General features: G+C 35.3%; 1 protein-coding gene and 1 long non-coding RNA gene across 2 annotated transcripts; one reads left to right on the plus strand and one right to left on the minus strand.

The window, feature by feature from the left end:
* Positions 1 to 7,033: 7,033 nt before the first annotated feature.
* Positions 7,034 to 9,141, minus strand: LOC138348593 (uncharacterized). The gene is made up of 2 exons (XR_011221345.1): positions 8,668 to 9,141; positions 7,034 to 7,291 (listed from the first exon to the last, which is right to left on the minus strand). It is a non-coding gene; the product is annotated as an uncharacterized lncRNA (long non-coding RNA).
* A 5,936-nt stretch (positions 9,142 to 15,077) lies between these two features.
* Positions 15,078 to 15,595, plus strand: LOC138348856 (uncharacterized). The gene is made up of 2 exons (XM_069298448.1): positions 15,078 to 15,407; positions 15,512 to 15,595. Exons 1-2 carry the CDS (start codon positions 15,078 to 15,080, stop codon positions 15,593 to 15,595), a joined length of 414 nt encoding a protein of 137 aa, XP_069154549.1.
* Positions 15,596 to 72,089: the final 56,494 nt, after the last annotated feature.

The following is a 72,089-nucleotide window of genomic DNA, read 5'->3' on the forward strand; positions in this document are numbered from 1 at the left end:
TAACGGAGTTTGTGGAAAAATGTCCAAATTGTCAACATGTCAAAGCCGAAAATCAAAGAATGGAAGGGTTTACTCAAGATATATCTATCCCCACTTGGAAGTGGGAAGATGTCAATGTGGATTTCGTTGTGGGTTTGCCTCGTACTGGAAGGAAAAATGATTCAATTTGGGTTATTGTTGATAGGTTGACCAAATCAACCCATTTGATTCCCGTCAAAGCTAATTATTCGGCGGAAGAATATACTAAATTCTATCTTAAGGAGATTATGAGAATACATGGAGTAGGGTACTCAATTTACTTCTCATTTTTTGGAAAGCATTCCAAAGATGGCTTGGTATCAAGGTGAAACTTAGTATCACATTTCATCCACAAATGGATGGTTTGGAGGAACGAACCATCCGATACATAATGGATATGTTGAGGACATGTGTCATTGACTTCAAGGGTAATTGGTATGACCATCTACCATTGATTTATTTTGCCTATAATAATAGGTATCACACAAGTATAGCCATGTCACTATTTGAGGCTCTTTGTGGGAGGAGATGTAGATCTCTGATTGGGTGGTTTGAGTTAGGTGAGTTTGATCTAATAGGTTCCAAAGTAATTTATAAGGTTGTTGAGAATGTACGACTCACAAGGGATACATTGAATACGTCCCAAAGTTTGCAAAAATTTTATGCCGATAATAGAAAGAGGGACCTTGAGTTTATGGTAGGTGACTTGGTCTATTTGAAGATATCACCCATGATAGGGGTGATGAGGTTTGGGAAAAAAGGGAAACTAGTCCCAGGTATGTGGGACCATATGATGTTTTAAAACACAGTAGGAATGTTGCCTATGAGTTGAAATTACCTATTGAGTTGGATCCGATGCATCTGGTGTTCGATGTATCAATGCTCAAAAAATGCATAGGCGATCCGGTGTCTATCCTTCCTCTATAAGGTTTAGAAGTTGATCCTAACCTTTCCTATTAATAGGTCCTAGTTTATATTTTAGATGGGAAAGTGAAGAAGTTGAGGAATAATGAATTATCTTTCGTAAAGGTTCTTTGGAATAATCATCTTGTGGAAAATGCTACTTGGAAGGCTGAGGCCTATATAGTTTCTACCCCATAATGATGCATTTTTATGTTTTAAAATGTAGTTGATGTTTCCACCATTTTTATTTAATTATCATTATATACATGTGTTGGTTGGGCTTCTAGTCTTGAGTCATAAATTCCAAAAAGATGTTTAAAGTGTCATTCAAGGACCAATATTCCCCAAGGGGGGATATTGTTATACCTCAGAGATCCAATAACCTAGTCTAGAGCCTAACCTAATGAATAATGAATAAAATGGTGTTTCCATATCTAAAATAATGCAATTTAGTTGATTTGGAAGTATAACAGCCAGAACGTCAAGAAACGACCATGCGCCTGGAAACTAGTTAAATTGAACTAGTAGGTGTTCTTAGGTCTTGTAAAGGCTTGGGAGTGCCATATGAAGGATAAATATTGTAAAAATACTTTAAATAATTAAAATAATTATTTTAGGATAAAAAATCCGGGTAGACACTCCCAAGTACCACCCTAGGGGTCCTTGAGGAGGTCCCAAACATTTGACCAACAAGCTGCCTACGACAGCGAGTATAGTGAGTGGAGGGAGAATGTCCGCGTCGCCGACTGGCTCCACCAATTTTTTTTTATGAGCATCACGATAATTGTCGAAAACTTTTCTGTCCCAAAATTTATTTCCAGAAACTTCAGGGAACACCTCCTAGACGCGGACTTGTTCTGTGACCATAATTTTGAAAATAGAAGTAAAGATTGACTTAATTAAAAGGTCCATCCAAGTGAGAGGTGTTTTGGGTTTTTAGGGGCTTTTTATATGTTGAAATTAAGTCATTTTAAACCCATAACCACACCAAAAAAATCCCCAACTTAAAAACCCAATTGGTCTCACCTCTCTCTAAATTCTCTCTTTAGAAAAAGCCTCCATTAAAGGACCTTAAAGCTCCAAGAAGAGGATCAATTCTCAAAGATTTCAACTCAATTTTGTGTCTAGGTCTTCAATACAGTATTGTTTCTTTCATTATGGGAATTCCTTGTCCTAATAGGTCCCTTGAAAGAGGTTTTAAAAATTCCCTAAAATCTAAGGTTTTTGTCTACAGATGGGTCTTCTTTGAAAAATGAACTTATGAATCAATTTTGATGAATTATGATTAATTAAGGCTGTTTAGGTGTGTAATGATGGATTATTTTGTTTTTCACATGCAATTCCCTTTGACCCATGTTCTTCCCCAATTTCTTGAATCTAGGATTTGATATGGTGAATTGGTTGAAGATGATGAATATATCAATTTTTTATATTGATGATAGTTATGTTGTTACTTTATGAATTACCTTATTTTATGTATTAATTATGCATGATTTGGTGACTATAGTATGAAGTTCCAAGAAGGAAATAAGGCATGAATGTTGGTTCTAAATTAAACTCATATATGAAAGATGAATTACTTAGATAGTAATAGTACTATATCTATTGTTTTGTTGTGGTTTTGATGACATGGTTTCCTCTTCCTTAACCCTATACACTTAAATTAAATATGAAGTATGTATGTATGTTACAGTATGATTATTATATGATTGAAAGGTAGTTCTCATGATTATAGGTAATTGTTAAAGTGAGAGGTTTACTCACTAACTAGTGTTTCTAAAGTGAAAGTATTATTCTGACTTATGAACATTTATGAGCTATTATGATAATGATAATGTCAACTAATGTGATGAATAAAGAGGATTATTAAAGAGAATAGATTCTTAGTACCGAAAGGTCATGTAAATGAGATGAAGGGTCTCATATTTAGTAAGTGTGGCTCCCCACATAGGTTTCCTCACATTTAGCATGTCCAAATGAGATGAAAACCCCCACGTTTAGCAAGTTAGGGTTTCTACTAACAATCTCCTTGACCCTAAAATATGGGCCCACATATGACTCTAGCTTAGTGGATCCACCTAGATAGCTATGTACGAAAGATTACACCTTAGAAAAGTATTAACCCTCTCTTTTCGGTGTGGGAGTAGAACACCGGATTGCATGTAGCTCACATGATCTAATATCAATTATTGAAACTTCTTTCCCTAATATAAAAGTATATGAATAAAGTAAATGTATGAAATCTCACTAGGACTTTTCTTTAAGGGGTTTCTACATAGTGTTAGGGAGGGCATAGAATTTCTCGTATGCGTCGAAATGTGGGATACTTAGCTCGAAATAGGGTTATGAGATTCTATTCTTTGCATTGTACAAGTATTGTTTGGGTTGTCTACATATTGGGATGATATTATGTTGGGTTGGCTTATGATGCTTAAACTTATGTTCATACTGGGTTACTTGATAATAAACATGTTTTGACTAAAATGTCCTTTTATGCATGTTTCAATGGTTTTTATGCATAGTAGCCATACTTAGTACGTGTGATGTACTAACCCATATTTTCTTCCCTGTCCCAAAATAATGCAATTTTGGGACGTTGAGGATTCAACGCAAATTCTCAAGGATACTTCGAATTGCTTCTCCAATTTGATAAGTCCTCAAGTCCGAAGGCAAGACCCTTATGTTCTAGCTTTTAGTTCTTTGCTTATGTTGGAAGACATTGTTGTATTTACTTTTTCTAGACTCCTTATTGATGTAAGGGCTAAGTCCCAAATTTCTGTACTTCTACGTTTAAATAATATGTTGTGACGAAGTTAGTTTTATTTTTATATATGAAGCGAAGTTTAGAACTTCCAAAGTAAAAGTTTTTAACTTTCTGCATTTTTATATTATGATACATGTTATGATGAATTCTAATGGCTTGTCTAAGACCTCTCTGAGGACGAAGATGTCGGTTACGACTAGGTGGTTCTCTCCGTTCGGTACAGCTCTGACCTAGATCGCTTAATTTTCCAGTAGATAGTTCAAGGGGAGGCTTCCCATTAGGTGAGGGAGGTCCGTTTGGCTAATCGCCAATGGACTTGGGCAATGTTTCCTCCCTAACGCCGTGTCCCAGGTAAAAATCAAGTTTCCCTCACTCTTGCTGTGATAGTTTAGTCCATTGCCCTCTTTCTAGACTTTTACTCCTTTCATTTTAGTTCTACTTAAATCTATACATTTATAAAGTGCTACATTATCTTTTCCTTGGAAACATTCGTCCTCGAATGATGATCTAGGAACATTATAAAGTAAAGACTCAATACTGGCAATCCATCACGCATGTAATATACAACAATGCATAATTTATAGAAGGAAACATCAACTCCATCTTATGACATAATTAATGCAATACAAAGAGGAACTGCTTACCTCAAGATTGGATAAGAGTAGAAGGAAAAATGTGAGGATAACATGACCACATATAGGCTTCGGTCTCTATGTAGAACCCTAAACTAAGGGATTCCTCTATAAAACCTTAACAGAAACTACCTCCTTGTTTCTCGACCTCTTAACTTGTTAGTCTAAGATCTCCACTGGGATGTCTTCGTAAGAAAGACTCTCATCAACTCCCAAACCTTTCAAAGAAATGATGGATATCGGATCTCCAATGCAATACTTAAGCGTGGAAACATGAAATACCAGGTGAGCCAGAGCCAACTCATTTAGTATGTCTAACTCATATGTAACAACCCAACATGTTTCAAGATTTAGTACGGGTCCGACATATCGGGGACTAAACTTCCACTTTTTTTACCAAACTGCATCACACCTTTCATAACTTAGATTTTCAAGTAGACTCAATCACCCATTTCAATTCTAGATCCCTTCTTCTAACATCAACATAAGACTTTTTCCAACTTTGGGCCATGTTCAACCTCGTTCTAATGAGTCAAACTTTCTCAATGTGCTGATTACTAATTCCAGACCAATTAGACCAATTTCACCTACTTTTAACCAACCAACCGAAGATCTACACCTCCTACCATAAAATATTGCAAAAAGATCCATGTCAATACTAGAGTGGTAATTATTATTGTAGGCGAACTCTATTAATGGTCAATGGTCATCCCAATTACCCTTGAAGTCTATAACACACGCCCTCAACAAGTCCTCTAGGGTTTGAATGGTATGTTCTGCCTGACCATCCATTTGAGGGTGGAACGCGGTGCTAAGCTTCACCAAGGACCACACCCTTCTTGGAATGCCTTCAAAAGTGCAAAGTAAATTGAGGAACTCGATCCAAAAATAATGGACAAAGGGACCCATACTTCGTCTACAAAACAACACGGGAGCACTCCATGGAGAGATTCTTAGTTAAATAAGCCCTTGTCTAGTAAATCCTTTAGTTTCTCTTTCAGATCTTTCAATTTAGGTGGAACATTCCGTAAAGAGGAATGGAGATAGGTTGTGTATTCGGAAAAAGATCAATGAAAAAATCTGTATCCCTTTCGGGAGGAACGCCAGGCAAATTGTCGGGACAAACTTCTGGAAATTCATTCGACAATGAGACCAACTCTAGGGAAGGGGTTTCAAACTTCACGTCCATCACCCTAAAAATATTGTAACTGCAGCCTTTGGAGATCATTTTTCTAGCTCTGAGACAAGAAGCATGCATGCAACCAATCCATACCTAAAATAAAATTAAAATCTATCATGTCCAACACCACCAAATCCACCAAGGTAACCTTGTGGAATAAAAAAATAGGACAACTCCTATAAACTCTCTTTGCCACTGCATATTCAAAAACCGGGGTAGAAACCAAAAAAGGCTCTACTAATACTTTGGCGAGTATTTCAAATTTCGTAGCTACGAAAGGTGTAACAAATGAAAAAGTGTCACCAAGGTATTGCACTGCATATACATCAATACATATGACTTGTTATATACCCGTCACCATATTCGGAAGATCTCATGGTCACCTCGGGATTGAAGAGCGTAGAAGTTGTTCTTCTTGGGAGCATCAACATTCTAACCTTTAGGAGGGACTTGCTTACCCTCTTTTCCTTGATTTCTAAGCACGACACAATCTCTAATCATATTACAACTTTTCCCACAACTATAGCAACCATCTTTGCCATTTACAAGCTTATATTCACATTTTTACTGCACTTGGAACAAGTAGGCCTTACCATAGAATATCAACCACTATTATCCCATTGAGTCTTTGGGTTAGTCACCTTATCCCAAGATCGGTATGTCCTCATATGTTTGAGGACATAAATTATGTTTCTTTTAGTTTCTTTCTTTATGTCAAAGACTTGTATAAGAGTTAGTATTTTTTCTTTCATTGTAAAGGGCCATGACCCTATGATTTTTAGACGTGTCTAAGTTGGCTTGTGATGATGAGACTTGTTCCTTAGTTTTATAAAAGAGTTTCTTATTAATTATGTTTTGATATAATATTTTTTATATAGCTAAGTAGCTACTGGTAGTAGGAAATAATTCTGTATTTGTAAGATTGGAAGCATGTCATTGATGTTGACCCTTAGATCACTAGAGGACCCTTGGTTGGAGAATCTTCTCTTGAACCTTTGTCTCTCTTGACTTCTAACTTATCTTTGGATGAATTCCCTTCACTGGTCCATGCTCTTTTCATTTTCCTATTCACTTGCCACTTAGAGAAAAGGCATATGCCAACAATTTTTTTTGTTGCCATATATTGGATGTTGTTCCCAAAAATGCTTTTCGCAATAATAAATAAGTTGTTGCATGTTTTTAAAATAAACTCCGATGCGAAAAGTTTAAGCAGTAACAAGTCATGTTGTTTCCAAAAGCTAAGTTAACGATACAATGCTTTTTGTTTCCATAGATAATATTTTATTGTTAAAAGGGGATCTAACTTTTACGGATGAAAACATTTAGCAACAACATTTTGTGTTATCATATATTTCTAAAATTGCAACAACATTTTCGTTTCCAAAATTTAATAGTAGATCTAGTACCATGTGTTTTTTCAACAAAATATTATATATATATATATATATATATATATATATATATATATATATATATATATATATATATATATATATATATGAATCTTATTCAAAGAATACCCAATAATTCTATAAATTGAGAAAACCACAATTATTGAATGTATATAAACAAATAAAGTATATACATGTAAAGGTTCACACATAACTTTTTCTACTTTCAAGTGAACTTCAACTTTATCAATATGTTTTTGCTTACAAAAAATGAACAAAACATCATATCTATCATCACTAATGCTAATCCAATAACTTAGAGACTCGAATTTTTTTTCTTCAAACTGTTTGTGCTTTTTTTTTTTTATCAATTGTCGATAATGTTGATTTTCACACATTTGTCCTACAAAACAAGACAAGTATTATTAGTTGATTGCACTTTGTTGAAGAAAACTAGAAAATACATAAGCAGATGAGTACTGTATAATAACTAGAAAGACAAGTCTATGTGAAACAGAAATACATATATAGGCCAGTTTTACTTTTGAGAAATGTACAGAAAGTAACTCAATAGAAAACTATTATGAATGAAAGCAATTAGCCTTTTTAGTGAACATCTTTTAATTTCTGAAAAAGAAACACTCAAAGATGAAAACACAGAGATCCCCTTCAATAAAAAAAATCAAACAGCGAACATATCAACAACTATATTAATACAAATATATTAATATTATTTGGTTTTAAGTGGCTATGTACAAAAAATTACTAGCTACGTACATTGGTTAGTATCATAGGACATCTATATTAGTTGTGGAGCTTCTAAATTGATCAATCTTGTTAATTAATACATAATTGCATAATTACTAATGTTTATGACCATACTATTTCAATAACAATTATGAAAAAAAATCATGTATACGCCAATAATAAACAGTGAGATATATGAGATTGATTGGGAACAAGTTATCATTTCATAAGTTTTCTCACCATGTTTATGAGAAAACTAATCTAATCACTATGTTATAGTCCCTCCGTCCGAAATTGTTTGTCATGTTGCGCTTATCAAAAGTCAATTTGACTAATTTTCAAAGGTACATTAGTTCACAATAATTCGATATTTTAAACAAAAAAATTAGATATTCTAAAACTATATCAAAAGTACTTAAATTACAACTTTTTATATATTAATATGATACAAAAATAATCTTAAAATGTTAGTCAAAAATTTTATAATTTGACTCTAAAAATAGAAATCATGACAAACAATTAATTATTATACTTTATGACGCACACCAAAACCTCCAGCTTAAAGATAACTTTTATATAAAATATTTAAATGATTGTGTAATCTTGTCTCAACTCTTGAAGCTTCTAGATATTTTAGCCACTATTAGCAACTGTAAATAATTTCATTATGTTGGTAGGTAAGTTGTTAGCAATATTATACTAATAGTTCTTGGCATGACATGAAACTAATTAATAAAAAGGATATATAATTATATCATAAACACTAACAAAAAATTTGGATGAGAATACCTGAAAAGAGAAGACATAAAATAGCAATATATGTATTTGAAAAGACATTCCAGTGATGCTGCGGTAAACTTCAAATACGAAGAAAATAAACAACAAAAAATGGATATTGAATAATTATTGATCAACTAAATACAATAGTCAAATTGTCTTAGTGAAAACAAAGAAAAATTAATTTATAACTAGCCTTTCAATACAGTTGCATCAATACAGAAACTCAAACTTGAAAATTTCTATCAAACTTACCATCCAATCTTATTAGACTTCTCTCCAATTGTGATCTAAAATGATGAAATTAAACACTTGCTCTTTTTATAATTTTTACCAAAGTGTAGAACTACAAAGGAATCACCTCTTAATGGATTTAGGATTCAGACAGAGGGAGCAAATAGTTATAGAAGACCACGGTAAAAATACAGAGCAGACGACCTTTAACATTACGGCGACTCTCAGATCTGGACGACCTTTAACATTACGGCGGCCATTGAAGCATCAATAGATCTACGGTCACATATAGTTATAAAAGACCATGGTAAAAATTGAAGTTACAATTAAAAAAAAAAGAGAGACAAGTCACAAGTTAAATTAGAATATGGGGAAGTTTAAGTATGAAAACTGAAAAAAAATAAAAGAGGGAAAATTTGCCGCCACACTATTTCAGCACTAAAACTATTTTTGATTAGAAAACTAATAAGTTTTCCCACAATATATATTTTTAGCCACGAGGAAAATACATTGTTGCTAATTTATTTAAGTTTAAAATTTATAATAATTCCACGAGATATGGCAACAACATTGATATGTTTTCCAACAAGAAAAATATCATGGGTAAAAGTTTCACTATACATCAACAACAAAACTAAGTTGTTGCCATATATTTCCATTAGCCAACAATACTATAGTTGTTGGAAAATTTTTATTGCTAATTCAATCTTTTGTTGTAGTGTTGGTTGAGCTTTTGTTCCTCAGTCTTTTCGGCATGGACTATAACACGTTAAATATTCATACTTGGGATGAACATTTCTGAATGACATTCATTGACTACCAAGTCGGACACCCTCAGAACAAATTTTTTCATCTTGGCTCTCGAATCCACTACTAAGGTTTGATCATACATAGATAACTGAGTGAACTTAAGGACATAATCTTTCAAGCTCAAACCCCCTTGCATAGGATTTATGAAATCTTGCATTTTTCATTCCCTCAACTCTAAAGGAAAGAATCTATCAACGATAACTATTTGAATGATTCCCAATCTACTGGGCCAACTCCTACGGGTCTCGCACCCTTCTTTGCTCATACAAACCTTGATACACATCCTTCATTTGGTAGATAGCTAGTTCTGCCTTCTCTTGTGGAGACACTCCCATAGCATCAAACACTTTTAAGGTCTAATCAATAAACTCTTGCGGCTCCTCCACATTGGAGCCATAGAACATAGGAGTATTCATTCTTGTGAAATCTCTCAACCCTTAAGCCACGATGTTCATATTAGGGTTCACAATTGCTTTAGTATCACAATTGACTTGGTCCATCACAACTGACTCAATATTTGGAGAGCTGACCTTATTTCCACATTTGTTCTAGCCCCCGCATCAATAAGAGCTCGAGGACCTAGGGGAGGAACTCCCTCATTCACAATCGTCTCTTCCATCTTCTTGTGTTCTCCCTTCTTGTATTCATATCCTATAGACACAAGAAAAGGGTCAGGAAAAGGACTTAATAGAGTTACAACTTAAGGCACGACTAAAGATTAATGAAAGAAGTGAAATTTCCTAATCATCTAATACCCTTTCATTTATAAGTGTGGTGGGCTTCACACTCATGAACAAGACACTACTACACGTGGATAATGATACATCATCCTAGAATCATTCTAAACCTTGAGCTCTTAATACCAAGATTCTCACAGCTCCCCCTAGATGTAACACAATGAACTCGACCTCGAAAGGTTTTCGTATAAGCTCTTAAATATTTATAAACTTAAGTAATAGAAATGATGCAAGATTTTAGAAAATTATAATCGAAGTCATTTCATAAATCCAAATGGATGTTTAGACCTTTTCTCAACAAAACCATCAAATACAATTGAATATTCAATAAGGGTCACAACCCTTTAAAAATAGTCTCAAAGGAAAAAGAAGAAGAAATTAGAAATGAAAAACTCCTGTTCTTGAACCGCGAGGACACACACAAAAGCATGGAAATAATCAATCCCATCTTAATTCAAATGGATAACTATCACAACTCGAAACCATACCCTAGAAGTTAGGGTACAATCTTGGATTGTAACCGGTGTCATCGACCTCTCGGAGGTCTATGACAAGCCTTTCCATATCATTTGTTGCATATACATAGTGAAAAGTATTGCGGAATTAAAACTTTTCACAAAATATAATATAGTCTTCAAAATCTCTTTCATATAAAAGTAATAGGACATACTAAGTCTAAATATCATCATCTTAAGATACAAGAATACTTGAGACACAGTCCATACTTTAAAATACGAATACAAATACTTACTCTATTTCAATACATTGAATTAAAATGTAAAAGACATATATGCCCCCGAGTCATGTGAGGACATACTTCAACTTCTCTTGAACGATCTTCTAAGTCCAAGTATTCACTTCTCAAAGCTCTTCACCAACCAAGAACTATATAGATAGATAAAATCATAGAGTTAGTACAACTATATGTACTAAGTATGGCTTTATGCATAAAATCATGAAAACGAATATTTATTGGAAATATGCATCGTTTCATATAAATATCATATTATAATCATAAGAACATAATTTAGAAATTAAGGAATACATAAGAACACACTTAACCAAAAATAGCATTTTCAGAAGTCACTTTACAGTAACCTCATTCACTGTTACATGATATACCGTGGTTTCACGATATTTTAAATTCTTTTTCCTTACGTTGAGTGTGTATCCAAAAGCCTTTTTGTATTTATTTTAATGTAATTTTCTCTTTATTTACGAGAAATCTGTCTGAAGATGAACTCGCGAGTTTTTGAGCAAGAAATGCAGAAAAGTTAACACCCGTGGGGCCTGTGACGGTCCTTCGAGCTTGTGATTGCCCATAGGTGGCATCGTAGTGAAGATGTTGAAGGAAGATGGGGAAGTCTAATCCAAGTGTGGGATTACGAAGTTCATGACGGACCGTCATAGCCACCATGGTCCGTCCTGGCTGGTTCATCGTGATGAACAGAGAAGTAGTCCCAGTACCCAAATTCCAAGAAGTTTAAGTGTTATGGACTGGAGACCCTTGATGGACCGTTGTGCTTTAAATGGTCCGTCATACCTGTTCGTCGAGGGTAATGAAGAAAGCAGCAGAAGGATCTGTAAAGTATAGAATGACGGAGGCCATGACAACCCGTCACGAGGTCCGTTGACCCATCCACGTTTTGACAGACTTTCAACAATTAGAGTCCTTCTTTTATTAGGATTGTTTATTGATAAATAGTTCAAAAAATCTTGTTTTTGGGGTTAGACTCTCTTATAGTTAGATTCTCTTATGTTAGACTTGTTGTTAGTAGACTTTGTGATTGTGATATACTTTTGAAGAATATGTAGTCCTCGATTAATTTCAGTAATTCATGCATTTTTTTGGAATTGATTGTTGGTGCATTCATTGATTAATCAAGTGAACTTCTGGATTTTATTCTTTCTCATTGAAGCAAGTGCATGAATTCTTATATAACATATATGAATATTGTGATTATGACTATGGGAAACTAAACTCAATAACTAGGGTTGTGGAAACCATGGGTGAATAATAAGGTAAAATGTAACTAAAATAACAATTCTAGAATAGTGTCTGTATGTATTGATAATTCTTTCATTTAGAAGTCTTTTTAACGGATGGACAATGTTAGAACTTGCCTTAATGCTACTTGCCAAACCAAGGTAGATAATAGGAAAATAATTATCAACATAGACTTAGTGTATAATATCTAATAGGCTAGTATTGATTGGTACGAGGCAATAACTTAGTCAAATATCGAATACAATGCTTAATATGAGGTAAAGGTAAGGGTTAGTATAGCAACACACGCAGCCGGACCAAGGTGCGGAGTGGAATTTTATAGATGCCGGACCAAGGACTTAGAAATACATAACTTATCACTTTGCATGCAAGATACTAGGAAAGAATTGTTATAGTTAGAATTATCAAGTTAGGAACCTGTGGGGAACACTTAAACCCTAGTTACTTTTATTAATTGATTAAACTCCAAGGTTTGATTCTGTTAGTTGGTTACTTTAATTTAGTTAGTTATCTTTATTAATTTAGAAATAAGACCCCCCCTTTAATTGTCTTTTGTTTTCTAAGGAAATAATTGACTAAATAATAGTAATAATAGATTGAAGTTAAGTTTGAACTATTTTCCTCGTGGGAACGATCCAAACCTCATTACTTGGGTTCTTTACTTGATACGACCGCTTTACTTCTTATTTGAGAAGTAAGTTTGAGCGTATCAAATTTTGGAGCCGTTGCCGGGGAAAGTAGCTTTTAAGTTAACTTAAACTTATTACTACAGTTTAGTCAATATTTTCTTGATTTTGCTTTTCTATTGTTTTTTATTCTTGCAGAACTATCTTCCTTGTATGCCAAATACACAGAGAGGAAAAAAACCCTTCTTTCCCTACGATCACGAATTAAAGCGTGCACTGCGCAATATGAATTGAAACTTTGGTATTAATGATGATGATCCAAACCAGAACATCCCAGCTCCGGTTGATGTTCATGGTCAGTTATTACCCGATGATCCGGATGAAAATCAACAAAGGGGACAGAATCTTGCTCCACGCCCTCAAGAATACTACAAAGGCTATGATAATATAGCAGACTCTGATGGCCACTTGTCTTGCCCCCTCTACCACCAGGCCACACCTTTGTGGTAACTAGTAGTCTGATGCAAATGCTCACTGCCAGAGGTTTGTTTTCAGGGCTACCTTCTGAGGACCCACATGCACATATAGCTAAGATAAGGGCAGTGTGTAAAAGTTGTGTAGGGAGGCCTGGTTTGGATTTGGATGTAATAGGTCTAAGAGTATTTACTCTCTCACTAACGAGAGAGGCTGATATATGGTTCACTGAGCTCCCTTATAACTCAATTTTCACTTGGAACCAACTAAGGGACGTTTTCTTAGCACGCTACTACCCGGTCTCCAAGAAACTAAACCACAAAGACAGAGTGAACAACTTTGTGGCACTAGTAGGAGAGTCAGTTAGTAGTTCTAGGGATATATTCACCTCATTTTTTAGAAGCGTTCCCAATCACCGCATAGATGATGAGTCACTGAAGGAATACTTCTATCGGGGATAGGATGATAACAATAAATCGGTGTTGGATACTATATCGGGTGGTTCTTATGGGGAGTGTCCTTATGATGAGATTGCCAAAAAGTTAGAGAAAATCTCCCGGAACAATAAAGCTTGGAGTACTAGGAAGTCAGATACAGGGAGAAATACCTTCACAGTGTAATCTACTCACAACCCAGCCACAGATGAGATTCGTGAAGAGATGGCTCAGATGAGAACTGATCTTGGGTTAGTATTAAAACATATCACTGGGGTGCAGAAAAGATAAATCCAGTTAACTACTTGTATAAACCACCACTACCAAAGGATGAATGCTATTATGAGGAGAATTCTTATGCGGTAAATGAACAGCCGGGGGGTTTCCGACCGAGTACCCAAGGCGCAAATCAAGAGAATTGGCACAAAGGTCAAGGAAACCAAGGTCGGATCTATGATAACTATAACCGGGAGGGTCATTATGTCTAAGATGGAAACTACAACCGCGACAATAACTTCAACAAGGGTAACTATGGTAACAAAAATGATAGGAATGGGCCCAATGTCTCTTCTCAAAATCGTGAAGTTACTCCTAGTGATGGTGGAGATAGTATGGCGTGAGTTGAGGATATGTTGCACAAAATGATGATGAGGTTCGATGCTAATGATGAGCACATTAAAGAGTTAAGGAGTGATTTAGCGGGTATAGGGCAGAAAGTCGATACACATGCAACATCGATTAAGCAGATTGAGTTGCAATGGCCCAATTATCTACGACTGTGAACACACGACAACCGGTCACTCTTGCTAGCAACACTGTCCAAAATTCGAAAAATGACGGACACTGTATATCAATCACTACTCGGGGTGGTAAGCAGACCATTAACCCACCTATGCCATCCAAGTAGGAAAAGGTGATAAAAGATAATGATAAGGTGGTAGAGGGTAGTGGTGAAGTAGAAGATAAAGCTGGAAAAGATGCTGAAGTGCCTATAAAGGTAATTCCCATGCCTAGCCCCCCCTTTCCTCAAATATTAGTGAAAAAGACCGAGGATGGTAAATATCGACGTTTTATAACAATGTTGAAGCAACTTTCTATCAATGTACCTTTGGTAGAAGCTCTAGAACAAATGCCCGGCTATGCCAAGTTTATGAAAGATCTGGTTACAAAGAAAAGATTGGTCACTTTTGAGGATGATGATAGAATGCATGATTGTAGTACTATTGCTAAAAGATCTCTCGTACAAAAGAAAGAACATCTGGGTGCATTCACTATTCCTTGTACAGTCCGGTCATTACATTTTGCAAAAGCATTATGTGATCTGGGGGCAATCATAAATATCATGCCCCTCTCGATTTACAAGAAGTTGGGTTTGGGTGACCCAAAGCCCACTGTGATGCGGCTATTGATGGGCGATCGAACAGTGAAAAGGCCTATAAGGATACTCCATGATGTGCTAGTAAAAATGCAATTGTTCATATTTTCGGCAGATTTTGTTATTCTTGATTGTGAAGTTGATTTTGAAGTGCCTATTAATCTTGGGAGGACATTCCTTGTTACGGGTAGAGCCTTAGTTGATATGGAAAAGGGGCATATGAAATTTTGGTTGAACAATGAAGAAGAGACCTACAACATTTGTAGTTCCATGAGGCAGAGTGGTGAGCTCCAATCGGTATCTGCTATATCCTACAAAGAAAAAATGAAGAAGAACCATGACCTAAAAAGTGAAAAATGAGAGTTTATGGTTGGCAATTTTGTGCTTTTATACAATTCTAGGTTGCGTTGGTTTCCGGGCAAGCTCAAGTCCAAATGGACTGGCCCTTACTTGATTATTCAACTATTCTCTCATGGAGCAGTTGAGTTAGAAACCAAGGAGGGTGTGCGGTTTAAGGTAAATGGACAACGAATAAAATCCTATTTTGGGCATGCTGAATCGACGAATGAAGTGATCGAGGCATACCATCTTGATGAAGGTTGAGTAACCAAGTGTCCTTAGTCGTGCCGCGACGTTAAATTAGGCTCCTGTTGGGAGGCAACCCGATACTTATAGTTTTGGTTTCTAGTAATGTTAGCATTTTCTACTAATGGGTTTTAAATATGCATTCACCTCACGCAGGAAATTCAACAGAAAATCACACTACAACAGTTACCGAAGGATACATCGACGGACCATAACGCACGCGACGGACTGTTGCATGAATCCATCATGCCAGGTACGTCTTTCAATTATTTTCAAAACTAGGTCACACGTGACGGAACCAATGACAGACCGTCACATCTGCGATGGATCGTCGTCGGGGACTCGTTGTGTCATTAATGAGCATATCAGATCCGACCCGGTTGGGGGTAATTTGAAATATTGACAACATTTAAAAACCCCACCCCTTCATTTTACCCATTTCCTTCTCTCTTTCTCCCATTTCACTCCCTTTTAAACTTCCAACTTCCAACTTCCTACATAGCAAGTGACACAAGTCAACCAAGACAAGATACCACATACTTCACTTTTAACTCATAATGCAAGTCATTCTACAAATACCTAGAGGCAATCTAATATCTTCAAGTCATCCTATATATATTCATAACATCATTAATGTACTCCACATAGACTCACAAAGCCAAGTAGGAATAACCAAGACATAACCCTAACACTATACTCATAATATCAAAGTCATAGTGTAACATGATCACTTAAGGCAACATAAGTAGACGAAACATATATGACTTAACATGTAAATAGATAATTTCATGCTTCACATAATCAACTACACAAATATCCACATTACTTCAAGTAGTTTCCAATAAGGCCATGCTCATCATATTGCATAAATAACCCCGACAAGACCACGTCAATAGCAAGTAAAACACATAAAACCGCCACCATAAGTGGAACATACCAATAACAATAGCACCGAAGTACAACTAATATCAAATTAAAGAAAATGTGGCATTATACCGTCATCCCCTCATCAAAAGTTCAATTCAATGTCAAATCAACCAATTCAACATCACAAGGTCCTTACCCATGGCCATGAACAATAATTCAAAGCAATAACCATAAAACACAATGAATATACATCAATTCAATCTAGTTTTAACAATCTAAGATCAATTAGATACCAATTGAATACAATTATTATATCATTAGAAAGCCCATAAGAAACTACATAACAGATCAACAATATTAGCTTAATATCGAGTAACCCAATAAGTAGTCAAAACTAGGGTTCATCAATTTACATGGGCTCATAGGTAATTTAGGCTGAAATAATCAATATCATATCTATTATATCATAATTCAATTTTTAGAAATCATTTATGCAAGAACCCTAGTAGAATCTCAAAATTGGACAATTCACTTTAGAAAACATTGAAAAACATCTTGAGAGTTGGAATCCTTGATGAAAAAAGTTCCAAGGATAAAAAGCCATACCTCAATAATGATAATTATTCACTTTTATGAAGAATTTACAAAATAAATGCCACACCAAGATGTTTCTTCAATTTGGACTTCAATGGAGTCTTTGGGATTTTTCTTAAAGTTTTTGGTTTTCAATTTGGAAGAATGAAGTATTTAAGGCGTTTAAACTTTATATACTTAATTAAAATACAAAAAATACACTTAATAAACCGCAAATGACTTAATTTAGAAGTGGGTTGAATTTACCAATTAACCCCCAACTTGGCAGCAACCTGCGCAGGAAGACAGGTCGCTCGACGCCTGCCCTTGAGTGGGCGTCACCACCACGACGGGCCGTCACTGGACACCGTAGGTGGTTACAGTATCTTGAAAAGGCTTACCTATTAACCCATGGCCAAGTTTCCCACGACGAAACCCTTTGACGGGGCGATAATAGGCCTACGAGTCGTCGACTGCTCCGTCGTCTAAAGGCATATCTTTCGAACTTCATGGACGTTCTTAGTCGTTTGACCTTTAATCTTCTCAAAACTCAACACACATCTTGTACATGATATAATAACTCATTTAAGGACCTTAAAACATCATGAAACACACTTAAGCACATAGAACCATATACGAGACACATAGGTGACTTAGTCCGTGTTGTGTCTTGGTCGTCCCTTGACGTTTGACTTCCAACACCCCTAATACTGTAGCTACTTACTCTATACCATGTATTATATATATTTAGGACCTTATACAATCAATACCAACATTTTAGTCTCTATTTAACCTAGGTAATCTTTGTGTTCTTACAATTTCCCGCACTTGGACAACATTCGTCCTTGAATGACACTTTCCACTCTCCGAACACTTCCAAGATTAGAGACTTATCTAGAAGCTAATAACCATGCCATAAAACACATAATCACAATAAAACATCGATTTCACATAATCAAGAGATTCACAACACAACAAGAAACTAGAAAACAATTCTATAACTCATTAGCTACCAAACTCACATGCTTTATTCCAAATAGTAAAAACTCATTTTATATTCGATATTATAATTATATACATCAGTTTTAACCATATTACAACAATTTTAGATCAAAGAATCAAGTAGTCATTTTTCACAAAATACTACAGTGAACTGTTTTTCAATGTTACAGTGATTTTATCAAATTTCTCAAAAATCTAATTTTTAGGCAATTCATAATATAAACATGCTAATATGCAAAGTAACATCATATAAACACTTATTAAAACATAATCATAACTCAATAAAACACACAATGCAAGATGTTAATGAAATTCAATTTCAACCAAACTTTTAAACATCAGGCACAAGCAACAATTTCAAAGACTTCTATCCCATCTACAAACCATACTCTCCTACTTAGAAAGAACTCAATCTTAACAAAAGAAAGAGACCTTACAAAGATGATCATCACTCTCCTTCTCATCTGGCTTCTCCACCCTAGAACAGAGTGCATAGTAATGCCTCTTTGTTGAAGCATCATCTTTTGGAACACTAGGAGCAACTTGCTTACTCTCTCTACCTCTAGAAGCTATCATAGGCCAATTTATCACTTTGAGCCCATTTTTACCACAGCCAAAGCAACTCCCGGTACCTAATAGACACTCCCCATTATGTTTCTTGCCACAATTTGCACAAGTAGGCTTGCCATCCTTGGAACCACCTTCTTTCTCATTCTTGAACTTAGCACTCCTAGATTCTCCTTGAGATTGAACCTTCTTCTTAAACCTAGTTTGCTCTTGATCAGTAGCACCACTCCTTTTCAAACTTGTAGCACCACTCCTTTTAAAACTTCTAGCAATCCTTCTAAGTTTAGAATCTTCAATTGATTGTGCATACACCATAAGTCTAGCTAGGGTCATATCATCATGAAACATAGCGGTATGAAATTCTTCCATCACTAAGTAGACTACCTCCGTCACAAAACGACTCATTTCATCTCTTGGATTGGACACAAGAGAAAGGGCATACCTATGCAATGTTGAGAATTTCAAAGAGTACTCCTCAACACTCATATTACCTTGCTTGAGATTGATAAACTCCTCCACCTTAATTTCTTTCCTCTCTCGGGGAAAGTACATACAAAGAAAATCTTCCTTAAACTCTTTCCACTCAATAGGACCCTATCCTTCCAGCCTATTATCCTTCCATTGAGTGTACAAAATTTGAGAAACATCCCTCAATTGGTACGAAGCCAACTCCGCCTTTTCCCTAGATGTACCCCACATAGCACTCCAAACTTTGTACACTCAATCAAGAAACTCATGGGGATCCTCATTTACCTTAGAGACAAGAAAGATAAAATTATTCATCCTCACAAAATCTCTCAACCTAGATGTCATAATGCTATCTACAACCCTAGGCATCATATATTGAAATTAACTTGCAAAGTCACGGCTTGGGCTATAGCAATGAAAACCTCTCTAATCTCCCTATTAGACATCTCTAGAACCTCAATACCCTTCCACATTAGGAATAGGATCACCTTTGGGAGGCACTTGGGCATCTTGAGCACCTTCAACTCCTTGCCCACCTTGAGGAACTTTCTCAACTTGAAGGGGAACCTCCTCATTGACCCTCTCCTCTTTCAACATTCTAGAGGCCATCCTTCTAGTATTTATCTCCCAGAAAACACAAGGAAACTCATAAGAAGGATAATCATAACATTTACTCTACCGCACGACATAGGAGTAGAAATTAAGGGAAACTCTATCGTCTTATAGACTCTCTCCCATAGATGTGTCGCGACTCACACCGATGGTCAAAACTCTACTAGACGTGACTTGATGAGACTTCTTGATTCGTATTACTACTTTCACCAATGTATGCTCTGATACCAAGCTTGTCACAATCCGAAACCATGGCCTTGAAGTTAGGGTACAATCTTGGATTGTAACCGGCATTGTCGACCTCTCGAAGGTTTAAGACAAGACCTCTCATATCATTTATTACATATACATAGTGAAAAGTAGTGCGGAATTGAAACTTTTCACAAAACATAATATAGTCTTCAAAATCTATTTCATATAAAAGTAATAGGAAATAGTAATTCTTAATCTCACCATCTTAAGACACAAGAATACTTGGGACACGACCCATACTTAAAAATAAGAATGTAGAAATACTTAGTCTATTACAATACTTTGAATGAAAACATAAAAGACAGATATGTCCTCGAGACATGTGAGGACACACTTCAACTTCTCTTGAACGATCTTCTAAGTCCAAGTCTTCACTTCTTAAATCTCCTAACCTACCAAGAACTATATAGATATATAAAAGCATGGAGTTAGTACAACCACATGTACTAAGTATTGGTTGATGCATAAAAATAAGGGATAATGCTCAAGTACCCCCTCAACCTATGCCCGAAATCTCAGAGACACACTTATACTATACTAAGGTCCTATTATCCCCCTGAACTTATTTTATTAATAATTTTTTACCCCTTTTCGGCCTACGTGGCACTATCTTGTGGGCCCAACGATGGTTGACTTTTTTTTCAAGCTAGTGCCATGTAGGCTAAAAAAGGGGTACAAAATTACTTATAAAATAAGTTCATGGGGGTAATAGGACCTTAGTATAGTATAAGTGTGTCTCTGGGATTTCAGGCATAGGTTCAGGGGGTACTTGTCCATTATCCCTAAAAATAATGAAAACTGACAATTTTTTGAAATATGCAAATTTTCATTTAAATATCATATTATAATCATAAGAACATTATTTCAAAATTAAGTAACACATCAGAAAACACGACCAAAAACAACATTTTTAGAAGTCACTTTATAGTAACCTCATTCGCTGTTTGTTCATCATTTTAGATACCCTTTAGCATGTAATCTTCTCACTCAAGGCTATCCTAAGATTCACTTAAATCACACAAACAACGACCTCCCATACACCCTCTCTATATGTGTCTTAACGACCCTTAAGATTACTTATAATGAGTCACATACATACTTAGAAAGTATCATAAACATCAAGGTAAGATTCCTCTACCAAATGTGACTTCTAAGTTTCACTTGAGTGAGTTGTGAAAAGACCGCCCATATAATCCCTTACACACACACACTCAAGAGAGCCTATAGTCTCCCTAGAATTAAATCATTCTCACTAAATTACCAACACATAGATGATATGACATTCTCTTCCCAAAGGTTATCAAAAGATCTACTTTAGTAAATCAAGAAGATAACGTCCATAGTGATCTCTTCAAGATTACCTAAATAATCCTTAAAAATACCTAAGGATTATATCATGTCCACAAAATTAAAAAACTTCCCTAACTAGAGTCATCCTCAAGACTTCCAAAGATAATACATGAAGATATCATCCGTTATGCCCTCTTCACACTTTAACTAAGGAATCTTTATGTCACTTTAGATTAGGTACTCATTTATTTACATACTCCTTAACATAAGTCATTAGTTCATTAAGACTCATGCATAACATAAAGGACATTTAGATAATGGGGCAGCATACCTTTATCCCCCAATCAGAAATTCATTCAATGCCAAATAAACAAATTCAACATCACAAGGCCCTTACCCATGTCCATGAACAATAATTCAAAGCAATAACCATAAAAGTCAACGAATCTACATAAATTCAATCTAGGTTTAATGATAAATTATATATCAATTTAATACAATTATTATATCATTAGAAAGCCCATAAGAAACTACATAGGAATTCAACAATATTAGTTAAATATCAAGTAACCCAATACGTAGTCAAAACTAGGGTTCATCAATTTATATGGGTTTATAGGTAACAAGTTAAAATCATCAATACAATATCAATTAGATCATAATTCAATGTTTAGAAATCATTTATGCAAGAACCCATGGTAGAATCCCGAAATTGGACAATTCACTTTAGAAAACTTTGAAAAACATCTTGAGAGTTGGGATCCTTGATGAAAAAATTTTCAAGGATCAAAAGACATACCTCAAGGATGATAATTATTCACTTTGATGAAGAATTTCCACTAAAAACTCCACTAAGCTGTGTCTTCAATTTGGACTTTAATGGAGTCTTTGAGATTTTTCTAAGAGTGTTGGATTTTCAATTTTGAAGAATGAAGTCTTTAAGGTTTTTACCCTTTATATACTTAACTAAAATACCCAAAAGACCCTTAATAAATCTCCAATGAATTAATTTAGAAATTGGGTAATTTTACCAATTCACCCCTAACTTGGCTGCAGACTGTGCAGGAAGATAAGTCGCTCGACGCCTGCCCTTGACGGATAGGCCATCACTTGCAACCGTAGGTGGTTACAGTAGCCTGCCAAGGCTTACCTCTTCACCGATGGACAAATCCCCCATGAAGACACCCTTCGATGGGGCGTAAACATGCCTATGAGCCGTCGACTGCTCTGTCGTGTAGGGCCTGCCTTGGACTGCTTTGGCAACATTTTTGGGTCCTTTCTCAAGGACCCTTAGATGGTCCTTGGAGATAATTTCCTGGATGTTTCAAACAAAATTACGATTTTATATAAGTTTAACACCTCAGACAGGAATTTCATACAAAACAAACACATAAAAATTGATGAAACACGCCTAGACGTACAAGGTCACTTCAAGGCATATCTTTTGAACGTCATGGACGTTCTTGGTCATTTTACCTCCAAACTTCTACAAAATCAACACACTTCTTATAAATGCTATAGTAACTCATTTAAGGACCTTTAAACATCATGAAACACACATAATAACATAGAACTACATACGAAACACATAGGTGACTTAGTCGTCAAACATCTTGGTTGTCCCTTGACGTTTGACTTCCAACACCCCTAATACTTTAGATACTGCCTCGATACCATATATTATACATATTTAGGACCTTAGACCATTAATACCAACATTTTAGGCTCTATTTAACCTAGGTGATCTTCGGGGTCTTACAATAACATACCTCAATGACCGGAACCTAAACTTATACAAAAATGTAAAAAATATGGGTTAGCACAAAAATGTACTAAGTAGAAAGTAATGGATAAAAATCCTTAAAAAATGCTTAAAAAGGTAATTTAGTCTACATTGTGCATTTATCAAGGTTAAAAGTCATTATGCACCTTTATGAACAGATAAGTAAAATCATCTTATAGAAACCCAAAGCTATACTTGTACAATGCATAGGTAAGAACTCATAATCATACCTAGTACTGTGTACACCCTAAGATCATCATAATCATGCATATCATACCTTGTCTTCATCCATAGCTAATACTCATAGACAGAAAAATCTTCATATTCATAACTTGTATCAAGTAAAGTCACTCTTAACAACAATACATATCATACATATATAATTCCCACATCTTAATAGCATAAGATAAACTTATCACAACAACTCTTAAAACCTAGTTTTGCAATGCATAAATGGAGTCCCATACCCCTCACTCATACTATGTTGTACCTCTTAAGAATCCATAGTTATATTTCATTTTCATGTTCTTGTCATAATTTATATTCTTTTCATGTATGGAAATATAGCTCGAACCGACATAGACCATTTGAGCTACATGGAATCCGGTGTATTGCCCCACACCAAAAAGAGGGATACTACTTTTCTAAGATAGAAATCATGTATTAGGTTCTAGGTGGATCCACTAACTAAGGACCTATGTGGGAACATGATAACGGTATAGGGAGATTGCAACTAGAAACTCAGATTAAAAGACGTGAAGGTTTTAAACTCGTGAGATAACTATCTTGGAAACCCAAACTAACTAGCGCGAAGGAACCCATCTCATACTCATATCCCCTTGGTGCTAAGAACAATTCCCGTTAATTCATTTTAAGTCTTTTCTTTAGTTCATGTAAATGAAAGAATAGCCTAGGTACTAAAACCGACATGGCATCATCATAGCTTATAGATTCGCTAGGTGATAATGACCTGTCAACATTAGAATCATTAATATGCAAGTAATCCTTTCATATCATGTTCAAATTGTGTTCGTGAAAATAGTCTTTCATTCAACACAACAAGATCATCATAGTCATAGAAGTTCATGCATAATAATGTGAAAGTTTATGAGAAGACTAATTTATCAACAATATAATATTTACACAACAGTAATATGATCTTCACTTTCTATGTGAATCCTAAGCTTATACATGATTCTTATCAACATGTAGAAACCTTCATAATTTGCCCTTCAAGGATATAAATAAAACTGAACCTTAACTTCTAGAATTACTACATTGGACTTAACTTCTAGAATTACTACATTGGATAGGGGCATATCATGACTCAATAACTCTATCTGTATAAATATAATCAATTGACATGCATCTATAATCAATCAACCCACATAAAAAATTTACAATTTAGGAATATGGGGGATTCATGGGTTCATGGGGGTATTGAATCATAAATCAATCATTGAAAACGTTTTAAAAGATAAATCATACATAGATTGAAACCCTAGCTTTTGGGGGGGGGGGGGAATTGGAAGCTTTGAAATCATGTTTTGAAGGTAGACCGTGGATGTAAAATTAACCAAGGATGAAAACTTACATATGGTAAAACTTGTTTGAAACAATGTGGTAGAAAGCAACGTACGACTTGAAGGACACGATCCGTTGTGGATTTGTACATCCACCATTTTTTGTAGGAATGAAGGTGCTCTTAACTCGACATCATTGGTTATGTTTCACTAGAACCCCTCGTTTTTTTGTTGTCTTGGAATGTAAATAGTCCATGATGGAGCTCGAGTAGAAAGTATTAATTTCTTTCTTGGGCAAGGGTCTAGGGTTAATGCCAATCAATAAAAGAATTGAAACAACTTCGTAAATAAATCTAATATATCTTAGGATTGGAAATCGAAAGAATCCAATTCGAGCAAGTTTCAAATTAAAAAATTTATTGGAATTGATCAAACTTTTTTGAGCCAAAGTTTTTCACGAGGGAATCCATCATCTTGTAGGATTCTTTCATAAAAATCACAAAAAGGGTATGTTGCAGACATTTTGAAAGGATTAAAAAGCATTGATTTCAACCTCAAATTTTCAATTACGAAAAACATTAGAGAGTACATTAGTTCTTGAATCATGAAAAAAAATTTCTCTCTGTATATAGAAATCAAAATTTAATTATAGGGAATAAAGAATAAAAACAAAAAAAAGACATCCCTCCTTTTTGCTTTTGCAATTAGCTTCTTTTCTTTCTATTTCTATTTTTGATTTCATTCTTGTTCTCCTTTGTCAGACTAAGGGTCTTTAACCAAAGTAAAATATTACTTTGTTCTTGATAGTTAGTTACTTACTAAGTGGATAGGAGCATAATCTGGATCAGAATCACGGGGAGTACTTCTGGATCATTTCTACGAACGTAAAGCCCCAATTTGAATTCCTTTTATGTATAGAAATATCCTCTTGGATAACTTACATAATCCTTGATAATAAGTTTTTCAAAGATTTTACCTGAAATCCTTTTGAATCTTCAAGCCCAATCTCAAATTCTACTTTTTTTTTTGAGTTTTAGAGAGAAAAATATTGTGAGGAAAATGATGTTCTTGGGTTTTATTTTTGATTGTATAAGAAGGAAGTATTGGGGTAAATCTGCGTCTAAAAATCTTATATACTTACTAGGAAAAGAGTAAAATAATGTGGGTTAATGTTTTAAAAGAATTATTAAAAACTTGAAGGCTTGATTATAAATTCAGCCAATACCAAGCTTTAGCTCGCCTTAAGGAACTGCTTGTCTCGCCAAGGGCACTAGGTGACACGCCTAACAGACCCTTGGGTTGCCTAATTTCCAGAATTCTCCCTAATGGAGCCATTCAATTGGGCGATAAGGGGGGACTTTGGGTGATGCGCTAAGTGGGTTGGTGAGCCCCTACTTATCTCACCTAATTTTCCAGTAGGTACATCAAGGGGAGGCTTCCCACTAGGCGAGGGATGTCCATTTTACTAATCTCCAATCGATTTGGGTGATGTTTCTGCCCCAATGCCGAGTGGTCCAAGGTAAAAATCATTTTTAATAAACTAAACATTCATTCCTTGGATATGTGACCTACAAAGTTGATGGAGTGGGTTCCTTGATTCTTCAACGTGTTTCCATCTAAACCAACATTCCGTGCAATCCATATATGTTATTCGTAGTGTTGTAGTTCATTTTGAAAGGACCATACTAAGACGATTTTGAGTTGATGATGAATTGTACAAGGTATTTTTCTTTTTCCACTTCCATTAACAAATACTTAAGTCTTGCTACTATGTTTTCATATCAATGACATGTTCATGCATGGTACGAGAACCATCAAATTTCATGGTGGTAAAAGTGCTCATTACTACTCCAGCAAGAGACTTATCAGTACTTTCAGAGGACTGTTCTACAGATTTCAGAAATTCTTTTGCATTCTCAGACATTAGAAAAGCAATCTCAATGTGGTACGCAATATTTATTCGCTTGTAAATTATGACTAACCTGTTAGACTGGTCCCTATGATTATAATGGGGCATTTGTTTAATTCTAGTTATCTTATTAAGAGCAATTGGCTTCTTGTCACGATCTGACTCCCTAAGTCATGATGACACCTACTAAAATCCACCACTAGGTAAGTCAGCCCATACCTAGAATAGAAAGTAGTGGGTGCAATGATGGAACCATACTAGAAAAATTATATCAACAATAAGCCAAGATAGAAATGAAAATCAAAACAACTACTATATACAAAGGAAAACCTCCCAGAATCTCGAAGACATGATTACAAAGTTGTCTAACAAGAGAAATACAAATAATAAAAGTGGACAACAAAGAGTTGTGTCAAATTTAAAAGACAAGATAACATATATACAGAGGTACGGGGTGATCCAGGACGCCAATGGATGTCCTCATCTAGAATATCAAGAATTTGTAAAAGACAACACAAACGATTGGTGGTAGTTTATACTAGGACCTACAACACAAAAAGATGCAGAGTGTGAAATAAGTATCAAGACAAGGTACTCAAAAGGCATCATAGTCCTAAAAAGAAAGAAAGGTAAAACAATCAGAAAATATACAAATAATTCTCAAAGAGGATATTAAAGGCAGACACACAGGCATATTAAAAATAAATCCAAATACAAATACACTAAATCTAATTGGAACCTATAATCATATAAAGTATATTTGTGCATAAGTTAAATAAAACCCGAATGGACCACCATAAGCCTGATAAGTAAAAAGTAGCATAATTTGTAAGATAGAAGAGTAAACCATATTTGAATCCAACAACATTACCTGGCTCCCATAAGCAGTCAACTCCCAGCCTAGCTAGCAAGAGTGACAATCAAACCAACTAATCAACTCCTAACCGAGCTAGTTAGAGTGACAATAAATCCAGGCTACCCAAACATAGAATACACTCCCATGGGCGTGAACCGCCCAGCTATAAACAATGTCTAAGGTCTTGTCAACCCATAGAGGATCCTAGATATCAAGGAGGCCCAACCATCCAGTCCACCCGAGGGGCATAAGACTTCTGCTAACAAAGGTTACACGAGAGCGTATCAACTCCAAAGTTGATCTCAAGTAGGCTACCAGTCACCATCTATCAGCGTACTCTACAAAAGATATCACAAAAGGGTCCAACCTCGAAGTGCTCCAATCATGAAAAACCACATAACCTCTAGTAACTCTATTGAGTCACTAAAGTGACAACTCTGTGTGGCCTAACTTCCAAACAAAATCTAGGTCCTAAATAACCGTCCCAACTAGATAAATAATCTAGGACTTACTGAATTGGACCCATTAGTGCACCCGACAACCTAGGACCAAAATTCGGATTGATAATAACCTACTACTGGTTAAAGAGACAACCTAGTAGCAAGCCTAGGAAGGTCCAAAAGGTTAGTTATGGTCCAAAAAACTTTGGGGTACTTTAATAATTCCCCTAGGTTAATTAATTATTAGTTTATAAAATTAATTAATTAATTTAAATCGGGCTAAAACCGAAAATAAAAAGGAAATTTTTAGATTTTGGTTGAGACAAGAAAGGGACAACCTAGTACCTAACGTAGGATGGTCCAAAGAGTTAGTTAAGATGCTAATGACTTAAGGGTACTTTAGTAATTATCCTATTCTAATTAATTAATTAATTTATAAACTTAATTTATTAATTTAAAGGGGAAAAACCGAAATCACAAAGCAATATCCAGATTTCGATTAAAAAGAAGAAAAGACAACCTAGTACCTAACCTAGGATGGTTCAAACGATTAGTTATGTTTATAAAGACTTAAGGGTACTTAAATATTTCCCCTAGGTCACTTAATTAATTAAAATAGATATTTAATTAATTAAATTAAAGGGGTCAAACAAAAATTCTTACATTAACCTAGTACAACTCAAGAAACATCCTAGTACTTAACCTAGAGATAATATATAAGGGACAACATGATATGCAAATACCTCAACTTAGTCTTATACTATTAGACCCAAGTCTTCTATTGGCGTGTACAAGAATTTAGTTCATCCAAATGACATTCACCAGTCAAAAGGTGCATGGGTCAAAGGGAGCACTAGTCTATCCTAGCCTAAGTCCAAAAATGTTTTAAAAACAAGTTATCAAATAAGTAAAGGACAAAGAACGTTACAACACATATACATCCCTCTACCAACACGGTACTATCCTCAAAACAGTAAAATCAACCCTAAATAATGGTTTTTAAGAATAAAAGAATAAATAAATAGGTAGCCACTTGTAATGTACAATAATCAAAAAGAATTTGCACATTTATGCTTAACCTATGTAAAAAGAAAGTTACAGCCTACCTGTATGTCACATCCGAGAAGTACCTACTAGACGTAATCGGGTTTGTCCTCCTCGGAGAGGACTAGGACTAGCCTCTTAGCATTTATCATTATATTAATATATTAAAAGTGTGGAAAATATAAAACTTTTCATTTATAATTACTTCATGAGGTTTACTTAGACCTCTCACTTACACATAATATATATTGATAGCGAGTATACATAAACCCTTCGTATAAGAAGATTACATAGTCCTCTACTTTTATGGCACATCCTTATATAAGATACATAACATAGTATTAAAAGGGATGTCTCATATTAAACCATCTAAACAGAGTCAACCATATGGGCACAAGCCCTTACACAATGTACAAATGCCCCTTAGGGCTTGCAACAATATCTTGAAACAAGTAGAATGAAATGAGAGTCTTTAGAATATAACAAAGAACAATAGCTAGAGTAATAACAAGGCATCATACTCAGACTGTAGGACATACCCACTTGGATAAAGATTCCAAGCCTTCCCTCAAAAGTCGTCACGAACCCTTCAACGACCGGAACCAAAATGTTGAAGAACAACGGAGAAATGGGGTTAGCACATTACCTGTACTAAGTATAGGATCATATATACAACAAAGAAATCATGCAAAGAGGGACATTTATTCAAAAGCATGCAAAGTAACTTTGGAAAACATTATGCACATTCAAGAACAATTACAAGTCAATAAGCATATATTACTTAAGTCAAGACCATGCGTAACACAAAACCAATAATACCAAGTCTAGTCAAGTCAACATGCATATCAACATAATTGAGCAAAGAATCAAGAAAACTCTAGAATCAAGTTATAATATCAACAAGCATACATAAGCGTTTATAGTATAATAATATAAGCAAGACCATCACACGTACACGCCCATTAAGTCCACTAGTGCAATGACTAAGTAAGGAACTATAACCTCACTCAACCAAGTAAACCAAATAAGGATTATAATCAATGCCTAACTTTACATACCATATCTTTAAGAGTATATATCATCATACTTTAGCAACAGAGACCAACAACACATTTATAAGCGAAACCAATATTACATAGTGTCATTAACATGAAAGATCAACATATACATATCAATTACATTTCTTAAGTACATAAGAACATCTTTCTAAGACTTCCTTCAAGGCTAATTAGTGCAATATATAGGTAGAGTCCCATACCCCTACCTAGACTAAGTCAAACCCCTTAGGTTATCCTAGTTAGAGTTCACTTTATTACTGCATTTTACTTATGGGAACATCTTTCCTTAACCGACATAGACCACATGAGTTAATGTTCAATCCGGTGTCATGGAACCCTACACCAAAAGAATGTGGACTACTTTCAAATATTGTACCAAAATATGAACATAACGTCCATGTGGATCCACTAGCTAGTATTCCTATGGGGGAAATATTGTTCAAAAACTAGGAGATATAGTTGGGACCCTCTTTATGTTACATGCATTATAGTCTCCAATTTCATGAGTAAAATAGTGATTTTACCTTCCCTATGTGGGAAGGGACACTCCTCAATTCTAATTCACTCGGTGCTAAGATAGGGTCCTTTTTTGAAATGTCTTTCATTAATAATCATAAATTAGTTTCGGTAATAGGGGCCTACCCTTATATAGTAATAGTCATAGCTCAATAGGAATTGCATGCGTATTTCCATTAAATACAATTCATACATATGAGGTTAGCACATTTACATGATGATATTATGATAAGGCACAAATGAAATTCACCACCAACCTTATATCATTACATCTTAGCCAACAACAAAAAAGCATAAATCAAAATATTTTAATTCAATATCGTACCAACCCTAATCAATCTTATCATAAGGTATACTTCAATATAACTTCATCAGTAAAACACAAGTAATTATAATTAAAGTAAAGGATTAAGATCAGAAGACTTACCCCAATATCCTTCACAAGTCATAACCCAAGGTTTTACCATCAACCAACCAATTTCATCCAATAATAGGTGTAATAACATCATTCAATAGTAATAAATACAATAAATAGGTTAATTGCATCATCACTATCCCACTTAACTTCAATTTATAACCTAGAGTTAGGGGGAAAGAGTTCATCATGAATTATTCAACAAATATATCCAATACAAACAATGCATTACCCTAGGAAGTCCATGAACACATTAGAATTAATAAAACAAGTCTATCAATGATTCCATTCATCAATTCCCATCAATTTATAAGCAAGTCCATGATTTGGGGAAATAGACATGATCCACACATATTCCCCACAATTATTATGAATTAAACAACTATGTACACTTTATTAGACATGGTTAATCATAATTAGACATAATCAATCATCAATTGCAAGTTTAGAAGAAAACCCATTAGAATGGGAAAGCCCATGGAATTGGGTGATTTAGAAATCAACTTTCATAGGGCCTGTTGGGGAAATCAATCACAAGAGAGAATAAACCATAACATAATGACGATAAATCCACAAAATTTGAGAAGAAAAGTTGAGAGCTTGGTCTTCTTCTCCAAGCTTCCTTGACCTTTCAATGAAGGACGAATAGAGAGAGAAAGTAGAGAGAGGTGAGAGCTGATGGGTCTTGTTTCCGGAATTTGATTTTGGTGAGTGAAAAATGACTTAAAAATTACCCTTATTCAATATGTAGTCACCCCCAAATTACTCAAAGTACCCTTCACTTAATTGGGTCTTTTTGTGAAGTTAAAATGCTTAAAATAGGACACTAACGAATCTGGGAACTGGCTCCGCGTCGCGGTGTCAATTTCACATTTTATATTTGAAATACGGGTTGAGTCAGTAAGACTCGTGTATACCCCGCATCTCCAAGCAAATTTTCTGCTTCCTCATGTTGGCTTCGCGACGCGCATGAACATTCCTTTCTAGGTTGCGCGTAGGCTGCTTTGGCAGCTTGCTTGCCCATGTTTGCGTCCTCTTCTAATACCCCTCGGAGGAGGGGGGAGGTACTTGGGGAATCGCTAGTTTACATTTTGATCCTTTATACCATATTTTACCTATTTAAAGTCATTTTACAAGTTTTAGACTTCATATGACACTCCCAAACCTTAACACAACATAGGGACGTCTACTAGTCCATTTCCGTTAGTTTCCAGACATCATGGACGTTTCTTTACACTTTGACTCTAAAAATTCCTAAATGGTTTATAAAAATTAATTAGGATTACAAACTGTTTTATAAGGTTTAGTTCATCATGTGAAGCTCTAGCTTATGTCATGGACTTTCAGAGTGTTAAAATATCTACCCTTAGGAACATTTGTCCCCAAATGACACTAAAATCATTTGAAGGGAAAGGATAGACTCAATATTAGAAGCACAACCAACAACAATATAAAACAAAAAGTCATAGATATAGTTGAATGGTAAGTATTGTTATAAGAGAATTCAACCAAACGAAAATGTTTATCCCAATTCTGTTTGAAATCAATTATACAAGATCTATGCATACCCTCAAGGGTTTGAATATTACGCTATGCTTGACCATACATTTGGGGATGAAAAGTGGTGCTTAACTTCTCCTTTGTACCCAACCCTTTTTTGAATGAACTCAAAAACCTAGATGTGAATTGTGGACCCTTATCCAATATGATAGATAGCGGAATACAATAGCGACACACAATATCATCTATGAAGATCCTTGCATAATACTCCGCTGAGTATGTTGACTTCACGAGTATAATATGAGCGGATTTGGTCAACCTATCAACAATCACACATATAGAATCCTGTTTCCTTTGGGTCCGAGGAAAACCTTCTGCGAAGTCGATATTTATGTCTTCTCACTTGTATTTCTTGAAGTAAACCATTTATCTTTTGGTGCTCGGCTTTCACTTGTTGGAAATATGGACATTTTGCAACAAATATCGCTATGTCCCTTTTTATGCCGTCGCAAAAAAACACTTCTCTAAGGTCATGATACATCTTAGTAGAGCCCGTATTAATGGAATAACGGGAACCATGAACTTCCTCAGGAATCCAGTTTATCAAATCATCTACATTGGGAACATACAACCTTTCTTAATACCTCAAATCACCATCACCCCTTAGGAGAATGACTCATTAAGCTTACCAAGAACCTATTCTTTCAAATCCATCAATGCTTGATCAAGGTGTTTCTTATAATTTACCTCAACCATGAAAGATGATTTGGAGATATGATGGACCATAAAACCACCATTTGATCTTCCAATCTAACACCCAAACGAGATAACCTATGAACATCTTTCACTAGGTATTTCTTGGATTCTTCTACATGAGACAAACTACCTATGGGCATATGACTTAGAGCATACGCAACCACATTTTCCTTTCTAGAGTGGTGCACAACACTCACGTCATAATTCTTCAATAATTCCAACCACATTGTTTCTCGGAGATTTAACTACTTTTCAGTAAACATATATTGAAGACTCTTGAGGTCGGTATACACATAAACATGGACACCATACAAATAATGTCTTCATATTTTCAAGGCAAAAATATCACGGCCGCTAACTCAAGATCATGTGTTGGCTAATTCTTCTCATGCACCTTAAGTTGTCTAGAGGCATAGGCTACTACTTTCCGGTGTTGCATAAGCACACCCCCCAAGCCCACTCAGGATGCATCACAGTATACAACAAAGCCCTTGTTACCCTATGGTAGTGTCGATATCAGAGCGGATGCAAGCCTATCTTTCAAAATTTGGAAGTTTCTTTCATGGCTCCGACCACTCAAATTTTACACTATTGTGGGTCAAGGTTGTCAAAACAGAAGCAATTGACACAAAACCATCCACAAAACTCCTATAGTATCTTGCTAGACCTAAGAAACTCCTAATGTTGGTTGGAGTCAATCGTCTAGGAAAATTTTTCACCGCCTCGGTTTTCCTTGGATCAACCTCAACTCCCTCACTAGAGAAGATATGACAAAGAAACGCCATGACTCAACTGAAACTCATATTTGCTATACTTTGCAAATAGTCGGTGTTCTTTAAGCACTTGTAATACAACTTTCAAATGGTGGAACGTGTGTTCGCCCTCATTTTTCAAATATACCAAGATGTCGTCAATGAAGACATTGACAAATGAATCTAGGTAACTTCAAAACACCCTCTTCATTAGATCCATAAATTCTGTCGGGGCATTATTGAGACCATAGGACATTGCTAGGAACTCATAGTGACTATATCTAGTTTGAAATGTCGTTTTTGGTATATCTTCACTTTTCACCCTATGTCTGTGATACCCGGAGCTCAAGTCAATCTTAGAAAGTAGCTTTCCCCTTGAGTTAATCGAACAAGTCGTCAATCCAAGGGAGAGGATACTTGTTCTAAATAGTGACTTTATTGAGTTGGCGATAATCAATGCACATTCTAAGGGACCTATCATTCTTGTTCACAAATAATACATGATGACCCCATGGAAAAATACTAGGTCTAATTAAGCCTTTGTCTAGCATGTCCTTGAGTTAAGCCTTCAACTCTTTCAATTCGGTGGGATCCATCCGATAAGGAGGAATTGAAATAGGGTTGGTATCTGGTATAAAGTCAATACAAAAATTAATTTCCTATTCGGGAGGGATTTCGGGAAGATCATTAGGAAAACCTCCCGAAATTCCATCACTACGGGAACAACTCAATGGTAGGATTTTCAAAGTCTAAATCTTTGACTTATACAATATGGTATAAACACAATTTTGAGATAATTTTACAAGCCTTAAGACAAGAGATAATACAATCTCTAGGAATAGAATATTCCCCTTTCCACTCTAATACGGGTTCATTCGGAAAATTGAACTTGAATTCTTGTTCTACAATCAATGGAAGCAAAGCAATCATGCAACCAATCCATCCCCAAAATGACATCAAAATCTACCGTATCAAGTTCTACTAATTCAACATGAGTATTGGGAAACATTATAGGAAAATTTCTATATACCCTCTTTGCAACCACCGACTCACCCACCGGGGTGGACACCATAAAAGGATCATTCAAGATATGGAGAAACATATCTAACTTTCTAGCTACCAAAGGCTTAGCAAAACATAGGGTAGCACCCGGATCAAGTAAAGCATAAACATCAATAGAGAAGACTTGTAACATACCGGTCACCACATCAGGAGAACTTTCTTATTCACCTGTAGGAGCGAAGTGCATAAAAGTGATTCTTCTTTGGAGCATCCACATTATAACCACTAGCTTGAGCTTGCCCACTTCTTTTGTCTTGCCTCTTCACATTAGGGCAATCCCTAACCTTGTGGACTCTCTTGCCTCACCGAAAGCAATTGTCTGTCCCAACAAACAAATCACCATAATGCTTCTTGCCACACTTTCCATAAGTTGGCTTCTTGCTTGGTGAGCTAGTACTTCTTCCCTTTTGTGACTTAGGGTAAGACACCCTATCATCATGAGCCTTGGGAAATTTGTAAGGAACTTTATTAGAAAACCTCTTCTTTAACCTACGCTTGTCTTGAATGTCGAGCCTAACCTTTCAAGAATCACCTTCATAAGATCTTGCCTTCTTGGCCTCCCTATTCTTCCTCCTTAACCTAGTTTCTTCCACTTGTTCAGCATGAACCATGAGATGACAAATATTTATATTATCATGACTTATATCCGAACGACATTCTTCAACCAAGTCTTCGAACACTCCCGTAATAAAATGACTCATCTCATCCCTTGGGTTTGACACCAAGGATGGAGCATACTTGGAAAATTTAGTGAATTCTTCCACCTTAGATTCCCTCAACTCTCTAAGAAAGAACCTATCAAGAAAATCCTTCTTTAAGATCTCCCAAGTCTCTAGTCCACAACTTAGTGCCCTATTATCCCTCCATTGCACACACCAAATTAGGGCCACATATTTGAGTTGATAGGCCACCAACTCGGCCTTCTCAATTGAGTTCACACACCTAGCATCGAGAATCTAATTTACCTCATCAAGGAAATGTTGAGGGTATTCATCCGATTTCAAACCAAAGAACATTGGTAGGTTCATTCTAGTAATGTCTTTCAAACGAGAGGCCATAGTGCTAGCATGTTGAGGAACTCGGGATACAACCTTTCTATTCACTTGGCGAGTCATAGTTTGGACTTGAGAAGTGACGACATTAGCTTGAGAGGTCATGACTTGGGCCAAATTGAGAGAATACGCCCTTATCTCTCCATCCGTCAGAGGTGGAGTAACAATCGGATCTTGATCACCCATAGGAACTTCTTGAAGTGGAGGAAATTGTTTGTCTTGTGGAGTCACTTGGTTGTCATGAACTCCCACATTAGCCATTTCTTCCTGTTCCCTTCTAGTAGCTGATCTATGAGTATTCATAACTATAGACACACTACAAGGTTTAGGTTAAAGCACATAACAAGACTTTAGAGGCACGACATTGGAATACAAGGAGATGAGAGTTTCTAAGCATCACATAGTCTCTCATTTATAAGTGTGGCACGCTTCACAATTATTAAGAAAAATCTACGTAGACTTGGTTTAATGAAACATTAATTCAAACGGGATATTCAACCTCATGCTCTGATACCAAGTTTGTCACATCCGGGAAGTACCCCCTAGACGTAACCGGCATCGTCGTCCTTGGAGAAGACTAGGACTAGCCTCTTAGCATTAATCATTACATTCATAGGTTAAAATTGTAGAAAATTTAAAACTTTTCATTTGCAATTACTTCATGAGGTTTACTTAGGCCTCTCACTTACACATAATATATTCATATTGAGTATACATAGACCTTTTGTATAAGAGGATTATATAGTCTTCTAATTTTATGGCACATCTATATATAAGATACATAACATAGTCTTAAAAGGGATATCTCATATTAAACCATAGAAACATAGTCAACCATATGGGCACAACCCTTTACAAAACATACAAATGCCACTTATGACTTACAACAATATCTTGAAACAAGTAGAATGAAATGAGCGAGTTTAGACTATAACAAAGAACTTTAGCTAGACTAATAACAAGGCATAATCCTTGGACTTGAGGACATACCTACTTGGAGAATGATTTCAAGCCCTCCTTCAAAAGTCGTCACGAACCCTTCAACGACAGGAAACTAAAATGTTAGGGAACAATGGAGAAATGGGGTTAGCACATCACCTTTACTAAGAATGGGATCATATGCACATGTAACATAGAAATAATGCCAAAAAGGGACATTAATACAAAAGCATGCAAAGTCAATTTGGAGATACATTATGCACATTCAAGAACCAATACAAGTCAATAAGAACATATTACTTAAGTCAAGAGCATGCATAAAACAAAGCCAACAATACCAAGCTAGTCAAGTCAACATGAATAACAACAAAATTGAGAAAATAATAAAGACACCACTAGCATCAAGTTATAATATCAACAAGCATACATAAGTGAGGTCCTATAACCTCACTCAACCAAGTAAACCAAACAAGGACAATAATTAATCCCTAACATTACATACCATATCTTAAGTGTATACATCATTATACATTAGCAATAGAGACCAACAACACATTCACAAGTGAAACCAATAATACATAGTGCGATTAACATGTAAGATCAAGATATACATATCAATTACATTTGTAAGCATATAAGTACATAAGAACATCCTCCTAAGACTTACTCCAAGGCTAACTAGTGCAATGTATTTGTAGAGTCTCATACCCCTATCTAGACTAAGTTAAACCCCTTAGGTCATCCTAGTAAAACTTCACTTTATTACTTCATTTTACTTTTGGAAACATGTTTCCTTTACCGACATAGACCACATGAGTTAATGTGGAATTCGGTGTCATGGAATCGTACACCAAAAGAAGGTGGACTACTTTCCAAGGTAGTACCAAAACATGAACATAGCATCTATGTGGATACACTAGCTGGTATTCCTATGGGGGCAACATATTTCAAGAACTAGGAGATGTAATTCAAACCCTCTTTATGTGACATGTATTGTAGTCTCCAATCTCATGAGTACAATAGTGATCCTACCTTCCCTATGTGGGAAGGGACACTCCTCACTTCTAGTTCACTCGGTTTAAGCTAAGGTCCCTTTTTGAAATGTCTTTCATTAATAATCGTAACTTAGTTTAGGTCATATGGGTCTAACCCTTATATAGTAATAGTTATAGCTCAATAAGAATTACATGAGTATGTCCTTTCAATACAATTCACACATATGAGGTTAGCACATTTACATAATCATATTATGATAAGGCACATAGGTAATTCACCACCAATATTATATCATTACATCTTAGCCAACAACTCAAAAGCCATGAATAAAGACATTTCAATTCAACATCAACCCTAATTAATATTATCAGAAGATAGGACCTCTTGGGGAAAAGGAATCCCAAGAGTGAAGAACTCATACCTTAATGAGTATAAATCCTGAAAACTTTAGAAGAAAAGTTGAGAACTTGGTCCCCTTCTCCAAGATTCCTTGACATTTCAATGAAGGATGAATAGAGAGAGAAAGTAGATACAGGTGAGAGATTTTGAGTTTTGTTTTAGAAATTTTGTTTAGGTGAGTGAAAAATGACTTAAAACTGAACCTTAGTCAATATATAGTTAAACATTCCAGAAAATGTACATGCCTGGTGAAGAGTCTATTAGATTTTAGGAATATGTATTGGGGTACATAGGCATCCCTGTGCGCAGTATTTAGTAATATTGGGCATGTTGGAGAATATTGTCTTAAGGGTGTTAGCCAATTTTCTAGGTATACACAAGTATTTAAAATATAATCCAAGTTTGTTTAAGAATTGTACCTGCAATGAAGACCCTAAGCAAAAATTTTGATTCTCAAATTAACACATTATGTACGAGGCATCGAAGTGTCAAGCCTAGGTACCATAGTAAGTATACTTGGGAAAACAAAAAATGGTCAGCAACACATATGCAATCACATGTACTAAGCGGCAAAGAGAGAAGCCCAACCGAATTCGGTTAGGGAGTTTAGGGGCAGGCGCACATGTGGGGGGTCAAGCCATGTGGGGCTGATCTTCCTAACAAACTCTAGTATCTAACTAACTTACCGGACAATATAACTAACCTAGGACTAACAGAAATTAACTAACTAGTGCACCCGACAACCTAAGACCTAACCGGGTGACACTAACCTATTAACTAACTCAAGAAACATCCTAGTACCTAACATAGGATGGTCCAAAAGGGTTAATTATGCTGCTAATGACTTAGAGGTACTTTAGTAATTACCATAGGTCACTTAATTAATTAAATTATCAACTTAATTAATTAATTAAAAATCATGGTCTTAGACGAAACCCTTAGAAAATATCCAGATTTGGCTAAGTCAAATGTTCTCCTATTTTTAGTCAATTTAGGTGGGGAATTTTAGTAATTAGATAATTTATTTATTTAATTAAGTTAATTAGACTAAGTTTAATTAGTCAATATCAGTTCCTAAACCTAGAAACTCACGACAAAAATAGAAAACAAACGTGAGAAAAATAGTGAACAACGTAGAAAGACAAAAGTTCTCTTAGGCAATTTCAAGGTATTCTTCAAGTTTTTTTTTGCAAGGTTTTCTTCGTAGATGCAATTATACATAAGATATGGGTTTTATCTCCTGGATTATTTATCCAAGAAGATTTCTAGACGTTTTGAAATCAAGAATATCAAAACTAGGGTTGTTCCTAATGAATCGCATGTTCATCTCCCAAGTTCTCCCGATTTATGATTTTTGTAATTTGTAGGATTTAAATTTCGAGCAAGTTGTTGGTATGTGGTGTTAACTGATAATTATGTGTATGTTTTTTCATGATTATGATGTCAAATGAAACTTACATTTTAGATTCACATACTTAGGGTGTTATCTACATGAATGTTAAATGCTATAATGCCTACTTGTGTTCGAGAAGATGAAATTGTTATAAGTTGTTCATTGAATTGTTTCATAGTCAAATAAAAGGTTAAAATTTGGCTTGTTTAACATTATGGATTATTATAATGTATTTTTGAAGTAATTGTCATGGCTAGTGATAAAGTTATGACAAGTATCTTGTGAAATTGTGATTTATGCCAACAAATTGGCTAGTAAAACTATGTCCAATCGTATTACTTCCAAATCATGTAAAGTCATACCAATCTCTAAATCAATGAACTCATAACATAGGGTATGCCAGTCAATGGGAAAAGTCCCAACATACTCTGTCCACAGGAACTTGTGAACCTAATAGCATTGAATAAGTAGTTATAACTTTCATAAAGAATTATACAAAACTAACAATAAACGCTGGACAAGGCAAGGTGAGTAATGAAATAACTAAAAGCTCAAGTTATGAAATTGACATAATATAGAGTGTTAGAAGAAGTAAGATAAGTCCCAATTACACTTAATCGATTATGTCAAAAATACTCACATAAGAGGGTGCTAGTCCGTGACACAAGTCTCACTCACACCATAATGATAATGTAAGACTTAAATTCATATTCATCAAGTAAATAAAGGGGTGACAAGTCATCCATTGAGCTATGTTAAAGAAACTCACATAAGAGGGTGTTATAAATCATGAGAGAAGACTCGTTAACACAAAGATTATAATGTAAGAATAAATTCATATTTTCATCAAGTAAAGAAAGGGATAAAAAGTTATCCAAAGAGTCAAGTAAAACTCATTACTAGAAAAAAGATACCATAATGTTTGAGGCAACTCTAAAAGTTATGAAGAAAAAGAAGTTGAGTAAAGCACCGATAGACTAGCAATGAGCTTGTGCCAGCACATGTAAGCCTCATGAGATAAGGCTCCACCAAAGTGGATAAGAGTCTCCGAAAATCTCCTACTCTTCGAACTATGTTCCCAGCATAGGAACTAGTCAGTGGATTCCACCTAAGAGAGCTAGGAATGATGTTCACTTTGGCCAATGAAACCAACCCTTTTCGGTGTAGGGCAGACACTGGATTTCATGTTTAGCTCACATGATCTATGTAGTTTAATGCTTAAAGAAAGTATTCGGTTCACTTTAGAAGTGAACCACCTCTTTTTGGTGTGGGAAAGACACTGGACTTGGTTTCATTTTAGCCGGTGAACCACCTCTTTTCGGTTTGGGCAAACACTGGATTTCATGTTTAACTCACATGATCTAGGTTCACTTTGATCAGTGAACCACAATTTTTCTGTGTGGGGGAGACACTGGATTTCTTGTTATCTCACATGATCTTACTTCTAAATATTTTATTAAGAAAGTAAAAAAAAAAGAAGAAGAAATGTATGTTCAAAGTGAACTAATAAAGCAAGAACTCAAGAATATTAATCATCAGTTTTGTTAAGAATGAAGTTTTCAACAAGTTATGGGGCATAGCCAATAAAGATTGGCTTATAATAACTTCTTATATTATACAATTAAAGAGAGAAAAACATAATGGCTAATAAATGCCTAATAGTCTTTATATTATTCAAACAATCAAATAATGGGCATAGCCAATAAATATATGTCAATAAAGAGAGCAAAACATAATGACTCAATCATTTGGAGGCTGAATATATGCCCCATCATCTTTATATTATGCAAATGATCAATTAATGGGCATAGCCAATAAATATTGGCTTATAAATACATTCATGCCCAATTTAATATGAATGGAAAATATAACTTGTAAGTAAGGTAGCCAAATCATTTCCTTAGTCTTTTGGATTACTTACACGATTCATTGAAGGTATGGGACTAAAATGAACAATTTCACTTGTAAGTAATATATAAGATCAGAAGAGATCATTGAACAACACAACAGAAAGAAGAAAAATACTAAAAAATAAACTAAAGCTGGAGGGAAGATCTCTCGTTCAAAGGGAGCAAATTTCTTAAGTTTTGTTTAAGTTGTTCTAAAATTATTTTCACGAGTCCAAGGTCTTATGTTCATATAAATAATGAATTTTATGCCTTAATTGCATGAGAACATGTCATATTCATAGCATGAATCATAAATAACGATTTAAGAAAGTAAAACAACTTAACTTTCCAGAAATGAAATGTTGCTATAGGAAGGTCTTTCCTTGATCATGCATATTCCTTATGTGTTTATGTGCATACACTCATACTTAGTAAAAGTGTGTACTAACCCCATACATTATTACTAGTAAATAGGCGCAGGTTCTAGAAAAGATTGAAGACTCAATGAAGCGGTTTGAACTAGTGATCTCCAGACTTTAATAGGTCCTCTTGAGTTCGAGGATGCCTATATTTATTATTCTATCTTTAGTACATTAGACATAGCTAGTGGATGTTTTCCATGGCATTTCATTTCAAGCATTTGTTCAAACGTTTGTATTAAGGCCGTTTGGCAAACTATTATTATATTATGAATTCTTCACTTCAGTTGTTTAACCTATTATAGATGATTGTTTAGTTTGAGTCATAACATATCACTCTTATACAGTAATTATATGAAGTCTAAGTATACTTCATTATGTTTTAAAAAGTTTTAAATTTTCCACAAATTTAACTGTATGATTTTGATGAAAGCTAAGAAGAAGCTTGTCTGCGATCTCTGAGAGGTTAACGACGCCGGTTGCATTTGGATTCCAGAATCTGGGTGTGAAAATAGTAACCCCCTAAATTACGTAAAATACCCCTCATTTAATTGGGTCTTTTTGTGAAGTCAAAATTCTTAAAATATGACACTAACAAATATGGGATGTGGCTCCGCATCGAAGGGTTGATTTCACAATTTATTATTGAAATTCGGGTTGAGGGTGTAAGCCTCGTGTAGACACCGCGTCGCGAGGCAAATTTTCTACCTCCTCGTGTTTGCTGCACGACGCCTAAAAACCTTCGTTTCTTGGCTGCACGAAGGCTTCTTTGGCAGCTTGCTTGCCCATGTTCGGGTCATCCTGAAGGATCCTTCATGTGGTCCTTAGGGAGTCATTGCTGCACTTTTGATCCTTTATAACATATTTAAAATATTTAAAGTCTTTTTACAAGTGTAAGACTTCATATGATGCTCTCAAACCTTCACACAGCATAGGGACATCTACTCGTTCAATTCTGCTAGTTTCCGAACTTCATGGACGTTTCTTAATGCCTTGGCTCTAAAACTTCCTAAATGGTTTATAAACGTTACATTAGGCTTAGAAATAGTGTTCTAAGGTTTAGTTCATGATGTGACACTCTATCTTATGTCGTGGACTTTTAGTGTGTTACACTGTAGGCCGACCGTGCTATCCAACTCATAGGACTAGTGTGTTTCTCTTCTGAATGACCCTTGAATGCTTCCACATTATTCAATAATAGGGTCATAACATCAACACGATAATTTAGACACCAAAATCACCAAAAACAGATACATGCAATTTTTTTAGTCAAGTGGAAATCATGAGATTCATGTTTATAATTATGGAATTGACTCCATCAAAAGGTACTAAACCATTCGTTAAAGAATTGTGTCCCAACAATAACAATGAAAACTCAAATTTAAACTTAAAACCCAAAAAGGCAGCAACTTACTATAGAAATTTACCTTGATAGAGTGCTACCAACATAATCCAATCACTACACCATGTAGAAATGATACTTAAAAACATGTGGGACTTAGAATTACCAATATCAAAGTTTGAATATATAAGAAATAACAATTTTACAGTTGGAGCCAAAGATGTGTCGCAATAATGTCTTATGCAAAGTGATAAGTTAGTCAGCCGCTCGCGAACATGAGGCCATCCATTTGAGAATGCAAACATCCATTCCCAATGTGCCAACTGTTCGTGACCTGAGGCCTCAACTCATAGTAATGGATTACAGCCTCCACAATTCAGTTGGGTTCGCGTGATTTATTTAGAACCTCGTGCATGCAAACAAACTATGCCACCCCATTGCAAATGACATTTCAGAATCAAGGAAACCATTGAAATTATCATATAAGATCATTTTGATAAAACATAGGTCCCACACTGAACTTTCATTTTAAGCGAAAATCCATGTGGGCCTCAAAATTGTCCTAAAAGCCTCAAGACCTAAAAGAGGGGTTGTTCTAGACAAAACATAATATTCAAGAGCTAACCACACCAACTTGATTCTCTTTTGAGCTCGTTTATGCCAAATGTTGACTAAAGTCAAACTTAGGCTTCAACTTAGAAGTTGAAACGCCTAATTGCAAAGACTCACACTGGAAGCCTCAAGAGTTGAGCCAACGGTGCTACAACCCTTATGGAGCTTATGGAATAATGAGAATTGGATCCAGAGGTCATCATCCTTAACTTCTGATAAAAAAATGACTCTTCAATGTTCAAAAGCTCCAAAAACACCAAAATCACATAAAAACCAAACTAACGAGCAGGTTACCAAACTCATGAGCAAGTCGTGAATGACTTGGGTCGCTAAATGAAAACTCTTAACGACAATTAGGAGGCATAAATACAAAAATAATTTGAAGGTCATTACACTTCTCAATGTATATTGCAACATAAGGATCTAGAACATCAAGATGGAATGTGATCCGTTCATGCTAGTCTGAGATGTAAAGTGTGTTTAGGGTCCTAACAGAGGCAGAGTGCGAATATAGAGAAAAAATGCAAATAGAGCACACTCCTTGTTATCATTTTGAGTTATGAGTTTAACACATTCTATTAGATTCTGAAATGGTTTATGTTTTCTTAAATATATATATTGATGCATTTCTTTGGGTGAAGCATCAAAATATAACCTTTGACACAATGATGCTCAAATTTGAATTTAACATAATTTAATAATATCAAATATGTAAATTAATAATATTTAGTATCTTTTGGTAAATAAATAAAACTGACAATACATCAAAATTATCTTCAATATGTTAAATGGTTATAAAAATAAATAATCAAATTTTGCGTGATCCATAAAAATCTTATAACAAAGAACGTCAATTTACCCAGAAGAGTGATATTGGTTATAAGCTCAAAATTTATGAGTAATTAAATATTATTTTAATCATTAGTTTGAAAGTAAGTCTCCACAAAGATTTGACCACTTTGGTGATTAAAGAATCACATATACATAATTTTAAAAAAGTAGAATACATCATAATGGAGAATAATTATTTCCTTTAATATTGAATACTTCACTTTCATATCAAATTACTGAATATTGACATAAATTAGTGCCATCTTTAGATATGCGACGATGAAATCTCTATTATGTTTGAAAAGCTAAAAAGTCGGATTAGAACATATTATATAAGCTCTTGATAAAGTTTTTCATGTTTCTTCTCTTAAATATATCAAGAGTTAATTGATAACATACTGAACAAAAAAAAGGCTTGTTGCAATATGCGTTGAATTCTGTGTGGTAAAATAGATACTAACACTGGTCCAATATATATTACTATATTACTCTTTGTGTGATATAAATGAAATTTTATTATTTATTCAGTTTAAATATTAATTTTTAATATTTTAAATTGTTCATTATTGTGATGTATTATATTTTTAAAATAATTTTAAAATAAGACACCTCTATCATTATAAGACTCATATAGAGTTTCAATTTTTTTTTATATCTTTCACATATTTCAAGTTGTTAATTATTGTGATTTATAGTATTTTTACGTAATATTCATATAATATATGTTGCTTCTTTGTCCAATTTCTATGGCATCAGTAGAACTTCAAATGTCAATAAAAAAAGTTATGTCTTTTAATTATTTTAAATGGTTAATTATTGTGATTTAAAGTATTTTACATAAATTTTAAATATATAAATGAATAAGAAAAAAGAGAGATAAATGGAGATGAATAAAACATAAGAAGTATAAAAATATCCTTAGTTAATTAAAAGTAGATATGTCATCAAAATATCCTACTTCTAGATTCTTCTAATAATGTTAATTAAGATTAAAGTATTAACGCCTTTTATTTGTTATAATTGATACAATCTATATTTAATTGAGATAGAGGTTGAGACAGGGAAAATTTTAGAAATTATGCTTGTTTTATGTGACATAAATATGAATAAGGAAAAATATCAATTTTGTCTTTCTCTAAATGCTTTATGGATGAAAAAACTGGTGTGGTGAGCTTACCTGCCCACCCTTTTTTTTTTGGCATGAATTATTCATTAAAATTTGATGATTTGTATCCTCTTTAGCAAGCAATTGAATGTAGGATAAATCATGTCAAAGGGTCATTTTGCCTTGTGTTACCACAAACCTAATACACATTATTATTAATTTTTCAATATTTGTGGCACAATTAAAGGGAGAGTCATTAGAATTTTATATGGTTTTTTAATATTTGAAGTATGTGTGGCACAATTAAATGGAGAGTCACTCGAATTTTATATGTTTTTTTAATATTTGAAGTAGTTAATTACGATGATTTCTTCTGATCTTTTTCCTTATTTATATTATGGAATTGAATAGTTAACATTAAGAAATCATAATATAAGAAACATAAATTTACTATCAAATTAGAATACTCATTAGTTAGCTATGAATTATGCATGATTTAACATAACAAAAAATCATATAACAATAGTTTTTACCAATGGGATTTTCAGGTACAATTTTCAATTTTTGCACATTACAATATCCTTAATTTTGGAAGATAGGTGTGGCTTCTATCAATATCCTTATCAAATAAAATAAGGTATTGTGATGGTGATACAAGAAAGAAAGTAAAGATGTAATCTCGTACAAAGCCCCACTCTAAATAGTTTTTCTTTCATTTAATCAATGAGCTTACATGTATGTGTTTTTTTCACTTTTTTCATGAAGTTATTCTTTCGTGTGAGGCTTATTTATATTAGACTAAGGGGTTTCATGTGTCCCAATTTCATTGGATAAAATAATAAATATAATTATATATAATTCGAAGTCTGAATTATATTAAATGATAAACTTTTCAAAGTGATATTGCGTTACATCTACAACATTGCAACTCATTTGGTTGGGCGTCTTATATTTAACCTTCAAGTGTTGTGTTTTATACTCTGGCCATAAACCTCTTGAAAACTTTCAGATCATTGAACAAGAATGAAACTATTAAAGTGATGTGAAACGATTAATCTTTTAAAATGATGCTTCTTTTTTGAGTTAGGATTTTTAATTTTTCTAGCCCCGGAAGGGAATTTGCTTTTTTTTCATTTTTATTATTTTCATCATTGAAATTTAAATTCTTTAAAAATAACTTATGAAATTGAATAAAAAATAGTGACATATAATTAAATTTTAAAAAAATCATATATAGTCCCTCTATTTTAATCATATGTTATTTAGTATTATTTGTAATGCAGTTTATTTATATCTATTTATAAAATGTATATTTATCAAGCTAAGACATCGTAACGTGACAAATATTCTTTTTGATCTTGTACTCTATTTTAATGAGATGAAATAATACTTTTTTTAATCAAAATGTGATGTATGACAACTCACAAATGGATTCCTTTGACCAACTAAACGAGACAACAGTCGTAGAAAACAAAATTGCCCAACAAAAAGTTCGAGTTGAATCCCATAGAGCATTGTATATCATAGATAATTTTATCAAGAATTTAATTTAATTAGTAAACAATAGTGGGTGGATGATGATGAGTTGGGTATTCTGGGAAAAAGAAGAGAAAATAGGAAGAAGTTAAAGAAAATCAAGGTTCGTACTTGCCAAAGCCCCTCAATGAGTCACAGAGTTAACATTTAGCTCGCCAAAAGTTAGACAAGGAAAAACCATCGACAAGACAAACTCCACAATAAAACTGGTGGTTAGACGATGCGTTACAACACCTTAAAATATAAAAGGCTAAGCTAGTGCTAAATGAGAGGATAAAGACAAAGGAAGGGAGCTTTGGAATCCCATATCAAACCATGCTAACCTCCCATGAACACCATGACGCCTTCTGATGGGGATCACGGTCTGTGGTGATGGGCATGGTGAGCGAGGAAGTACTAGTCCAAGCTGCCAAAGTTCAGACCCTCCTCCACGATCCACGTGTACGTCTTCTAAAGTCCACCACAGGGACATAGGACTTGTCGTGGTTTCGAGTTAGCTTTTTTTTTATAGAATAGGGTTGACAAACCAATCCACTAGTCAAGGGAGAACGATCCATGACACGAGCCGTGTGACCCTGGACGGGACGTGGTGCCCTTCATAGTGATGGTTAGACAATTTTTAATTCAGGGGTTTATGGTTATTTTTCATGTTTTAGGTAAATCAATTTAATCTCATTTTCATCAAACTAGGACCCCTGTATAATTTATTTAACCCTATAGCTCATCCACTCAAGTCATTATTAAAGAAACCCAAAATAAATACAAGAGTCTTTCTCTCAATTATTTTTTCTTTCTAAAACATGAAGAAGAAAGAGTTGGACCTAGGATCAAGGTTAATTCTCAGTTCTTCAAGAATTTTGTGTTCTTTGATATCAATGTATGACGAATTTTCATTCATTGAATTCTTTCTTTCGTTAAGTCCCAACGATTCCCCTATAGAAAAGTAGAAGTTATCCAATTTGTCCTAAGGTTTTCTTATATAGTTGTGGGTATTGATGAATGTTTATCCAATTTATTGGGTTATGAATGTTTATGATTGAAATTATGTGATTACATGTTCTTAGGAAGAATTCACATGTACGTAGGCCTTACCCATGTCTAGAAACATGAAACAATGAAACTCATATGATTGAGTTTGATGCCATGAAAGGATAAATTGTGGGTTTAGACGTATCCTGATATAATTGATGGATTATGATTAGAATTGCCTTGATATTGAGGCTTATATGAGATGATATGGTATTTATTGCTTGAGAGTGAAGAATATATGATGTTTATGAGATGTAGGTCTTGAGTTGAAAGATTCTATTATGAATTAATGATTTAGCAGTAATTATTGAGGAAGAGATAATTCTCATATAAATTGCTTATGTATAAATGCAAATGGTTTTCCCACATTGATTTATTCTAGGTTGAAAGTCTTGATTGCCTTAAATTAATCTAAGAGCTTATCAGTTATGGTGATAAGACCAAGCTTGGATTGGTAATGTAATGCATTTCCTTGGATCACTTGAATTGGTAATGTAATACCTTTCCATGGATGCTTGGATTTGTAATGTGATACATTTTCATGAATTACTTGGACTGTTAATATGATACCTCCTCGTGGTAGCTTCATTTTGTAAGGAGATTATCTTTTCAATGGTGTCTTTAATTTGTAAGAAGATGATACATGTTCATGGTAGCTTTAATTGGTAAGGAGATGATACCTCTTCATGGTATCTTGGATTTATAAGGATATAATACATTTTAATGGTAACTTTGATAATTGAAATTATACCTTTCCGTGGTAGCTTGAATCAGAATGATTATGTTCTCTTCAAAGAACAATGACTTACCTTGGATTATCAATGTAATGTGTCTTACATGGATAATGGAAATCTCTAAGAATTGAAAAATTCTCATATCAAGTTATCATAGTTATAATGAAACAAATAATTCAAGGAAGTAACGTAAGTATGTCTAAAGATTATATTCACTTTCACAGATCATGGTTTATGAATTATATGTTGTTTAACTCTTATTCTTATGCTGATGTTTATACAAGCTATCATATTTTGTACATTTTGTACTAGCCCATACTTTTTCCTACACTTCATATCCAATTGTAGGGTCCGTCGATTTCAACTCTTATCCCCGTTTCTAGGATCTTAGTACTAGAAACACTTGAAGATTTGTGAGTCCTCATAACAATCGAGTATATGGTCACCATCTCTCTTATTTTATTTTGTCTTATGTTTTTCACATTGTTGTACTGGATTTGTCCCAAGAAATTCTTGTTTTACATGCTTTTGATTCAAAATGTAATAGAACTTAACTATTGTTAAGGATCTTTGATGTTGTCTTTTAAAATTTCCATCCATTTCTATTTTATTATGTTATGAAATATACGTGTCTTGTATGAGGCCTCTCAGGGTATTGCATGCTTCTATAATCTGGGGGGGTTTCATTTGGTCGTGACTCATACCAAACAGATCGACAAGAATGAGTTTTATCGCCTAAAGTTACAGAGGAGAAGTGGTGAAAATCATAGCCAAGAAGGCCATGGAATGGATCACTTGATGTATCACCGACCAAGTAGCCAAAGCTCAACTTGTTTCAACAAATTGAACCGATGCTTAAATTCTTGGGATGTATGAATGAAGTTTCTAAAAGAGTTTTTGACAGTCCCCTATCACGACTTGACTTATACCCTAGAAGTTAGGGCATTCCTTAGGTCGTAGTCCGACCTAGTTGACCTCTCAAAGGACTTGTACAAGCCCTTTCACATCGTTCATCACATATACACAAATGAAAAGTAGTGTTGAATTATACCTTTTCACACGAATATCTTAACACATCTTTCATATAAATCCATACGAATTACTAAGTCTCATTTCGTCAAATCATAGACTCAAGAATACTTGGGACACGGCCCATACAATACGAATATAGAAATACTTATTCTATTTCAATACTTCAATGAAAGAAATAAAAGACATCTATGCCCTCGAGTCAAATGAGGACATACTTCAACTTGCTTGAACGATATTCTAATCCAAGATTAGCTCCAAAAAGCATCATCACCGATGAATAACTTTAGAGATAGATAAAAGCATTGAGTTAGTACAAACACATGTACTAAGTATGGCATAATGCATATAATTATGAAAACGGACATTTAATAGAAACATGCATCTTTTGATGTAAATATCATATCATAAGCATAAGAACAACATTTCACACTTTAGAAATACATAAAATAACACAAAAAATTTAGCATTTTTTTTAAAAATATCACAGTAAACTATGTGAACTTACAGTGAAGAAATTCTCATTGTTATAGTGAACTTCTTAACTGTTATAGTGAAGTCCTTTAACTTCACCTTGGACACTTTCTAGCATATAATTTCCTTGCTCAAATATATGCTAAGACTCACTTAAGTAAGAAAAGAGAGAGCGCTCATACACCATATCTAGGCAAACCTAAATAATCCTTAAGATTACCTATAGTGAGAAATACACACTTGCAATATACCAACCACATAACATGAGATCCTCCTACTAAAGGTGATTCTCAGTTTCACTTGAGTGAATTATGAAGCGACCGCCTATACAATCCCTTTCACACACTTAAGAGATCCCATAGATTACGTAGGATAATATCAATCTCACTTAATACCACAACATACAAGTAATATGACATTCTCCTTTCCAAAGGTTATCAAAAGACTTACTTAAGTAAATCAAGAAGATAACGTCCATGATTGACCTCTCCAAGATTACCTAAATAATCCTTAAGACTACCTAAGTTTGGATTAGGTCTACATAATCAAACAACTTCCCTAACTAGAGTCATTCTTAAGACTTGTCTAGGTAAGATACAAAGTGACAACTCCTATGCCCCCTTAACACTTTACAACCCTTAACTACTCTAGATAAGTACTTATTCATTTAACATGATTCTTTAACTTAAGTCATTACATATATTAGTTCATTTAAGACTCATTCATCAGACATTCAAATAATGGTCTTGGAGAAGACCTAGGGACTCTCACTAACATCTTCAAAGCCTATTGTGCAATGTCTAGATAGCGACCCATACCACCTGCCAAACTTCATAGAACTTCTCTAATGCAAAATAGGCATCCCATATGATGAGAATAGGCAATAACTGACATAGACCATGATAGCAAAGTATGGAATCCAGGATTTGTAACCTACTCCGATGGAGGGTGTTCTACTTGCCAATGGTAGAACATGGACAGATCCCATGTAGGCACATGGTTAAGAAATATGAAGGGCTTAGTTTATTCTCTAGCCTCATACTTTAACTAGAGCCTCTTCCTTACCATACTCACTCGGTGCTAGCCTTTGTTATCATAGAGTAATTTACATTAAAGGTTCATACAAAGGGGTTTCATATCAAGTTCATAACCCAATCAAATTAACCCCACCAAAGAGGTTCTCTAGGGCTACCTTACAATGGAGACAAGATAAATCATCATGAATTTCCTAAGGATGATATGATGTGATTCCAGCCAACCAACCTTAAGTCCATCATTCATTACATGAATGATACCATTACGTCTTTCAACTTCAATATTCTTAACCATACCACTTGGTTCAAGGTTTCACATAAAGACCCTCTTAAAAACATTCAAGGTCATATGTCATTCATGCATTCAAGACTAAGAGTATTTATCATCCGAAGTGAAAACACATCATATTCGCATTCATACATATATTAAGTAAGCGACACATGTCTACCAACACAAGACACAACATACTTTACATATAACATATTCCTTTAGAAGCACATCGACATAACCAACATCATCTTTAGGTCATCCTATACACTGCTCCAACATCATTAAATATAACCATTATAGACTCATATAGTCAAGTATGAATAACCATGCATCAAATCTAAGACTACACACATAATGACATTGTCATAGTCTAACATGATCACCTAACAACATCAATAAAAGAACACATAGTTTTACATTGCTAAGATGTAGGTATATATGATCATACTTCACAAAATCAACAACACACATCATCATAGTATATCAATTAATTCCGACAAGGCCATGATCATCATAATACATAAACGCCGACAAGGACACATGAATTGCAAGTCAGGCACATAGCACCGCCACCATAAATGGAACATGAGAATCACACATAATTTATTAGTTACATTACTTAAAATAAATATAATTAGGTCAGCATACCACCAATCCATTCTCACCACTTCAATTAAAAGCTAAATCATCCAATTCAATACCATAAGGCCCTTACCCATGGTCATAATAAACAATTCAATACAAAAAATTATAATACTCAATTAATCTAGGTAAATTCACTATATATTTATCAATCTAAGACAGATTATATATATCAATTGAATACAATTATTACATCATTCAATAGCCCATAGAAAACTACACTAGAATTCATAAGCATTAATACAATACCATTTAACCTATAAAGTAGTGAAAAACTAGGGTTCATAAATTACATGGGTCCATTGGTTATTTGAGTAAATATAACAAAATTAACAACAATTCAATCAATTTAATGCTTTAAAATATTTAATGCAAGAAGTCATGGATAGATTTCAATTTAGAAAACTCATCTTTTGAGAAGACTTTGAAAATCACTTTGATGATTGGATCCTTGATGAATTGAGTTTCAAGGATCAAAAACCATACCTTAATGATGTTAATCCACAAAATTGATGAACAATAACCAATCAAATCTCCAATCCAAGCTCTTCTTAGTGTTTTGTCTTCAATGGAGTTCTGCAGAATTCTTTAAGACTTTGGGGTTTTGATTTTTGAAGAATGAATTCTCCTAAGTGTTTAAGTCCTATTAACATGTTTAAAATACCCAAAGTAATCACAAGTAACCTCTCAAAGTATTATTTGGAAGTGGGGTAAAATTACCACTTCATGTATAGAAATACAGTAAAGATGTGCTAGATACAGCCTCACAGACGGTTGCCAAACGACGGACTGTTTCCCAACCAACGGACCATCCTGACACCTCGTTGTTTGGTTCAGAGACTTGAATTTAGGATATTGACCTCCCTATTATATGTATTGACCCACGACACCCACCGATGATGCGTCGGCTGGCCCACAAGCTGTCGTTTTCCTCAGTCGAGTAGGGCCTGGTCTAGGCAGCCTTGGCTCAAAAAAGGGTCCTTCAAGGACCCTTGGTTGGTCCTTGGGATGTTTGCCCGCTTGTTTCTAACCCAAATATGATTGTGTACGAATTTAGGACCTCTCAAATTGATTTCATATAAAACAAACACGTAAAACATGACAAAACATACCAAGACACACAATGTCGTTTCAAGGCAAACCTTTCAAACGTCATGGACATTCTTGGGTGTTTGACCTCCAAACTTCACGAAATTTGACACACTGCCTATAAACAATACAATAACTCATATTATGACCTCATGACACACATATAGTAAAATAACTCCACATGAGGTATATAGGTGACTTAGTGGTCGAACTTTTTGGTCGTCCCTTGACGTTTCACTTCCTAATCACCTAAAACTCTAGACACAGACTCAATACCAAATTATAGACCGATTTAGAAACTTAGAAACTCATTAAAAAACATGTTAGGCTCTAGTTTCATGTTATTTTTGAGGTGTAACATCCCCCCATTGTCTAATTCTAGATTTTTTATCTGTATCTTTCTAAACATTGTTTTTTTTAATTTTTGTGTAGATATTTAGGGTTTATTTCACATTGAGTTCGACTTGAGAATATTATGACTTGTGAATTGATATGTAAACTTATCGAAAACATAGTTTGTTATCCAATATTTACAAAATAACTTAGAATTATGCCAATAGAATTTATCGTGTCAGGCTAGACATGGGGTGAAGTTGAAATGTCTATAGCTCCCTCTCTTGGGAATTAGTGCCCGGTGTCTCTGCTATCAGGACTCTCTCTATCTCTTAATCAGTGTCCAGTGTCTCATCAATCTTTTCTCCTATAGATCCTATTACAGAAGTATCCTAAAATCTATGCCTGCCTATTCGTTTCGAACATGGCACCCTTAAAGTCAATCAAATCATCATAGATGGTCTTCTCACGAACATCAATCTACTTATCATGAGTCTCAGCTTCAGACTCTATATGAACATCATCGGCTCTAACCTTATCTCTGATAATAGCTGGAGGCACATCATAATAATCTAGAACATCTACACTTGGCATGTCTTGAATCTCCACAGTACCAAATATTAAGGTAAAATTAGTGGAATTCAAATGGTGCTTATCCTTTCTTAACCAAATAATATTCGACTTCAAGGCCGTTACCTCATCTAAAGCACCATGATTCTTCTCATGGGATGACTCTCTAATAGTAAGGTCATTGAATTAACTTTTGATCCCTCATCTAAGCCCTAAGTATTTCCAAAGAAGCAACTATCACCATATTTATCATTTGATGTATTGAGGACTCTATATAAGGGCATGCGAATCAGAAGATCGGGATAAACGACCCATATTGTAGAGTATGGTTTTGAATATAGGGGGTCGAGAAAAAAGTCAACATCTAATGATCTACCATGAATGGTGCAGCTGAAGTTCAAGGACTTTGACAAGAGAAAGGTGCATATGCACCTGAGGTCCCACTGGCCTCAGTAAGAAGGATTATGTTTGTACGTATCATATCAACATCGACCTTTGTGTATATATCCACTAGGCTTTCATCCTTCTATCAACCTCATCATGCATGTACTTTGCCTGTATACGCCGTATTGGTGGAAGAAGTTAGTGTACCCTCGAATCCTTTTGCTCATCTCTCAAAACTTGAGCCTATCAACTAAATTCTCTTATCATTACTATAAATGAAAGTGAATTCGGGTGCTTGTGGACCCTTGTAAGCATCTCCAGCTCGATATTCAAACCCAACTCCAACCTAATCTAGAAATTATAGGACGGCGTAGAATAGACTCATTCTGGGATGGTATGATCGTGATAGTAAGTAGTTTCTATATTAAGATACTTTTTCTCTTTTTGCGCTTTTGCTTCAATCAACCTCAGGGTGATATTGGAGAGAAGGGGCAGTATCTAACCTTTTAGGTCATCTACAGTTTGTGTCTTGATAATACTCTGATAGTCATGCATGAAGTTGGAAGCACATACAAGAACATCAATTATTTAATCATGGTTGCATGTAATCTTATTTTTTTTTCGGATCACCACAATGTCCAGCGCCTCGAAGGCACTCACCTTTATCTTTACCTGAGGTACCAAGTGGTAATAAGTTGAGTAGAACTTCTTAACCATACTATGAATGTATGCATCACGGGTTTAGTGAAAACCTTGAATATTTTGAATTTGAGATTTTCCCAAACCATTGGATACCTATCTACGACACAATCTTTGACAATCTCTTATCCTTATGAATAGTTGTCACGACTGGGGAGCACCCCCTAGAAGTAACATGGTGTACTTGACCTCTCGGAGATCTAATACAATTCCATAGTTACCATTCATCGCATTGTCATATGTCCATTCACAGGAAAGTATAAAATTTTTCATAGCACATCATATGCTAGAACTTCTATTAATCTAGAAACATAAATACATAGTTAGACTCTAAGTCTCTTTGCCATATTAGAATCAACATCATTAGAGTAACTTATAGACACGAACCTTATAACATAACTCATTAACTAAGTTATTACAACACTTTACATAAAACAGGATATAGGAAATCCTTTAACTTAAGGATTCCTTTCCTTGAGCTTGGGAAACAAATATCAAGCCCCTTCACTTTAAAGACATCCATCAAGCATCCATAAACTATACTTTGTGTATAAAGGTGAAGAAGATTGGTGATAGTAGAATGCACTAAGTACGGCAACAATGAAAAAAAATGCATGAAACCATTCCACATGCCTTTTTGTGAAAAACGTCATAAACCTTGATACAATAAGCATCATACGGTTCACATACTTATTTTAGGCAAACACAATAGTCATAACATCACATAATCCATATATTGCATTTAAGACACATCTACAATTTATTCACAGTAAACTCTATGCATGTACTGTAAGCTCATCTTCTCTTTACAGTAAACACCTTTTACTTTAATTCCTAAATTTCCAAAGCAACCATCTACTAATACTTCGAGCAATGTATAGATAATGTCCAATTACACTATACACACTAAAGCATCACCTTAAGGCCACAAGGTAATCATACTTACAACCTAAATTAATCACCAAACATATATACATGGAAGCATAACATACCATAAGACACATACTTCACATTTTATCAAACATACTGTATGAACCACATAGAAGAACTCATTACAAGACAACCTTCAAGTCAAGACATACTGATACGCTCAAACATACTTCCCAAATAAGAAGTAAAGAGGTCGTGTCAAGTAAATAACCCAACTAGTGAGGTTGGGATCGTCCCTACGAGGAAAATAGTCTAGAATTAACTTCAACCTGTTATTACTACTGTTTGGTCAATGACTTCCTTGGAAAGTAAAAACAATAAAGGGGGGTTTATTTTTCTAAATGACTGAAAATAAATAACGAACTTGAAAGAGACACTTAACAGCTTTGACAGTTGGATTTTAATCAATTAATCAAAGTAACTAGGGTTTACGTGTTCCCCACAAGTTCATAACTTGATAATTCTAACTATAACAATTTTTTCCTAGTATCTTCCATGCAAAGATAAGTTATGTATTTCTAAATCCTTGGTCCGACATCCAGAAAATCTCATTTCGCACCTTGGTGCGGCTACGTGTGTTGCTATCCTAACCCTTATCCTTACCTCATATTAAGCATCGTATTCTATATTTGACTAAGTTATTACCTCGTACCAATCAATACTAGCCTATTAGATAGTATACACTAAATCTATATTAATTATTCTTTTCCTATTATCTACCTCCTTGGTCCGGCAAGTAGCATTAAGCGAGTTCTAACGTTGGCCATCCGTTAAAAAGACTTCAAAGCGAAAGAATTATTAATACATGCAAGACACTATTCTAGAATTGTTATTTTAGTTAGGGTATATCTCATTATTTGCCTATGGTTTCCACAACCCTAGTTATGGAGATTAGTTACTCATAGCCATAAACACAATATTCAATGATAGTAGATAAAATTCATGTACTTACTTCAATTAAAAAGATTAAAACCCAAAAGTTTGCTTGATTAATATACAAAAATCACTTGCAAGAATCTCAAAATCCAACACTTATACACAAAGTCTAAAAATCTGATGTCTAATCTCATAGAGTCTAACCTCAAAAACGAGGTTTTTCAAACTATTTATAAAAAAAACAAAAACCTAATTAAACAAGGACTCTAATTGCGGGAAATCTGCCAAAACGCGGATGGGTCGACGAACCTCACGACAGACCGTCGTGGTTACGACAGACCGTCATGGACTCCGTCGTCCCATACTTGTGCAATTTCTTCTGCTGCTCTCTTCATTCCCCTCGACAGCAAGTATGACGGACCGTCATAGGCACAACGGTCCGTCGAGGGTCTTCGTTCTGAAACACTTCAACTCTTGGAATCTGGGTACTGTGATAACTTCTCTGAACTTTACGATGAACCTGCCGGACGGACCGTCATAGCCATGACGGACCGTCATAGCCATGACGGACCGTCACAAGCTTCGTAATCCCACACTTGGTCAGACTTCCCCATCTTCCTTCAGCAGCTGCACTACGCTGCCACCTACAGACCATCACAAGCACGATGGACCGTCATAAGCACCGTAGGTGGTCTCTTATGCATTTCTTCGCTCAAAATCTCTTCATTCAGCTTTGGATAGATTTCTTGCAAAACAAAGAGAAACTTATATAAAAATTAGCACAAAAAATTCTTTTGGACACACTAAACTTAAGGAAAAAGTATTAATGATAGCGTGATACCACGGTATATCAACACCCTCAACTAGCACATCATGGAGTATACCTATAGGCCGTTTTGCTGTGTGATTAGCCATTAGAAGTTGTATCGCAGTAGGCTTTGTGTCACCCAAACCCAACTTCTTGTAAATCGAGAGGGGCATGATATTTATGATTGCCCCCAGATCACATAATGCTTTCGTAAAATGTAATAGCCCGATTGTACAAGAAATAGTGAACGCACCCGGATCTTCTTTCTTTTAGACCAGAGATCTTGTAGCAATAGCACTACAATGCTGCATTCTATCATCATCCTCAAAAGTAACCGATCTTTTCTTTGTGACCAGATCTTTCATAAACTTGGCGTAATCGGGCATTTGTTCTAAAGCTTCTACCAAAGGGACATTGATAGAAAGTATCTTTAACATTGTTATAAAACGCCAATATTTGCCATCCTCGGTTTTTTCAATAATCTTTGAGGAAATGGGGGTGGTGGCCTAGGCATAGGAATTACCTTTCTAGGCAGTTCAGCATCTTTCTCAGTGTTATCCTCTGATTCTGCATCAACATCTACCACTTTATCATTATATTTTGTCACCTTTTTCTCATTAGATTGCATAGGTGGGTCAATGGTTTGCTTGCCACCGCGAGTAGTGATTGCCATACAATGTCCATCATTTTTCAGATTTTTGACAGTGTTGCTAGGAAGAGTGCCCAGTTGCCGTGTGTTCACAGTTGCAGATAATTGGGCCAATTGTAACTCAAGTTGCTTAATCGATATTGCATGTGTATAAACTTTTTGCCCAATACCCGCTAAATCATTCCTCAACTATTTATTGTGCTCATCACTAGCATCGAACCTCCTCATCATTTTATGCAACATATCCTCAACTCGCGACATACTACCTTCACCATCCCTAAGAGTAACTTCATAATTTTGAGGAGGAACATAGGGTCCATTCCTGTCGTTTCTATTACCATAGTTACCACTATTGAAGTTGTTGTCGCGATTGTAGTTTCGATCTCGGACATAATGACCCTCACGATTGTAGTTACCATAGTTCCAACCTTGGTTCCCTTGACCTTGGCGCCAATTCTCTTGATTAGAGCCTTGGGTACTTGGTCGGAAACCCCCCATCTATTCATTTACTGCATAGGAATCCTCCTCATAATAACACTCATCGTTTGGAGGTGGTGGTTTAGCCAAGTAGTTGACTGCATTTATCTTTTCTGCACCCCAGTGACATGTTTTAGTACCAACCCAAGCTCAGTTCTCATCTGAGCCATTTCTTCACGAATCTCATCTGTGGCTGGGTTGTGAGTGGACTGCACTGCGAAGGTGTTTCTTCCTGTATCAGACTTCCTAGTACTCCAAGCTTTGTTATTTCGGGAGATTTTGTCTAAATTTTCAGCAATCTTAGCATAAGGGCATTCTCCACAAGATCCACCTTCTAAAGTGTCTTGTTGTTATCATCCTGTCCCCGATAGAAGTATTCCTTCAGTGACTCATCATCTATACGTTGATTTGGAACACTTCTCATGAATGAGGTGAATCTATCCCAAGAACTACTAACTGACTCTCCTGGTAGTGACACAAAGTTGTTTACTCTGTCTTTGTGGTTTAGTTTTTTAGAGACCGGATAGTAGCGTGCCAAGAAAACATCCCTTAATTGGTTCGATGTGAAGATTGAGTTGTATGGGAGCTCATTGAACCATATAGCAGCCTCTCTTGTCAGTGATAGAGGAAACACTCTGAGCCCTATTACATCTAGATCCAAATCAGGCCACCCCACACAACTTTTACAAATTGCCCCTACCTTAGCTATATGGGCATGTGGATCCTCAGAAGGTAGCCCAGAAAACAAACCTCTGGCAGTGAGCATTTGCATCAGGCTACTAGTTACCACAAAGGTGTGGCCTGTGGGTAGAGGGGCCAAGACAAGTGGCCCATCCGAGTCTTCTATGTTATCATACCCTCTGTAGTATGCTTGGGGCCGTGGAATGGGATTTTGTCCCCTCTGTTGATGTTCACCCGGAGCATCGGGTAACATCTGACCATGAACATCCACCGGAGCTGGGATGTTCTGGTTCGGATCATCATCATTTATTCCCAAGTTTCGATTCATATTGCGCAGTGTATGCTCTAGCTCGTGATAGTAGGGAAACAAGGGTTCTCTTCTTCTCCGTGTATTTGGCATACAAGGAAGATAGTTCTGAAAAGAAATCAAAAACAATAAAACAAAGTAAAATCAAGAAAATATCAACTAAACTATAGTAATAAGTTCTAGTTAATATATAAGCTAAAATCCCTAGCAGCGGCGCCAAAATTTGATACGCTCAAACTTACTTCTCAAATAAGAAGTAAAGCGGTCTTGTCAAGTAAATAACCCAACTAGTGAGGTTGGGATCGTTCCCACGAAGAAAATAGTGTAGACTTAACTTCAACCTATTATTACTATTGTTTGGTCAATGACTTCCTTGGAAAGTAAAAACAATAAAGGGGGGTTTCTATTTCAAAATGAGTGAAAATAAATAACGAACTTGAAAGAGACACTTAGCAGCTTTGACAGTTGGATTATAATCAATTAATCAAAGTAACTAGGGTTTACGTGTTCCCCACAGGTTTATAACTTGATAATTCTAACTATAACAATTCTTTCCTAGTATCTTGCATGCATAGATAAGTTATGTATTTCTTAATCCTTGGTCCGGCATCCAGAAAATCTCACTCCGCACCTTGGTCCGGCTACGTGTGTTGCTATCCTAACCCTTATCCTTACCTCATATTAAGCATCGTATTCGATATTTGACTAAGTTATTACCTCGTACCAATCAATACTAGCCTATTAGATAGTATACACTAAATCTATGTTAATAATTCTTTTCCTATTATCTACCTCCTTGGTCCGGCAAATAGCATCAAAGCGAGTTCTTACGTTGGCCATCCGTTAAAAAGACTTCTAAGTGAAAGAACTATTAATACATCCAAGACACTATTGTAGAATTGTTATTTTAGTTAGGGTTAATATCATTATTTGCCTATGGTTTCCACAACCCTAGTTATGGATTTTAGTTACTCATAGCCATAAACACAATATTCAAAGATAGTAGATAAGAATTTATGTACTTACTTCAATGAGAAAGATTAAAATCCAAAAGTTTGCTTGATTAATATCCAAAAATCACTTGCAAGGATCTCAGATTCCAACACTAATACACAAAGTCTAAAAATCTGATGTCTAATCTCATAGAGTCTAACCTCAAAAACGAGGTTTTTCGTACTATATATAAAAAAACAAAAACCTAATTATACAAGGATTCTAATTGCTAGAAATCTACCAAAACGCGGCTGGGTTGACGGACCTCGCGACGGACCGTCGTGGTCACGATGGACCGTCATGGACTCCGTCGTCCTATACTTGTACAATTTCTTCTGCTTCTCTCTTCATTCCCCTCGACGGCAAGTATGACGGACCGTCATAGGCACAACGGTCCGTCGAGGGTCTTCGTTCTAAAACACTTCAACTCTTGGAATCTGGGTACTGGGATCACTTCTCTGAACTTCACGACAAACCTACAGGACAGACCGTCATAGCCACGATGGACCGTCACAAGCTTCGTAATCCCACACTTGGTCATACTTCCCCATCTTCCTTCAGCAGCTGCACTACGCTGCCACCTACGGACCATCACAAGCACGACGGACCGTCATAAGATCCGTAGGTGGTCTCTTCTGCATTTCTTCGCTTAAAATCTCTGCATTCAGTTTTGAACAGATTTCCGGCAAAACAAAGAGAAACTTATATAAAAATTAGCACAAAAAAAGGCTTTTGTACACACTAAACTTAAGGAAAAAGTTTTAATAATACCGTGATACCACGATATATCACATACCAATATCATTATAAGAGGCATTAGTTATTCAATATCATATTTAGACTTCAAAGCACTTGAACATCCTAAGAACTTACTCAAAACTCCATTATAAGCCTACTCGTGTAATGTACAAGTGAAGTCCCATAACCTCACACTTACATAGTAAACTCATCAAGAGACTACAAGTATATCATATACTTCATACACTAACAAGGATATTAAAGACAACTTAATACATGCCAAGTAGGAACTTCATCATATATTCAATAAAACAAACATTATGCATATAAGGTAAGACAACATCATATAGACTCATTACGACTCATTCCATGTATATCATCACAACAAGTAGACACCACTACAATGTCATGCATAAGTAACATAAACTTATACATATAGGTTAGAACACCTTTCTAATGATCACAAATCAACCCTACTCATAGATTTGCATGAAGTGTGTGTGTACATTGGTCAACATGAGCACGTAATGGATATCACATATCCTTGAAGAAGCCACCCTCTAAATATCATAGCGCATGTACAACATTCTTTCAAGTATTTGTGTCAAACACATTTGGAGTATCTAAGAATATAGACTACACACACTCACATTACATCATAACAGGTAAATAGATATTCAACAATAAATAGAACACTCCTAGCATACTTTGATTATACATTCATATAAGGTTCATATAGGTAAGGGTCATACTACAGACCGAACCTAACCCTAACATGATCATCATACATATACATATAACATCATCCCTAAACCATGCTTATATAACTAGTTTGAAAGTCTATAAATACAACTTCACATAACATGAATTGAAATATGATATTACAATCAAGGCTAAATCCTTTAACTTTATAAACATGTAATCATCATATACATTCATATCATATTACATTACTTCAAGACCATCATAATATCACATAAAATGTACAATATTGTAAACACCGTTACCATAAGTGGACCATACCAATCATCACAATTCGATGTTCATTCTAAGCTAATTAGAAGGAAAATAGGTCAACTTACCAAATCTCAAACCTATTGATCATCTTTGATCATTCATTCATAATTCATATTAAATTTATATAGATAGTGATAGCATAATAAATTCAATACAATCTAATCAAAATTCTATAAACATGAAATCAATATCACAAGACCCACATTATAGGCCGATTTAAGAAATTAGGAGGATAATGGGTTCTTCATGAAGTTGGATTGAAATTCATAATTAAAACAATAAATAAACATAAATCCATCATTAAAAGGACTTTGAAATCAATTTGACAATGAACCTATTACTTGATTGAAAATTAGGAATTTTTGTCTTTGATTCACTTTTGAAAATCATTGATTTATTTCCTAAGATGAGTGGCTAGATAAGAATGAAGTATCACCATACCTTATTTATTTATGTCCCATGAATAATTGGAGAATAAACCAAATAAATCCAGCCCCTAGCTTGATCTTGATTCTTGGTCTCCCGTGGAGGTTCTGGGAGAATATGGAAGCGATGAGAGTTTTAGGGTTTTGATTTTCTTATTGGGTGTTGGGGGTTTGACTTTGTAAAGGGGTTAAATAGGTATAAAACAAGTATATAAACTTCACCAAAAGTTACCAAAACTCCCCCGTACTTATTTGGACGTTTAGGCATGTCAAACTCAACTTTCATTTTCGGAATCTTCGTCGGTCGCAGACTTGTTCCCGCATAATCTTTTTGTAAATAACTTCTGGGGGAGTTGACTCTACATTGTTTCCGTGAAACAGACACACTTTTTGACTTATGGAGGACCAAGCCGGTGACGCAGACCTATTTCACCAAGGAACAAATGCTCCTGCCTTGGGCAGCTTGTTGGCCCAAGGTTGGGACATCCTCAAGGACCCTTTTGGTTGGTCCTTGGGGATTTTTGACCGGATTTTTCCACCTAAATTACTCTAGTATACATTTTAGGAACCTCTCACATATATTTGAACTCCAAAAAACGCATAAAAAAAGCTGAAACACACTAATACACACAAGCACGTTTCAAGGAAAAACTTTCGAATGTCTTGGACGTTCTTGGACGTTTGACCTCCAAACACATCAAAACTTAACACACTGGATTTTAGCACTATAATTAGTCATTCAAGGAAATAATAAACCCATAACCAACATGTTAGGATAAAATTCAACCTAGATCAATTTGAGGGTGTGACAATAGGTGCACTGATGAGGCATCATTCTAAGGTCATAGGTAGACATTGCGAGGAATCCTTTGGGTCCTCCTTGAGGGATATTTGCGGGGCCCTCGAAAGTGGTGCCCGGATGTTTCCAATGTAAATACACACATTCACATTTTAGGGACCTTCCATATAACTTTTAACCAAAACCAACACATAAAACATGTCAAGACACACCAAGACACACATGCACGTCTCAAGGCTAACTTTCAAATATCACATCAGACGTTCGATGTTTGATCGCCAAATGATATCAAATCAAAAATTCATATCGTAAAACACTTACATAACATAATTCAAACATTTTTAGACACATGTGAGTCTCTAAGAACCCTAATTCGTTTTCAGGGTCCTTAAAATATCCCCCACTTGGGAAAATTCATCCTCGAATGACACTTGGAACACTTCAAACACAAAAAGGACTTCAATGACCTATAGAGAAGCTCACAACATTCATAACAACATCAAATGGATGTCAATGCACAAAACTTACAAGAAACACAAACTTCAAACCATTTAGCACTCAATGAAACTCAAGAAAGCAAAACATTTACTCACTCACATTTTCATGTATCAAAAACATATGCTCTTGTCATGTTCATAGAAGGAATATCCTTCTCCAAATCATAACATGGTATTTAAATTTCATTTCATTTAAAATTCATCGTACAACCTGTAAGTCATACCTAGGCAATTTCAACATTACCCAAGAAGCAAGTAAGTACTCATACTTCATTACACATACACTTGAGTTAAGTAGATCAACTAGGATCTTTATTATTTAGACATTATGCCATGAGGTTTATACTCAATAATACCATGCTTAGTTATGTTTTAAGGAGGATTGTCCTTATTCGCAACACAATTAGATGTCTCATGAGTTCATACACAAGCAATTCACAAAAGGCCAATACATTTTAAGTGAGAATTTCTCAACTTTTAACCAAAACATGATCATACTTCCTTCCTAGTGAATTCAAAATGGTAAATCACAACACAGAAATTACAAAAATAAGAACTCATTGCACATGTTTTTAATTCCAAGCGTAACACTAGATTTCACAAACATGAATCATTTAAGGGAAAATTCTTACAAATTATAGGCACACACAAGGATATTGGCTAAACATACTTTCACTCCTCAAGAATGAGCCTAAATTCATACTTCCCAAATCATAAGTCACATAATTTTCAAGAGACTCATAATTTTTTTCATTTTGAGGAGAATCCATTTCTCATTTATGGCCTAAAATACCACACATTAAAAGTGACACCAAACATGGTCCTTACCTATTGTCATGAAGTCTAATGCACAATTTACACATCAAGATGCACAATCAACATGAGAGAACATGAATTTGGTCAATAATTCCTTTTTCTTGCAATTTAGAATCTTCAAAAACATGCATAACATATTATCAATAAGACATGCATAACATATGGAGAACGCGCAACTCTTACTTTTATGCAAGACTGCTATCACGAACAAGCTATTAGGAACTCATTAGTTTCAAGCTCAACTAAGAATAGAAAGTCAAGATAGAAATATCAACAACCTTACTACTAACATCATCATCCCCCACTTAGGGTAAACCTAATCACATCATTCCCTTAAAAAACAAGGTCAAGGCAAGTAAAAAAAATATATATACTCCTCAACAAGATAGTTTAACTTCATTGAGATTTCTCAATTCGAATTTCTTATTAAGGAGTCTACTAATTCAACCATCATATTTCCTGTAGGCTTAACCCTCAAAGGAAATCCATAACAATCAAGTTAGGTCATATTACTCAACCACATAAGGTCGCAACTATAACATAAATACAAAGGGTCATAACACCTTAAGGAAACAATAGAGGAGACATAGCCATAATGCCTCTTTAATTTTTTCTTTAAACACTAGGTTAAGGTAACTTATAGGCCATTCCAAACCACTTTCTTAAAATAATTTCAAATGAATCCATAACAGTATACTACCATCATGCATACTCATAAAGCAACTCATTCTTTCAAAAGGAAGCTCAATTTAACTATAACAAATTCTTCAACAATCCATAAACATATCATAACGTAAATCTCTACATAACATGACATTTCTTATAGATCTCATATAAATCCATCCCACATGGCCTTGTGCTCTGGCTCAACCGACAAGTGACACGCTTTCCCATATACAAGTTGGCATAGGGACATACCTATGAGGGTCATAAATATATTGCGGTAGGCCCAAAGGGCATCATCAAGCCTCCTTGACCAATCCTTTCTATTAAAAATTTACTGTTTTCACTAAAATTTGCTTGATCTTAGGATTGGACACCTCAACTTGCCCTCTATTATGTTGATGGTAAGGAGTGGACATTATGGTGAAAACCATATTTCTCCAAGAGCACTTTGAAAATTTTATCACAAAAGTGAGCCACCATCACTAATAATGGCCCTTGGTGTGCCATATTTGCAGAAGATTTTCTTTTTCAAAAATGCAGTGACACACTTTCCTTCATTGTTAGGAAGCACAATTGCTTCCACCCATTTTGACACGTAATTAACCGCCAAAAGTATATACTTCATCCCATGATAACTCACAAACGAGCCGATAAAATCAAATACCCCAAAAATCAAATAGCTAAATTACTAAAATAGAATTGAAGGGCAGTTCTTGCCTCTTCAAAATTCCTCTATCTCGTGGGTACCAATCACATGATATCGTGAAATCATAAGCAACTTGGTAAATGGTTGGCCAATAATACCCACACTGCAAGATTTTATGGACATTGCAGATACCACTATGGTTCCCACCTACAGAAGAGGAGTGACATGCCTCCAAAACACTCAACATTTCGACCTCCAATACACAACGACGAATCATCCCATTAGTACAACTCCAGTATAAGTAAGGTTTATCTAAAAAAAACCTTTTCACTTCATGCATGAACTTTTTCCTCGAGTGGAAGGAAAAGTCCGACAGAAATACATCACTTTCCATATAGTTCACAGAGTCTGTGAACCCTGGGATAAAATCATTAGAGGTGTCCAATACATGTTCATTTGGTAATGTATCATAAATTTCAGCCTTTTCTCTTAATTCACGTATAGCTTTATCCTCCAATCTAGACAACTGATCTGAAACTTGATTATCAATCTCTTTTCTATCTTTTACCTCAAAATCAAACTCTTGCAACAATAGAAACCATCACATATACCATGGCTTCACATCATTCTTTGCCATAAAGTACCTCAAAGCGGAATGATCTATATGCAGTATGACCCTCATGCCAAGAAAATAGGTGCAAAACTTTTCAAATAAAAACACCACCGCATGAAGTTCTTGTTCAGTTACCGTGTAGTTCTTTTGAGCTTTATTCAGGGCTTTATGGGCATAGTAAATGGGGAGAAGGATTTTATCCCTTCTGTCGACAATACCACATCAAATGCAACCCCGCTTTCATCACACATCACCTCAAATGGATCACTCCGATCCGGTGAAATAATAATGGGTGGAAACACCGACTTCTTCATCTACTCCCCAAATGGTTTTAGAGAGGATTCATCGAAATAGAACGTACGTTCCTGCTCGAGTAGTTTGCACAAAGGAAGTGCAATTATTGAAAAATTCTTAATAAACCTCTAGTAAAATCAAGTGTGTCCAAGAAAACATCCCACACCTTTTACAGATATGGGTGGATGAAGCCACTCTATCACTTCCACTTTATCTCGATCAACTTCTATCCCCTTCTCAAAGATGCGATGGCACAACACTCTGCTTTTTTACACAATAAAATGACATTCCTCCCAATTAAGCGCCAAATTAGAATCTACACATTTTTTGAGCACCTTAGCCAAATTATTAAAACATCGATCAAAGGAGTCGTCAACCATAGAAGAATAATCTATGAAAACCTCTATAAGGTCCTTCACCATATCAGAGAATATCGACAAAATACAAAGCTGGAAGGTTGTTGGTGCATTGCATAACCCAAACGACATCCTTTTGAAAGAAAATTTCCCATAAGGGCAAGTTAAAGTTGTCTTTTCTTGATCCTAAGGGGAAATAGAGATTTGATTGTATCCAAAATAGCCATCAAGAAAACAATACCACCATTTACCTATGAGTCTGTCTAACATTTGGTCCATAAAGGGAATGGGGAAATTGTCCTTCTAAGTACAAGCATTCAATTTCTTGTAGTACATGCAAACTCTCCATCTTGTCATTCGCCGCATCGGAACAAGCTCGTTCCAGTCATTAGGTACCACTGTTATCCTACCCTTTTTAGACACACACCAAACAAGACACACCTAACTAATGTATGAAATAGAATAAATGACTCCGGCATCCAACCACTTGATGATCTAGTTTTTCATTACCTTTTACATGGGTGGATTCAACCTTCTTTGGTTCTCAATACTTGGTTTGTGGTAAAAAATTAGTTAGATTTTGTAGGAACGAATACCGGGGGGAATCCCTATAATGTCCATAATAGTCAAACCAATGAATGTTTGAAACTTATTCAATACCGCCACTTAGCCATCTACTTGTTGTTCATTCAAATCTGCTGCAATTACCTTAGCAAAGTGTCATCTCTTCCCAAGAACACATACCTCAAATAAGGTGGTAGAGCCTTAACCTCTAATTTTGGGGCCTCCTCAATAGATGGTTTGACAGGTGGAGACTCGAGATACATTATATCCAACTCCATTTTCTTTGGCTTTGGCCGATTTTAATTTATTCAAGTGAAGCCAGCAGAGACCCAAACTCTTCAATACCATCACCGTTAAAATTCATGATAATTGCCGCTAGTGCCTCGACATCAAGTTGTTCTTCAATTTGCACCTCAGATACACTATCAACTCTGTAGGATATAGTAGATATCGTTTGGATCTCACCATTCTGCTTGATGTACCTACATATATTGACTTCATTTGTCCTTTATCCATATCAACTAGTGCAAGCCCGGTTTCAAGGAATGATCTACCAATAATAATAGGAAACTCAAAGTCAACTTCACAGTCAAGAATCACAAAATTGGTTGGAAACATAAATGACTCTACTTTCATAAGAGAATCATGGAGTATACAAATGGGTCTCTTCACAGTTCGATCGGCCATCAATTGTCGCATTGTAGTAGGCTTTTAGTCACCCAAGCCTAACTTCTTAAAAATGGACAGGCGCATTTGATTTATGCTTGCACCAAGATCACATAGGCTTTAGCAATGTGTAGCAACCCTATAGTACACGTGATAGTGAAGACTCCCAAATCTTCATTCTTCTGCAGATTAGACCTTTAAAAATAGCACGAGAATGCTGCATTCTATCATCATCCTCAAAACTCACTGATTACTTCTTAGTCACCATATCCTTCATAAACATATCATAATTGGGCATTTGTTCCAAAGTATCTATCAAAGGGACATGGATGGAAAGTTGTTTAAATATAGTGATAAATCACATATATTTACCATGTTCAGTCATCTTCACAAATCTCTGAGGGAATAGTCGTGGAGGTCTAGGAACGGGGACCACTTTTTGAGATACCCCTGCTTCTTTTGTCATTTTGTCCACCAACTCTCCACTAACTTCTTCTACCTCTTTTCATTTCTTATATCACCTTATACTATAGACGACATAGGTGGATCTCTTGTTTGCGTACCCCCTCAAGTGGTGTCTACAATTCAATGGCTATCATTTTGAGGATTATGAATAGTGTTGCTGGGAAGATTTCCACGTTGGCGTGGGTTCAAAATATTGGAAAATTGAGCGATTTGTAACTCAAGATTCTTAATCTAAACACATGTGCATCCACCTTCTGTCTAATGTTAGATGAGTCACCTCTCATCTCCTTGACATTCTCATCTCTAGCATCAAACCTCCTCAACATCTTGGGCCATACTACGTCCACCCTCCTTAGGATTGACTTCTCGATCTTGTTGGGGAACATATGGCCTACTCTGATCATTCCTGTTACCATAGTTATTCCGATTGAAGTTGTTGTTGTGGTTGTTGTTCGCATATCGTACATATTGACCATCTTGGTTGTATTCACCATTGTTCCGACCATGGTTTCCTCGACCTGGTGGCAATTCTCGTAATTATATCCGTGGCCATTTGGTTGAAAACCCACCGTCTGATCATTAACTACGTAGGAATCCTTTTCATAATAGTATTCATCTACCAGCGGTGGTGGTTTAGTCTAGTAGTTCACCACATTTACATTCTATGCACCTACGCTCACATGTTTGAAGATCAACCCTAGCTCAGTTCTCATCTGTGTCATCTCTTCACAAATCTCATCTGCAACTAGGTTGTTTGTACATTTAACCGTAAAGGTGTTTCTCTAAATGTCGAACTTTCTACTGATCCAAGCCTTGTTATTGGTAGATATCTTCTCTAAGTTCTCAAATTCTCAACATATGTACATTTTCCATAGGATCTACCTTTAATAGTATCTAGCATTGCCTTATTGTTATCATCTTTAGCCTTGTAGAATTACTCTTTCAGCTACTCATCATTAATGCGGTGGTTTGGGATGTCTCTCACGAACGCAATAAATCTCTCACAAGAGCTAATCACCGACTTTTTTGGTAATGCCATAATGTTTTTAACCTTATCCTTGTGGTAGAGATTTTTTGACATTTTGTAGTACTTTGCTAAGAACACACCTCTTAAGTGATCCCAAGTGTATATGGAGTTGTAGGGTAGCTCTGTAAACCATATGGTGGCATTTCATGTCATTAATAGAGAAATACTCGCAACCCAACCACATTCATATCAAAGTGTAGTCTACCCACACAAACTTTTGCATACAAACCTTATTTAGTTATATGGGCATGTGGGTACTCTGATGGAAGTCTCGAGAATAAACCCTCTCTATGAGCATCTACATCAAGATACTTGTCACCACAAATGTATAACCATGTGGACGAAGGGGTAGGACAAAAGGTCCATTGGAATCTGCAATGGTCACAATGCCCATATACTAATCTTAAAGTCGTGGAGCTGCTGGAGGTTCCACTCTCACAACCTCTCTCAGTTGGTTCTCAGCTCGTGCCTGACTGTGTGCCTTAATTGGTAATAGAGGTTACTTGTCTACTCAATTATCCCGCTTGGTTGTGATATTTTGATATATAATCCTTCTCAATGTGTGGTTAAGTTCTGTATCGAATGGAGTGAGTGGTTCTCCTCGAATCTATGTTCTTGGCATACACTAGAGCTCCACCACAAAGAAATAAATACAAAAAGAAAAAGTAAAATTAGGAAATCGTTGCCTAAAGTTCAATAATGTAATTAATGTTAATCTAAAGGCAAGATTCCTCGGCACCAGTGCCAAAATTTGATACGCTCAAATTACACCTCCCTAGGAAGAATGAGCGGTAATAATCAAGTAGAGAACCCAACTAGTACGATGGGGTCAATCCCACAGGGAAAATGGTTTAGACTCAACTTCAATTCAAAATAACGTGCATTTATCAAAGTTTCTTTCCAAAGAAAATAATAAAATGGGGGGGGGGGTTATGAAATAAATTCCTTAAACAATCTAAGTAAACAAGTAAGAAAAAGTAAATATTGAGTTTTAATGAAGTTTTGAGACTATCTATGGTATATGTATTCCCCAAAGGT

The sequence above is a fragment of the Solanum lycopersicum genome, chromosome 5 (assembly GCF_036512215.1).
Source record: "Solanum lycopersicum chromosome 5, SLM_r2.1".
Classification (NCBI taxonomy): domain Eukaryota; kingdom Viridiplantae; phylum Streptophyta; class Magnoliopsida; order Solanales; family Solanaceae; genus Solanum; species Solanum lycopersicum.

What these genes read in the sequence shown, in the direction of transcription:
- LOC138348856 (XM_069298448.1), top strand. Translation starts at nt 15,078, where the DNA reads ATGCCCCTCTCGATTTACAAGAAGTTGGGTTTGGGTGACCCAAAGCCC. An exon ending in AGAGTGGTGAGCTCCAATCG is followed by an intron (nt 15,408 to 15,511) that starts GTATCTGCTATA and finishes ATACAATTCTAG; the next exon opens with GTTGCGTTGGTTTCCGGGCA.